The sequence below is a fragment of the Cimex lectularius genome, unplaced genomic scaffold (genome assembly GCF_000648675.2).
Source record: "Cimex lectularius strain Harlan isolate CLEC.00 unplaced genomic scaffold, Clec_2.1 scaffold147, whole genome shotgun sequence".
NCBI lineage: Eukaryota > Metazoa > Arthropoda > Insecta > Hemiptera > Cimicidae > Cimex > Cimex lectularius.
Window position 1 is genome coordinate 1,038,422 of NW_019392851.1, and position 72,089 is coordinate 1,110,510.

The 72,089-nt window shown below is 31.9% G+C and overlaps 1 protein-coding gene across 11 annotated transcripts; it reads left to right on the forward strand.

The window, feature by feature from the left end:
• The first annotated feature begins 3,972 nt into the window (after positions 1-3,972).
• LOC106667870 (serpin B4-like) lies at positions 3,973-37,665 on the forward strand. Of its 11 annotated transcripts, none has more exons than XM_014396152.2 (8): positions 3,973-4,080; positions 7,111-7,199; positions 7,279-7,458; positions 15,538-15,742; positions 15,856-16,070; positions 16,130-16,315; positions 16,604-16,739; positions 37,529-37,665. In XM_014396152.2, the coding sequence occupies exons 1-8, from the start codon at positions 4,071-4,073 to the stop codon at positions 37,648-37,650; spliced, it is 1,143 nt and encodes a 380-aa protein (XP_014251638.1). In that variant the 5' UTR covers positions 3,973-4,070; the 3' UTR covers positions 37,651-37,665. The 11 variants fall into 11 exon arrangements, with proteins under 11 accessions (XP_014251638.1, XP_024084466.1, XP_014251614.1 ...); XM_024228698.1 differs by lacking the exon at positions 37,529-37,665 and adding an exon at positions 36,696-36,846; XM_014396128.2 differs by lacking the exon at positions 37,529-37,665 and adding an exon at positions 33,490-33,708.
• Positions 37,666-72,089: the final 34,424 nt, after the last annotated feature.

Sequence of the window (72,089 nt, forward strand, 5' to 3'; positions counted from 1 at the left end):
ATATTGTGTAGATGTTTTTTTCAGATCCAGTGACCGGTTAGTAGTCCTACTACTCCTCTGAGTTTTGACCTCTCCAATTGCAGCTGTGATTTTGCCAATCTTGGTGTGCCTGGCATTACTAGAGTTTCTCCTTTTGTTTTGTTTGGATCTATTGTGCAATGGAGGATTCTATATTTGTTTTTGTTATCCCAAGTATAGGTACGGAGCCTATATATGGTCTTGCAGATCCTCCTCTGGCCAGTCTGTCTGCTTTTTCGTTACCCAAAGTTCCTCTGTGCCCTGGCATCCAAAATATCATCAGGTTGTTGTGTTTCCCCAGGTTTTGGATATTTTGGATGCATTCACTGTCTAATTTTGATGTGATTCTTTGATATGCTAATGCTTTAATGGCTGCTTGGCTATCAGATCTTATGAGGATTTTTTTTGCCAGTGTGCCTTTTAAGATTTTCCGGGGCACAAGCATTGATGGCATGTATTTTTACTTGAAAGACTGAAATGTACTTCCCTAATGAGTTTGATCGCCCATGTTTTGGGCTTGTACAGAAAACAACCCGTACCGGTTCCTTCGTTTGTTTTGGGGCCATCTGTATACCAATTCATTGTATCTGATTCTCTCCTGTGTTCTTCCTCTCCTTTATAGTCTGTTGAGACTTTATAGGATGTTGTAAAGAACCTTTTCGGGATCATATAGTCAGTCCCCATTTCTAAGAATGGGTGTCTGATTTTGGTAATTTTGGCGTATGCCCAAATTGTTTAGTTCCTATCCAATTTGATTTTTTCTGGAGCCTAAATGAGCTTTTACTAGCCTCTCCTTGTATAGATATTTCCAGTGGAGGCTTAGCAGAGTTTCTAATCATTTGTAGGGGTTGCTCTCATTGCCCCTGTGATACACGGCTAGTCTTTGAATGCTGCCTAATGTTTGGGTAGCTACTTTTTGTTGAGCATTGTTCCACCAGATTAATGATCCATAGTTTCTCTATCCAGCTAGTTTGCTATCTATTTCTCTCGGTAATTTACTTTTGAGAGAGTGAAATTATCATACATAAAGATATTTTTATAAAGTGTATTGCCTGCATCTCTCTCTCTCTCTCACTCTCTCTCTCTCTCTCTTTATTCATATCTCTCTCTCTCTCTCTCTCTTTATTTATCTCTCTCTCTCTCTCTCTCTCTTTATTTATCTATCTCCATTTATTTTTACAGAACATAAAAAGTGAATGAGTGAACAATTACATAAAAAACGGTGTAACAAACACTGAGAAACTCTATATAGTGAGCTGTATAATTCTACATGCATTTTGAATAGATAGCTTGTACAAAATTTTGATAGATTATGCCCTAAAAATGTCCAGCCTGAAACCAATACTACGTGATTTTCGAAAGGAAACTGTAAAATTCAGTCCATGTTTCATGATCCGATTTTTTCAGAAAATTGTATATTTTTACAACTCGGATTCTGACGAAATTGAAGTCATTTTTTTATGACGGCCACGGTTTGACAAAGTGCTGTTCTTAATTTATTTTGGCGCTACAAAAGTATAAATTCGAAAGATTAATCTTTTCTTGTCGAATTTTTGTTGCCTTCTTCTCAAATCAAAGACGATTTGAAACGGGCGTCAAAAGTCGAAGACTTTAGCTGTTAGATGAATATTGCATTTATTATAATTTATTGACTCATTGCATGATTATTACATAGCCGTCGAATTTTTATCTAAGACTTACTAAAATTAACGAAACAGAAAGAGTGTTCAAATTCGGCCATTGAGTCACAAAAGATAAATCTATATTTAAATTGTAATCTGCTGAATATGGATATATTTAAATTTAATATGTATAAATTGTAGTAAACTACTAGAATTATTATGTTACTAAATTGACGATTGATGATTCACACTCTGTTAATGACTGGTTGTTTTCTGATTTTTGTTTTTCATATTTGTGTGATATTACAAGTTGGGCAATTTTTTAAGAATTATTATTACGGTAAACTTAGTACTCCTTTCTTATTCTTGAATTACCCGATTTGACAGGGTTTGTGGAAATTTACACTGATAGACAAATTTAACGTACCATTCAATTTATTTAGTTTAAAATTAAATCCAATATCTTTCTACATTAGCGTCAGGTAATTAGATGCTATCGTATTAAAAATAAACAGTAAATAATGCGTTGTTCACTTTTGTACTGATTAATCAAATTTGCACAAAAATTAGGATTATGCCCTTCCATTCTGCTACGACTAAAGATCGTTTTCAGTTAATAGTAGTAAATTAATAGTTGATTTCATTCTTAATCCTTTTTCAATGGCTCCAGTCAGGCATTTGAGTGAGTATGAGAGTGTCAGGGTCATAACATTATTAGAGGAAGGATACACCACAGCGCGAAGTCGCCAGGAAACTGAATGTAAATCTACAATAGGAAGGGTTCTTCGGCGCTTCAGAAAAACAGGGCTTCACACTAAACACCCTAACCATCCCTAACCATCACTAAAGGCCAGGACAGGGTTGACAGGTGTACATACCATAGACATGATAAATTCATCCATCAGGCTCTACAAAACCGCGGCATTACGGGTAATGAAGAAATCTGCTAAGACAAGTCCAAATGTTTCAATTTCCAGGACTGTAAGAATAAGGCTGAATAAATAACCTCAGGGCCCGGCTCCCGGCTCGACCTCTTCTTGCCACACTTCAGAAAATGGCCAGGTTCCAATTCGCACGGGTTCATGTGAATTGGAAATTGGAAGATTGGAGAGAATTGGGTGAGAATTGGCCACAAATCTTCAGATGGGCGTCATTTCATATGGAGACGCTCAATGGAAAAGTACGCCCCATGCTGTGTGGTTTGCTTCAGGGGGTATTCCACGGTGGGTTATTGATGCTCTGCGGTGGCATTTGGACGCCCGCACCGATCATTTGTGCGAGGAAGATCTCTAACTTCACAGAGGACAAGACCTGATCGAAGACCATGTAGTGCCATTTGCCCCCACATCGGTGAGAGACCCTCCAAATGCAGGATAACGCCAGACCCCAAGGAGCACGTATTGTGATTTGTGGATGACTACCTGAATTAGGTTGGAATTGAGCTTGGTATGACCAGCTCGAAGTCCAGATTTGATCCCAATTGAACATATTTTTTATTGTATATCGAACATATTCGCCTAACAACAGCGAAACTCAGGTCCTAACACCCTAGAAGAGTTTGAAACCGCTGTTCTTGATGAATTCCTTATTATTTTCACCAAAAATACTCGGCATTTTTTTTCAAAGCCCATTTGTAAGTATGTCGGGTTCGAATGCAGGGCCGCTGGATTCGAACCCGGGACCTTCACCGTGATGTGCGCTGTGTCAACGCCTAAAATGTTGCGGCCACCGACGCCCCCTAATACTCGGTATTAAAGAGGACAATTTTTTTTTCGTTTTCATTTTTATTATTATTTTTTGTTCTTTACTCAATAATTGTTTTTTAGAATTAGGTAATAAAAGAATATTTTCTTTTTAAATGTTTTATTTTTACAAACAAACCTGTTTTTGGTATGCAAAAATGAATAAACCTAAATATATTAAAATTTAAGCCGGCTGACGGACTGTTGTCCATGCCGTAAAGTATTTTGTAACATATTTTGAGTTTGTTGTATTCCATGTAAATAAATACTATTATTCATTCATTCATATTAAAATTTAAGGGTGGTGAGTTAATTTTGTTTGTAATCAATGTATTTATTAAAAAAAAAAATCAATCAGAACATAACAATCAAGTTATGGTTATTAAATAAAGTGAAATACAAAAGCTAAGAAAAAATAAAACTCAAGTCAAAATTTTTGCAATCCTTCCAGAAAAAAACTTACATTTCTTTTCAGAAAGACGTAAACCCCCATAAATAATTATTTTTAGATACAATAAAATATTGGTGCGGATGCAAAATTGTACTCGTATCTTACGTGATAAACCAAATGTTTTGTTGGTACTAGTGTTTTACTGGGAAGCCTATCGTATAGTTCATCGGTATAAATATTAAGCGAGGGCTGGTTTATCAACATTAGTCTCGACCATTTGATCGACACACCACCATTATGATTAGACGTGAGTATTTTTTTTTTATAAGTTTAAATACATATTTTTTATTTTTAAAGTAGCTTGAAATTGCTTAAAAACTTCATAAAGACATTTGACAGAAAACTCGACTATGTGAAATTTAACACATGTTTTTTTTTTTCGGATGTGGACAAATATTTATATTTTTATGACGAAGATGGAAGTCTTGGCGAGATCGTAGAATAAACTTAAGTTTTAACTATGAATAATGAAAATATTTATACACCTTCTAAAAAACCAGTTTATTTATTTTTCAAAATATACATTATATATTTATTTTTGACAATGTCTTCTAGATTTTTTAAATTGATTATTTTTGTATGAATTTACGCAACTCTTAACTGTTCTAAGTTCATAAAGTTCTAAACTGATATGACGTTTAAATTAACTAATGCGTTAAAATTAGTTTTTATATAAATTTTTCGTTTATAAATATTTTTTCCCAAAAAATACGTGTGTCAGAATTTAATTGACTACATCAGAGATGATACATTGCCTATAATCCGAATTCATTTATGTTCACTTCTTAACTTATTTTTCTTCTTTTGTACAAATTCTTGTTATTAATTAAAGTTATATAAATCAATTAAATTTCGACCTGCTGACCTGGTCGCCTGTATTATCGCAAACCACGATTGAGCACCGGTTTTTCCGATGGGGTCACGAACACGATTAATTCTATATTGTGTTTTATCTCTGAATAATATTTTTCATTTTTCTTTGTTAATAAACAAAAATCCAAAAATTTTAAAACTGCCGTTTTTGCACTACTTCCAAAACACTGTTTTGCTTTACCAATTTCTCCTATGAAAAGGTTAAATGAATTCAGGACGTTCATTAAATATAAGGGCTTCAATAAAAGTTAAATTTATATTATTGTAAATATTAATATATAATGTGGGTTACGAATTATTACTTAATTACTGGCGTTTTTTTGAATTTCCATGAACACTGGCTACATAAACTAGGTAAAAATCAAACAGCGCGGGTTTGTGTGTGTGTGTGTGTGTGTGTGTGTGTGTGTGTGAGAGAGAGAGAGAGAGAGAGAGAGAGAGAGAGAGCGAGAGAGAGAGAGCGAGCGAGAGAGAGAGAGAGAAAGAGAGAGATATTTTACCAATTAAAAAGGTTAGTGTCTATTGATAGTATGATAAAAGTTACGAACGAGAAAGAGAGAGAGAGAGAGAGAGAGAGATTTTACCAATTAAAAAGGTTAGTGTCTATTGATAGTATGATAAAAGTTACGAACGAGAAAGAGAGAGAGAGAGAGAGAGAGAGAGAGAGAGAGAGAGAGAGAGAGANGGGAGAGAGAAAGAGAGAGATATTTAAATTACATCGATTTTTCAAATTACAAATACACTAATATCAAGAGATATTTACATTCAACTGTCATAGGATATTTACTATTTTAATCTCAAATCCCATCTGCTAAAATATGAATATATATAATATTCAAACACTTAAGGTTTAAAGCTGACATAAAACTAGACAAACCAAATTTTCTAAGCCCATCACATATTTAAATACGCTAAAAGGCTTAAATAAACCTAAATGCCAATTTAAATTTGTATTTTGAACGTTTTTTTGCACTTTGTGTAATTTGAAAAATAATTGAATATATTAATATATCTCTCTTTCTCGCTCTCTTTTATGTTGTCTCTTTTTCCCCCTATCTCTATCATGCACTCATGTAAACTTACGTGCTTTCTGTTTCTCTCTTTCTTTGTCTGGTCTTTCTCTCCCTCTTTTCCTCTCTTTCAACTCTTTTTTGCTGCTTCGCGCTAACTCTTTTTTCTATCTCTATCGTGTTCTCATGTATACTTACGTGTTTCTCTTTCTCTCTTATTGAGCCTCTGTATCTCTCTCTCTCGCACTCACAAACTCTCTATCGGTCGCTTCTGTTTTAATAACGGTTTAATATCAAGTTGCCTTTTAAGTAACAATCAGTACGCTCAATCGATTTTCTTTCCTAAAAATTAAGAAATTCTCATAAAAAGTATTGGTGTTCATAAAAAACTCCCCGAAGATCAGTATTGAGATTTCTTTATTTTTGCCTATGAATTTAGGCCTTCACACAGGGATCCTTTTCAGTTCTTGAATTAATAAATAAATGGCAAGGCTGATTTTTAGTGAGTGAATGTTTCAACACAACCGTGGTTATATACAAAGAGAAAAGAAAAATCAAAGGATAAGGGAGAAGAATTTATAATTCTCAAAAAATAAAATAAAAAATCCGGTCATATGCAGTTAAATTTGTTGGTATGAAATTTTAATAATTAAATATAATATTTATCGGAAATTGCACATAAGAAAATACCATTCTAATTTACATTTCCAGAAAACAATATTGCATTGTGCAGGGATTGCACATAATTAAAAAGTTATTTCTGGTTTTAATCACTGCAATTTATAGTATCAATTTTAAAAGATAAGGATACAGTTAGAAAAATAAAATCCTTTTCAAAAACAAATAATTTGTTTAAAAATATTGTTACGGGGTCAGCAGTTTTTGTAGTAGTGTTTTTGAAATATAACTCCTTATTTTCCTCCAGTAGAACTTGAAATCATGGAATTATTTTTAATCATAGTGCATTTACATTCCTACTTAAACGGATTTATTTAGGAAACAAAGTTAAAATTTTTTATGGTCAAATTTTTGATCGGAATAATTTAGGAAATTAGAATGGACAGCCAAGGTGGATAATTCGTAAATAGATTGCTGAATTATTAATCCCAGGGATGTTTCGAGGTATTTTTTCCGTTGTTCGAAGCAAAATTAATAGTTTGAAGTTTGCCGGATTTTCATGGACGAATGGAAGGGGCTTTTTGGTGGACAAATAGAAGAGCTTGACTCCCCGTGGCTGTGTAAGTCGTTAGAGTCGAGTTCGGACACGCAGTCATCACACAAAAATACCAGTCGAGGCAACGCCTTCACGCGAGGCGTACATAACTACTGATGACTAACTGCTTGACATTTCCCCGATAAAAAACTTGACTGAATCCATTGACACTTCGTTCCAGTTCTCGGTGTGGTATTACTCGCCGCTTTCGGTATGGCTGATAAAGCTCTTTACGAAGGGAGCAATAAGTTCGCCGTGGATTTCTACAAGGTATGTTACATTAATTTTATATCAATAGATTTTACAAATATATGTATAATATGTAATTTTATATATAATTTGTTTTCAGAGTGTAAAAGATGACAGTTCGAACTTGGTTTGTTCGCCGATCAGCTTGCAAATCGCTTTGGCCATGACCTACGCCGGTGCGGCCGGAAACACAGCCAAAGAGATGAAGGACGTGATGCACTTCCCAGACTCTCTGAAGACGACCCTCGAAGGTCACAAAGCCCTACTCGACTCGCTTCAGGTCAGCGTAAAGATATTTAAGATTTTTTGTGTGAAATATTGCAACATTTTCTTTTATCGTTGAGCGGGAAGCTGTATAAAGGGAAAATAATGAATGATAGGAAATTGTTGACAAAGAATTGTGCAATTAAGTCTCAAGGTATGAAGTTTTATTTGAGCTTAATTGAAGCTTTTAACATCTGCAGTTGAAAAACAACATACCGTTGTACTTTCAAACTGCTCTAACCAAACTATCAAACCGAAAGTTGTAAATAATAATAAAAAATCGTTCCTGTGAAATAATGCAAGAAAGTATAATGACTTTTCATTTCAGTATAAAAGAAGAAGTTTTTGTACTTTACTCTCCAGACTTGAGCCTGATTTTCAGCGGCTATGGCAAAAATGAAAAGTCGTCAGTTACTAATAATAAGAAAAATCAAGGACATGATTTATAATTTTTTAACATTCAGATTTGGTCCTGCAGCTTTTTTTCTAAAATAAAAGGTCGAAAGTTGCAAATAACGATAGATAAAAAGTTATCATATGATTGAGCAATAATGTCTTAAGATGACTTTTAATTTTTGAACATAATTAAGACATTTTTAATTTTTTATCATTCACACTTGGGCCTGCAGCTTTTCATAAAGTCGTTTTTTCAACATCTGTGCTGAAAATAAAAGCTCGAAAGCTGATAGATAAAAGTTATCATGTGATTGATTAATAATATCTTAAGATATGACTTTTAATTTTTGAACATATTTAAGACTTGTTTTTTATCATTCAGACTTGGACCTGCAGCTTTTCATACATTCATTTTTTCTACATCACTATCGAAATTAAAAGGTCGAAAGTTGTAGAAAATGATAGAAAAAAGTTATCATGAGATTGAGAAATAATGTCTCAAGATATGACTTCTAATTTTTTAACATATTTAAGACATTTTTAATTTTTTATCATTCAGACTGGCCTGCAGCTTTACATACAGTTGTTTTTTCTACATCTCTGTCGAAATTAAAAGGTCGAAAGTTGTAGAAAATGACAGAAAAAAGTTATCATGAGATTGAGTCCTGTCTTACTATATGTCTTTTAATTATAACATATTTAAAGACATTTATAATTTTTATCATTCAGACTTGGGCCTGCAGCTTATCATCATACAGTCGTTTTTCTACATCGGTGCCGAAAATAAAAGGTCGAAAGTTGTAGAAAATGACAGAAAAAAGTTATCATGAGATTGAGTCCTGTCTTACTATATGACTTTTAATTATAACATAATTAAAGACATTTATAATTTTTATCATCCAGACATGTTCATGGTCGTGTTTTCAGCGGCTGTACCGAAAGTGAAACGTCGGTTGTTGCAAATACTGATGAAAAATCAATGACATGAAATTATAATACACAACTATCGTTGACATGCAATGTATGTGATGATGTGACTCACCATTTCAGCTCTATAAAAAACATTTATAAATTTTCTCTTAATTCCGACTTGCATGTTCCAATTTTACTTTCAACTAATATATTTCTACTTTCAAACAACTGTACTCAAATTGAAAAGACGAACTTTTCAAATAGTGGTTCGAACATCGTTGACATGAAATCAACATAACAATGTTCTTGTTGTTAGTAGGACTTATAACTGCAGCATAATTTATAGAAGACATTTATAAATTTTCTTTTAACATGCAGGCTTTAGTCTGCCAATTTTCATATACATAGTCGTATTTTCTAATCTATGCGGAAAATGAAAAGTCGGCCGATAATTCAATAGTTATGAAAAATCAAGACAAAAAGTTGACATGGGATTGTTTAATAATATATTTAGATATGAATTTTAATTTCATTATAATTTGAGACATTTACAGTAGTTTACCATTGGCCAGCAGGTTGTAATAAAGTCATTGTTTTGGCTGCTATATTGAAAATACCAAGTAAAGAAAAAGTTAGTGCGGTTTTTCATTTGTTACTGTTTTAATACCTTTAATCAGAGTGTTATTTAATCAGAAGGATTAGGTTTATGTATCACGTATGACCAAGAGGATAATGCCTCAGTTCATAAAGAAAAAGTTTTGAACAGTTCACGGTAAATTATAACATATTTTCTTTTTCATAGCTTCAAAACCTATAATTGTGGGTGTTGATTGTATGAATTTCAGCTAGAATTTTAGTCAAACATGTCAGGAGCTCGCCGGGGTGCTCGATGTAAACGATGAACTATTCGCTCTAGCTTACATCAACCTGGGAAAACGTGGAAGCTAAGCAAAGACGTTTCTTATTAATTGACCGACGATAACGAGCTTTACCGTGTAAACATTTGCTTTTTATTGCTTTCATGCAGAAAGTTTAGATGCTTTTAGACCGGGTTGTCACATGGTAAAAATGGATCCTTTGCAGTAACACCAAGAGGTCGTACCATTGACTGTCACCAAATAACAGGTAACCGAGTATTCACCAACAAAAGATGCTTTGTGCTTGGCGAAGTCCATTTTTTTAACTTTTTGAATTTTAAGTTCAATTGTTGTTTTATCACTGAACACAGTCCAAATTTTAAGAGATGTCTCAGCCCCCCTAGCTTGATTTGTCTAGTACGATTTGTACTTTTTAACAATTGAAACTTCAATCTATCATTATTCGCGCATCAAACATCGTTGACATGGAGTAACATGATGATGTATCATCATGCGACTTTTCATTTTAGCTCAATTTAATATGTTTATAAATTTTTTTTATACATACAGACTTGGGTCTGCAGGTTTCATATACATAGTTGTTTTATTCAGCGGCTGCACCGAAAACAAAAAGTTGGCAGTTGTAAAAATCAAAGGAAAATCATGAAACTCTATTATTGATGATATGACTTTTTATTACAGACTGATAGAACGAATTTATTAGTTTGTTTAACCATTCAGACTTAATCAGCATGTACAGGTGAAAAGTCAAAACTCGCAAATTGTGATTGGAAAATCATTGGCATTGTATAAAAACAATTGTATAAAAATGTTTCATGATATGACTTCATTCATAGAAGATATTAATAATCGTTTTACCGTTCAAACTTAGGTCTGCAGGTTTTCAAAGGGCTTGGACGTACCTAGAAAGTTGAAAATTGCATATGATGATAGACAAAAATTGTGATGGAATTTTGTAATAATTTCTTAATACATGTCTTTAATTTCAGCATAATAGTAGAAATTTGCAAATAGTTTTTTACCGATCTGACTTGGGCCTACAGGGTTCTCTATTCCAGCAGTTTGATCCAAAATGAAAAATCGGAAGTTGCAACGAGAAAAAATGATAAAACTCTATTTCTCGTGATCTGACTTGTTCTTTTAATCTAATACAAGGATTTTTTTAACCATTTAGGGTTAATCTGCAGGTTTTCATGTCTAGGGTTAGTCTGTGCCGAAACTGAACAATCAAAATTTTTAAATTATGATTGAAAAATCATAAATAAGAAATTGTGTAATAATGTCTCATGATCTGATTTTTCATTTTAGCATAATAAAAAACATACGTTTTACCATTCTGCAGGAACTGCAGATTGTCATTTACTTTTTTTTCCAGCGGCTGTACCGAAACTGGAAAGTCAAAAGTAGCAACGACGAAAAATCATGAATGTCCCATGATGTGAATGTATCAGCATAATAGATGACGTTTTACATTTTCTTTTAACATTTAGACTTGGCCTGCAGGTTTTCATTCAATCGTTTTATCAGCGACTGCCGAAATTAAAATGTCGAAAGTTGAAAATAATAATAAAAAAAAAAAAACTTGACACGGGATTCTGTATTAATGCATTCAGATTCGACTTTAAACAATTTAAGACATTTATCATTGTTTTATCATATAGACTAATTCTGCAGGTTGAAAGTTGCAACGATGAAAGAAAAATCACGAAACTCTACGTCTCATTGTCTGACTTTTTATTTTACCTTAATAGAAGGAATGTATACGTTTCTTTAACCATCCAGACTTAATAATATGTACTTAATAATATAAGTACATGATATTTTCTGAGCCTGTACCGAAACTGAAACGTCGAAAGTCACAATGCCGAAAGAAAAATCATGACGTTTTATTAATATCTCATGATCTGATTTTTCATTGCAGCATGATGAAATTCGTTTGCCCTACAATCCATTTTTGGTGTGCATTATTAAAACAAAAACTTATTTGTTAAAATCGGAGTACGTCGACCTAACCCTCTGACCTCATTAACATTTACAACAATAATGAACGAACATGGTCCAAGAAACATCTACAATACCCTGGAGACGTATAATTATTGAATTTAACTCAAAAAATAGTTCAGGATAAAGTTAATAGGGCAATCATTGTGTTTGTCAAGGCTATTTAGCTCGGTCTTTAGTCTTATCGTCGACACACGTTATTGACGAACGGCACAACTGACCTAAATATTATTTATAATAAAAAATGTCATAAAATCACCTGCAACACCTTCGAAACCTATTATTTTTCGAATTCGACGTACTGGAAACAGTGGAATTGTCAGTATGATCATGTTGATTTTCATGGCTTCTTATCAGAGATTTTATATTGAATTTACTTTATTGAAGAACAATTACGAACACAAACAAAAATTTATATCACACATATAATACTTTCATTTAATGTAATTGAGATCTTCGTTTGTTCAAATTTCTTTGTGATAAAAATATAAAAGGAAATAAGGTGATTTCAGGATTTTTTTGAATCTATTAGTATGAATTTTGTTTCAAAGTCCATGCGATATTAATACTAACTCGAGTTTGGGTTTTCATACGCACTATAAATTCAACCTCTGCCCTTTCGCCAGGCAATTAATTCAATGATTTTTCCTTAATTAATTCATAATTAAAATACCTAGTTTTTAAAGTTTAAAACTAAAGCTTTTATAAATTCGTCCTTGCATTCAAATGAATCGGTATAAAAATTTTATTAAAGCGCGTTAGAACAAGCAGAACAGAAAGTAACTGTTGCGTGACAGCGATATTCTTCGATAACATTTGTGCTAGATTAAAATTTAAAAAAAAATCTATGAATAAAAATATTAAGGAATTTACGTAAGAAATTTACGTTTAAATTGTAAAGGGGGTAAATCATAGAAATTTAGACGTTTGTTTAGACGTACAGGAAACGTTGAACAAAAAAAATGTGTTTAACTAGATTGTATATTAATGCTGACTTACTTGAAACATTTATTATCCAAAAGGTCTTTGGCACTGTTTGGCTTAATGGTGTAGTCAGCAGGATGATAGAATATAGCTTTCCTCCCTACATAATAAAAATAGTCTATTCCTATCTCTTATCCAGACAATTCCGAGTTTTCTTTCGATCCTCCCTTTCCTAACCGTGAGACATTGTTGCTGTTGTTTCTCAAGGCTCTAACCTTGGTCCCATCCTGTTCCTTATATATTTCAACAAAATACCTCGCTCTAAGAACGTAAAAATGGTTCTTTACCCTGACGATATCGCTTTCTACTCTTGCTCTTGGAAAATAGATGCATTATCGACCTGGTTACACAACGGAATGCATAGAAAGCACCTCAAGCGTTGGAAAATTCAAATTAACCATAATACAACGGAGGTAATAGTTTTCAGCAAGCTTAGATCAAAATTGATGGTTAACTGTATCGAGGTGTGAAATGGTATTTTTGGGTGATGTTGGACAGTAAACTCAATTTTACTTCACATGTTAACGATAATGTGAACATGGCCAAAACATCTATTCGCATACTTTTCCCTCTGCTCTGTCGAGCCTCTAGCCTGTGGTCTGCTAATAAACTTCTCCTGTATAAGACAAAAAGTGGCGGCCAAGCCTTGCCTCATGGAATCTAACATGCAGATCGCCCCAAATATGTTGGTGCTGGAATATATCGGAGATGTAGCCATTATTTTTTTTTTAAGCAATGCGAAGCTAGTACCAGTACAGTCTGTTACCAAATTGGTAATTAGTTTGGGCGACAGGTCATTTCAACAAAATACCTCGCCCTAAGAGAGTAAAAAATGGCTCGTTACGCTGACGGCCACAGGTCACGAAGAAACACGAAAAAAACATTTTCAACCAGATAGCAAATAGGAGATTAGAACGACAATTAACATATTCTTAAAGATAATATACAATTTGGAGAAACAGGGGCAACCCAGATAGACCCGATTATTCGTTGGCTGTTGACCTCATGATCGATTGTCGTGCCTGGAAAATGGGGCTTTTTCTAGACGAAATCAATAGGCAGCATAAAAGACCGGAAGTATGTCATGTTGACGACTTAAAGACAATCGACACGCCCAAGTTTTCGTTTTTATTAATTGCAAAACTTATTTGATCTAAGGCCTTCGTTTGTAACTGGTCTTTCGGAAAAATTACAAAAGAAAAAAGTAACAGCATTTACGGTAGATTTTTGCCCGTTTGAAAAGGAAATATTTTAATTTAAGAATGTATTCAATTCTGGAAATTTTTTTTTGAACGTGTGCTCATTGAATGAACTCTGGATTGAATATTTTTGTATTTTGATTAAATATTAACAAAAAAATTCCGGAATTAAAATGTTACAACATGGTAGATAAATATTTATATTTTTACGAAGTCTTTTTCCCCTAAAACCGACATTCTATGGTCATTTTAACTTAAGGATGACAGTTTTGTTTATGAAATTATTCAGTTTGAGGAAAGAGAATAAAAAAGCCTCAATCTTGTTAGTACTAGTATGTATAAATTTTGTATATCATCAAATATCTATATTATCAAATTTCTATCATCACATGTATAGTTTGCAATAAATGCTTTTCTATTTTTATAAAGGTTCATAAACACTGGGTTATTATCTGCCAAACAGAAAATTTAATTGAGAATACCTCATAACTTCAGGAATAAGGTTTCAGTTCCCACCTTTCCTATTTCATTTTATATTCTGTATATAAATTTTGTAGCTCTCAGAAAATTCAACAGCATATCTACCTTCATAGAGACACCCAGACTATTTTTACTCTTGTCAGAGATGTCACAGCAATTTTTCATATTGTTTGCGATTTGTAAATAAATGTTTTACACTCAATTCTTTTCCACGTGTGCCAGAAAAACTCATATTATCTGACAATGTTACATGTAAACTCACCATGTATACTGTAAAAGGATCATCGATACATAAAAATGAAAAATGATGACGAATGAGTGGGTGAGCCTACAACACTAAGCCTTGCAGTGATAACTTCATCATCTTTGGATCCCCTGATGGATGAGATCAAGAGTTCACGCTATCTTTAATTCCTCTAAGTTTGACATTTGAGATCATTCGTTGTTTAACAAATGCTAGGATTTTTGTTTGAAAGAAGCTATCACATCTGAATTTGTCGTTTTTACTACTTTTTCCATCTGAAATTGCCAGCTGTGCTAGAATATCTGCCCTTTCATTTCCTGATATCTCACATTGTCCAGGAACCCACACAAAAAAGAACTTTAAGTCCACAATTTTTAAGCATTCAATACCAAGTAGAATTTCCTGCAATAGAGAAATGTTTAAATACTTATAAAAATGTATCATGACTGGTTTTAACATGTATGTTCAAAAAGTCCTAAAAGTACTTCTGATTCTGGCATTCAAAGCTTGGCATTGCATTTGATGTGTCATCTTGCGTGCAATTTGACCTCCCAATATGGAAGCCTCTTATGTTTTCCTCATTTGGGGGCATTTTATTTTTTATATCTATTATTATTTGCAAGAGTTGGGTCGTTTCCATTCATTTTGTTGGTGGTCTATGAGGCTGTCATGTCCATCTACCGCAGTCCACATTGGCTCATTAAAACTATTTAGTGGGAAAAAAATTTAAATAGAAAAATTTAAATGTTTAAGTACATGCCAAGGGAGTTTGTTTATGTTCTTTTTATACTGTCTTCATAATTTGTATGTACAATAAAATAGTTAAGCACACCTTACATAAACTATTGTTGGGAAATGTATGAAATTGTCTGTTAAATCTAACAGATCTCATTATTAAAATTGAGTTTTGCTTTTAACTAAAAAATTAGTTTTCAATTCATTTTTTTTCTAATTTTACTGAAAATATTCTTAAATGATAATATTATTTGTAATCCTTGCAGGATCCAGTTTTGAAAGTTGCATCAAAACTTTATTTGGACGATAAATTTCAAGTAAAACAAGCGTATCAAGACAATGTTGTTAAATATTTCAATTCAGAAGTCGAAAATGTACCATTTGGAACTGATTCAACTAAGAGTGCTGCCACAATTAACCAATGGGTCGAGGAGAAAACGAACAAAAAAATAACCAACTTAATTACTCCAGGTGAACAATTAAAATATTTTCCAACATATTTAAATATGTAATAAATAAACAATCTCATGTATATTGTTTATTAAATATTTATTTGGTGTTCAAATAATTTTTTGTTTTTATAGACAGCATATCTCCATTGACTAAATTGGTTCTTGTGAATGCCGTTCACTTCAAAGCCAAATGGAAAGATGCATTTAGCGAGAAATTCACAAAAGATGCTGACTTTTATGTAACCAAAGAAAAAAAGGTTACCGTTAAAATGATGTATCAATCCGGGCATTTCAACTATGCTAATATTGAAGAGTTGAAGGCGTCTGTAGTCGAATTGCCTTATGAAGTAAGTTTATTTTATTACTTTAACTTGAGTCAAATTTAATTTAATTGTAATTATTTCAGGGCGATAAATTCCGCATGATGATAATCCTTCCCAATGAGATTGACGGTCTGAAAGATGTCGAAGAAAGACTTAAAGCGACCACACTTACAGACATATTTTCAAAACTATCAAATATCAAACTTGACCTCCATCTTCCAAGGTTCAAAATAGAGAAGACCTTGGAACTAACAAAAACTCTGGAAGAGGTAATGAAAACTTTTTTATTTAAGTCTATTAACAATTTAAATATTTAAACAAATAACTTTTTTTTGTTATTTTAAAAAGGTTTTGCAAAAATAATCAGTATATAATAATAAACACAGCCATGCCAAATATAAAGCTTAATATAACTTAACGTACGTTATATAATACAAATAAATAAATAACTTTAGGTAAATCATAAAACAAAAAATTAACCCTACTCAATACTTTAAGCATACAAAATTTTATGTGCATTACATTTATTATAAATAATTGTTGAATGTAATTTCTAGATGGGGATGAAAGATTTGTTTTCAACCAAAGCAAACTTAACAAATATGTCCGATGAAGACTTGCGTGTTTCAAAGGTTATTCAAAAAGCCTTTATTGATGTCAATGAAGAAGGTACAGAAGCAGCTGCTGCGACTGGTGAGTACAAGGCCTGCTTACTAATTAGTTATCACAAAATTAATTTTAATGCCTTGTATTAAATTATGAATGCCATTGTTTGCATGCTTGCTTTTTTACATAACAAAAGGGATTTTGCTATCGAAAAAAAAAAAGTTATCAGAGATTTTCTAGTCATGGGTTGTTCATTGAGCCATAACGTTTTTGTTAGATAGTTTTTTGTTATTGTAAAATTATTTACATATTTATTTGAATATTTTGTAAAGAAAACAAATTTCTTAACCCAGAACAATAATTTTTTAAATAGCTTTCTTAACTAATTTGGAACTAAATTAGACAATATATTATACTTAAAAAAAGGTATATATATATTTTAAGTTGAAGTTTTGTTTTTCTTTAAAGAAAGGTTTAATTTTTATGTTTTGAAAGATATGGAGTGAATTTAAGTGAATAGATTTCTTTCTTCTTAAGTGTTCAATGAATAAGAAAGTACAGATGAGAGGTAAAACAAAAAATATTTAATTTTGAAAAACTGCAATATTTTCTATGTGCAATAACAGATTTGTTGGAAATTGTTATCTATTAAGTTCTTCGAGTGCGATTAAAACAATAAAAGTTTATGATGCTCACTACAATAAAAAAAAGTGTGAAAGCAATGAAAACATTACAGAGAAATTCAAAATCCATCATCTTCACTACAGAAACTATTATTTTATGAATAATGTATAATTCTTTTAAATTCACCTATTCAAAAAAGTAATTTTTGATATAAATCTGGAATAAATGATTAAAATTGAATTTTAAATTATTATAATTATATAACTGTCATTAAATGATAACAATTATTACCGCATTATCATAATATTTTTGGTATAGGTAATGCAAGCATTTAGAAATTTTAGGTTTATCCTCTTCTTGTGTGACAGTACAATTATTGAACTCACTGCTTTAGTTGAGCCTATCACTTCTCGCAGTCCACTGGCAATACCTACTTTTATAATTGACAATTAGTTACCAGCAGGCCCTGAGGCCCATCCCATGTGTTGGCAGTCCGGGGTCAGACCTCATCTGTCCGGCCACTGAGGTTGGGCTGTCGATAACCTGGAGCAATTAGGGTGGTGGAGTACTTAATATTCCTTCACACACTAGTGGACACATAAAACTACATATATCAGTACTATGTACAATAAAATAACCCTGTTTCCTCCAAAAATTTGAACAGGGGACCCAAAACACAATTCTCAAATTGGGTGACATTCCTACTATATAGATCCAAGGAGCCTTCAAACAGCCTTTCTCTACATGTTGGAGACAAAAGCAGGGTTTGGCCCATAAGCAAGTGTCTGTGTGTTAACCTTGTATGGCCTATCCTTAATCAGGTGTGGGTGACCCCTCTTCTGTGAGTCAGGTCCTCTGAGGGCCACCTATCAACAGTGCTCTTTGTACATGTGAGCTTCTCTGCCCATCCGGCCCTGCCACTTTCTTTTAATCAGGTTTTTAAATGCATTTTTAACATTAGAGGACCGGGTCGCGGTGGTTAAATCTGGAGGTTGGGATGTCTCGACCTTACCGCCTCGTCTGCCTTTCCTACTGCTTTAGTGTATTTCATTTTATAGTTGGTGTTGGTTTGCAAGTTGGTTCAACATATTGTATTTCACTAATTGTATGTTTTAATTAAATTAATTATTCACCCTTGGTTATGGAATAGAAGTTTAGTTACCCATTCTTAAAATTAAAAAAAAAAGGCTTAAATCTTAAATATATGTTCATTAATCTGTCAAAAACTACTGTAATATTATTCAAGATGTTTTATTAAACTGAACATTCTATAATTGATTAGTTTGGCTGGAAACTGGATCTCTAGAGCGAGCCTTATATTTAACTATTAAAACCACTCTAGCACATTATTTTAATTTTCTATCTTTTACATCACAAATCTTCTTTTGGACAGAAATTTTCTCTTTGATTTCATATCTTTTGAAATGACTCAGTTTGTAACTGCACAGTATTTTCCAATTGCCCACGTGGCTTTTATCCGATGTTCTACAACTGTTCCAGCTGTGACAAGGGTGAAACGATCTATGGAGATCTGTTTAGAATTTAACGTCTGTCATCCCTTCGGGCTGATCCTCTGCCATTCTGCAGGCTGGACAGTGTTTGCTGCAACGCTTCATTTTTGCAGTAAAGACAGTAGTGATGAGGAGACATAGTAGAACATTGTGATGATATAATTTTTTTTAAACAGTTGATAATACTGATTGATGTTTTAATATTGATATCACTTGTCTTTTTTGTATTATCTCAAATACTTTATAAATTGGGAAAATTCGTCTAGAATTCTAATAGATGAAGGTTATTAAGTTGTCCTTAAACAATATTCTGTAATAGACACTCATCTTTCTGCCAGGTCAAAAATTCAAATTTCAAAAATTCGTTGTTAAAGCAAAAGTCATTATGTTCCAGTATAAAAAGGTGACTGACATGTATTCTATAGAATTTGTTGTACTATTATTAAGGCTGATTTTTACACTTTAGTACAGTTGGGCCATTTATTCATCATCATTCATATTCATTATTAAAAAATGTCACATTTCATTGAGATAAAGTGACAGTTTGTATTCTAAAGCATTTATTTTATTGTTATTTAGACCGGAAATACATTTTAGCAGTTGATTCAGTAAGTAACAGTTACTGTTTAAATTAATTGTCTTACAGAATTTCTTTCTCAACATTCATAGTATCAGTATTATTTTTAAAAGAAACATGAATTACTTTAAAGAAGTATTATTAGAAATTTTTTTAACATAATCAATAATTTTTTTAGTTATTAATTTGTTTGATAATTAAACATCAAATTAGCATAGTTCTAAAAAAATTATAACTTCTAGCTTTAACGTAACCATTTTATGACTTTTAGTTTGAAATGTTATACAATTTGTCTCAAAAGTTTTTCCTGGTATTGTGATCTGACGATATTTAAGCCAGTCAATTCATTAATTAATGACTACAAAGTTGAATTAATGATAATTGACCTAGATAACGTCAAGAACGTTGTGCCTTAACTGAGTCTTGTCTTCTAGTATAGAAAAAATCCTACTGGAATATTTGAAATTCTCTGGATAAAAAATATGTTAAATTATTTTAACCTTAGATGGTATAGGTTTAAGTTTAAAGCTTGCGCTTAATAATTTTTAAAAAAGTAATTCTAACAGGAGGAATTCCTGAAATTTTATTTGAAAACTAATTAATGTTTCACAATCACAATTTTATTTATAATTTTGACGTTTTGTAAAATTTATTCCAATTCCGAGTGCACAAAATTTCAACAAGAGAATTACTATGTTTATTTAAGCTTATAAATTAAGAAAAAAAGAAATATATAAAGGGAAGAATGAATTATAAATTAAATTAGGTAACCATTTAACAAAACATAAGCTTATTTATAACCAAGGATAGTTTATAGATTAAAACCTTAAAGATTGTTGTGATATAATTAATATATTTATCAAAACATTTATTGACCTATTAACAATTTTAGCTCATACTCATTTTTTTATTGATAAGATAACACATAACACGATTAGGTTAATTTAATTACAATTTTTCAAATTTCTTAACCTCATTTTATTCTATTGATGTTTGAATTATAGTATTAAACCCTTTCCAGTATAACAATTATGGTCCTGATTATAAAGTATTATTTTACCAGTATCAATTATTATTTATTCGTGCTCCTTTAAACATTGAACTGCATATATATTATAATATTTTATTGTTGTTTTAGTTTATACTAGAGGTATTATTTTAATGTTGCAGTATACAATTTATATTTTATTGTTGACAAACATATAAGTTTTTTTTAAAAGTTTTAACGATGACTTTTGAACAGTACCATGATTCCTTGTCAGATTTGAACTCTGAATCTTGAACTGTTTAATTTTATTTAAGATTATTTATGCAATGTTTGGTCACTATTTTTATAAGTATTTATTTTTGTTATAACTTTTATATATGTTCAATTTGCCTTTGTGTACATAAGTAGCTTTGATTATACGACATCCAATGTTACTTATGATGTTTTTACTTTGTTCATACGATTTCCTAGCGAGGTTTGGTTTGTAATAGTAATAGTAAATTAATACACAGAATGATATAAAGAAAAAAATTAAAAAATTCCTCTACAAAATGATATTTATATTAATTACTTGTAGTGTGAATATTTTAATAAAAAATAGTCATGTGACTTTCCCTGCAGGAATTTCTTTATGGTTTTCTGACAAACATCACCAGATAATTAAACATGAATTCTTTTAGCACTAACTCTATTTTTTAGCTGATTTTATATTGTTAGCCAACAATATAAAGTCAGCATTATTTCTTTTAGTCATCATTATTTATTTTATCTTTATACTAATGCTATGGTAACTTAAATTTGTCAAAGGTTGCTAATTCAAATGATTATGGAATAATATGTTTGAAATCTTGAGTTTGTGATGTGCAAACCAATTATTTTGCTTGGTATTAACTTTTTTTTTATTAATATCAATATTTCGAAACATATAATAGCTTTTTTTGTTGTTTTTTAAAGAAATATTTATATATTTATCTATGTGTGTTGCCTATTAAATTGTGTCCTTAATACAATACCGTCAAATTGAACCATTATTATTAAACATTCTATCTCAACCTTCTATCTCAACAAATTTTGTTTGTTTCTTATAGGAATTTGGATTGTGCCAGTTTCTTATGAATTTCCGACAAGATTTAATATAGACCACCCTTTTATTATGGTATTGTGTTCTCTGCAAGGAAACACACCTGTGATTTACTTTCTATCAAAAATTATAATGTTTTAGAAATAAATTTCCAACAAATATAATTTCTTTGCATAATTAGCCTTTTAATTTATTTTTCATGTAATTCTTGTATCAGTCTTGAATGAATGTTATACTGATTACTGATTTATATAAGCTCAACTCTGTACCAAGCGTACAAATGTACGTGTGTACCTAGTTGAGTCTATTATTTCTCGCATGCAAGGAATCACCCAGCATTCCAAGGGTCAGACCTTGGTCTTATCTGTCAGGCCACTGAGGTTGGGCTCCAGGGGCTATCAACAGTTAGGACATTTTAGCCCCCAATGCAATCTCCAGATTCAAACCCATTCACACTCTTAAAACATGCATTTTTATGTACATACCATTCACTCAGTAAGAGTGGTGGAGTATTCGATATTCCTCCATCATCCTTTTCACCTATTGTATAAATAATATAACTGAGGCTCGCTCGATGTGTACTCAATATTTCGCCTCTCACACTCATAAATACATTCACTCTCTACACTCACTAGGGGACTCAAAACATTAAGTGTACAATAAAACAACCCTGTTTCCTCCAATAATCAGAACAGGGGATCGAAACACTCGTACCTGTGCTCAAGCACAATTCTCATATCGAGTGGGAATCACTGAGCAACCTTTCCCATGCCAGGCGCAGAACAAATGCTACAAATATTCAGGAAAAAGTGTTCATTGTGTGAATGAGTTTCTTGAATATTTATCTTTCTTAAATGTTTATCTATTTGTTTCGTTCCTCTAAATCTTCATTTGTAAATGGAATTCATAATAATTCAAATGATTATTGCAGTTTTTTTAAATTTTTAATGGAAGATAAAACTAGGCTTATGGACCAGGATAAAATTTTTTAAGTTTGAATCATTTTTTATTTTCAACCTAATTAAACACTGCTTTATTCAACTTCATTATTTCCCAATGCGAACTTGATTTCCTTCATGTCATTTTTTTTTTTTTTTAAAGGAAAGTTTATTATTTTATGACATGCATGATTTGTTGTGTTGTTAATTTGGGTATAAATTTTGAGTAAGAAGGGGCCTGAATCAGTATTCAACTATTTATTTATTTTTATTTTTTTAAATAAGAATTATACAGTTTGGATCACATCCCGGGCTGTACATATTTCCCAAAATATTTAATATAGACCATCCATTTACTATGGTACTCTGTTTTCTAGAGGAAAACACACCACTAGTTTATTTTCTATAAAAAAATGATGTTTAAGTCGTAATAGTAGTCAAATATACTATCTTTAAAACCCTGGATTTTTAATGTTTTCTATGAAACTTCAATATTTCCCAACGCAAACTTGATTTCCTTCTTATTGCTGATTTTTAAGAAATATTTTTTATTCTACTCCCATGCATGATTTTTTTGTGTTGTTAAAATCTTGTTTTTTAATTTGGGTATAAATTATCAGTATGAAGGAGCTTGAATCAATGTTCAATTAATTTTTTTTAGCAATTATACTTCCACCATCAGCTCCTGGATTGTATACTTTTTCAAAACCGTTTAATGTAGACCATCCTTTTATTATGATACTCTGTTCACTAGAAGAAAACACACACGTGGTTTATTTTTTATCAAAAATTGTGATGTTTTAGTGATAACTTTCTGACAAATATAAGTTCTTTGCATAACTGACTTTTCAATTTATTTTTTATGTAATTGAACAACTTGTGGTTTAGCATAATTGTAATGGAAAATATAAGTTAAAATAATGCTTGAGATCAGGATAAAAATTTAAATGTTTGAACTACTTTTTTTTATGTTGGGCTGGTTAACTGCTACTTTCATTACCTTTAATATTTCCCAATGCAAACATGATTTCCTTCTTATTGTTGATTTTTAAGAAATGTTTATTATTCTTCTCCCATGCATGATTTTTTGTTTTGTTTTTTAATTTGGATATAAATTATGAATGTTAAGGAGCTTGAATCAATGTTCACTTAATTTTTTAGCATTCTTACTTCCATCAGCACTTCCTGGATTGTATACTTTTCCAAAACTATTTAAAGTAGACCATCCATCTATTATGGTACTCTGTTCGCTAGAAGAAAACACACCTGTGGTTTATTTTTTGTCAAAAATTAGGATGTTTTAGAGATAAATTTCAGTCAAATATAATTTCTTTGCATAACTGGCTTTTCAGTTTATTTTTTATGTAATTGAACAACATATGATTTAACATAATTGTAATGGAAAATAAGTTACAATAATGCTTAAGATCAGGATAACAATTTTGATGTTTATGTTGCACTGGAAAATTAGAATTATTGTTTTTCATAGTGTTTCTTTATAATTATGCATTCGATTAAATGTTAATTTGTTTAGATTCTCTGTATGCTAATTTGTAAAGGGATAATTATTTAAGAGATCGTTTATTTTTTTATTGATTAAAAATTCTTGAGATAAAAATTTTTATGTTTGAACCAACTGTTACGTTCAGCCCAATTAATGCTATTTTATTCAACTGAAATATTTCCTAATGTAAGCATTACTTCCTTTTTTAGTTGTTGGTCTTTAGGAAATGTTTATTTCCATGCATGATTTGTTGCATTGTTAAAATTAAGTGCATACTTTAAATTGTATACAAATTATTTTGTAAATAATGAAAATTGCAATTGAACCAAGATTGTTAAGCGATCTGAATCAATTATGATTAATTTAAAAAAACAATCATATTTATGCTAGCTTCTTATGAATTTCCAAAAATATTTTAAGTAGTCCATCCATTTATTACGGCACTCTGTTCACTACAAGACAACGCACTATTGTTCATTTTTTATCAAAAATGTTGAGGTTTAAGTGATAATTAAAAAATATATCTATTTTTTCTTTGCATATCTGGCTTTTCAATTTCTTTCCAGATTTATTTTCATGTAAATAGCGCTTATATTTAAAGGGGTTTATAAAATATTTTGCCTTTTTAGGACTTTTTGTGTTTCACCGACTCGCTTTATTTTTACGAACAGTGTTAAAAGTTAACCATCCGTTTATTATGTTGCTCTGTACAAGACAGGAAAAACAGCCTGGGGTTGTTTTTCTACTAAAAATTAACCAGCCATATTAAGAAAGACCTTTGGAAGATTTTTTTTCTCAGCAATTGCTGATGTTTGTAATGGACAATTTATGCTCTTTTCTGGATAAGCGAATTGTACAGAAAATGTTTAACTGACAATTTTGTGACAAATAAATTTTCTCTGCATTCTGCTGTTTAATCAATTGTAAAGTAAGATAATTAAATCCTGTTATATAGGTATGTTTAATTTATAATAATCCACTGTATGTTGTGGATGACGGGTCAGATTTACAATATTTTTCCAATAATTTCCAAGTAAAATTCTAAGGGCCATTGCTGGGATTCGAACCAAGAACCATTAGTGCGGTTAATAAGAGTTCCATAAATTAACTGTTACACATATTCAACTATTTAATTTTTTTTTTTTTTTTTTTTTTTTTTTTAAATTGGCCTTATATAAGATCTTGCATATTAGCCATGGTACGAATTTTTGTGTGTTCAAATTGGGGGTTATCGGGAAAAAAGGGCCAGAGGCGACGGTGGGAATCGAACCCACGACCGCGGCGTGATAGTCTCTCATGCTAACCACTCGGCTACCGCGGTCCCCCGAACTAGTTAATTTGAAATACTAGCTGATTGATCAAGATTTAATTTTTAAGTTTAACTGTTTTCTAATTGTTTGATTAATTTTATTCTTCATTCAAGTTATTTCACAAATACTATCAGTGGTTTTTTGTTTATAGGTATTGCTGTTGAACTTTTTATTTATCAATTGCCAACAACATTTAAAGTTGACCATCCGTTCATTACGGTGCTCTGTTCACAAAGGGATAACTCTCCAGTGGTTCTTTTTCTGTCAAAAGTTGTGATGTTTTATGCTGATGTTGTTTGAAATATATCTTCTTTACTGACTATTATATTTATTTTTAGTTGTATGTATTTCAAATATGATTAAAAAAAAATTAAATTTTTTAAATTAAATTAAAAAAAAAAACCAACTATTTATGCCATTTCTAGGTAAGCTGTAGAATTTATTTTTCTTATAAATTGTCAATAGGTTAATAATTTTTCTGATTTGTTTTTAATTAAAAGCAGAGCAAATGATTGAGCTAGTAGTACTCATTTTTTTTCTCTTTTACGTTAGATTTTACATAACTTAAACAATGTTAGACAATAAATTTTATGGTTTATTATCTTTTTTATATATCTAGATTTCAATGTGTTATCTATAATAATTGTTATAATGTAATTATTATTAGATTTCATTTTTATGATGCTATACAAATATAATCAAAAAACAATGCATATTTATTTATACGACTTTTCCGTGTAATTAGTTAATGTGAAAGAAAATTTGCTGCACAGATTCACTTATACTTTCATTGACTTCAAGATTTCTCAAAGTCTTACTTTGCTGTAATTTTCATTTGAAGTTTTCAATGAGCTTAATCGTCACCGTATGTGATCTTTATGAACATTACACTGGCGGCTGTCATTTACTAATAGTAAAAGATTATTGCTTGAGATCTGGATAAAAATATTTAAATCAATTTTCATGTTGCAACATATTAACAGATGCTTTCAATAGCTTATTGAGGAATAATGTTTATTATTCTTTGCCCATGAATGACTTTTTCTTTTTTCTTTTTATTTTAGTTAAAATGTTGTACATAAAATTGTGTTTAATTCATATTAACATTATTTAATACCATCCATTTATTATAATACTCTGTTCGTTACAAGAAAACACCTGTGGCTTATTTTCTATCAAAAATTATGATGTTTAACTGATTCTTTTTTTTTTTTGCTTCAAATATGTATTCTTTGCTTATACGGGTTTTCAATTTATTTTATACTAACTAGTGTCAGTATAATCAATGATGTCAAAGATTATTTTTATTAGGAATGATGGGTTTCACTTAGTTGCTTTTTATTAAGAACTTTAACAAACGTAATATATTTGTTTTGATGCTTTGTACAAAACAAGGACGCCAGATCAATGGTTATTATTATTATTATTTTTTTGGCATATAGATGTAATAAGGGAATTGCTGCCTAATCTATGCCATTTTTTTATGCAAACACATATAAGTCGATACTGTCACTTTATGTTTTTATAGGAGGTATTGGTCACGCATTTGGTTATGTTTTCTCAGTGGAATTTATTGCTGACCATCCGTTTATTGTGACGCTTTGTTCACAGCAGGGATTTACTCCAGTGGTTCTTTTCCTATCAAAAATTGTAATCTTTTAAATTATAACATTATTACAAATATATTTTTCATTACATTTCTGACTTCGTTCAATTCATTTTCAAATAGTTATTTACACAATTACCAATAGTCACTTGTTTAATGTTTAATCGGTTAGGTTGTATTTTTTTATGTTGAAGATGTGATATCCTGGGCAATTATTTAAAAAGAAACATAGGTTGGTATATAAAATATAGAGATCTTTAAAAAAATCCTCTTTTATTAATTGTTAGTTTTTAATAGAAAATCATTTTGTTATATAGAACTGATCTGATCTAATTGAGGGTCGATGAGGTACTCAATATTCCACTATTAGACCTCTCACACTACACATTCACATTAATAAATACATTCACTCCCAACACACACTAGTGGGCACAAAACAGTACATGTATCAGTACTATGTACAATAAAATAATCCTGTTTCCTCTAAAAATCAAATTTAATCTAAAATTTGGAATTTAAGGCTTTTATGTTTGTTTTGAAATCTTTTTAAGAAGCTATTCGAACAACTTTTATTTAGTGCCACAACTGTTGTATCATTAGTGCAATCTGCAGTTTTTTTTCTCACCGGCAATCAGATATTGTCATAGCCAGCGCTACTCTGCATTTTTCCTTTCTGTTTTTTTTCTTACTTCTTGGGATACATAACATGTAGCTTTTTCCTTGTAAATCAATATTACAACAACACACACATACAGGAAGAAAGGAAACTATTCTATACCTAACCTAACTAGTTTGAAAGTTCTGCCGTACTACATATTCCACCACAGACCCGTCCATCCACCCTTTACCCCTCATGCAAATAAATAAATTTTTACAGATAGAGCCTTTCATTCTGGTACTGCTTTGTTTTCCTTTCGTCTTAGTTTTTAAAATAATGATAATGGTTTAATTAATATTTTCATTAATGCTCTGTATAAATAAAAATATCAGTTAATATTTAATGATAAAAACATAGTAACAGCATATTGCTATTAATAATTAAACAAGATTTCTTTTTGCTCTAATGTTACTTCTTTGGTTTTATTTTGATACCAAATTGAAGTGCTAAGTCATACTATATTTTATTTTTATCATAATGCTGTAAAATTTTGATGTACATATAAATAAATTATTTTCCTTGTAGTTACAAAATTAACTGCTGCTTGCATTAATTTCAATATTTCACAAGCATAACTTTTAGCTGTTGTTTTAAGAAATGAAAATAGTTCTATGCCAACGCATGATTTGCTGTTCATTAAATCATGGATGATAATTAACATGACAATTTCTTAAATAGTAGTCATCTCATGCAAGTGGACCATTATTATTAATCAACAATTAATGTTTTTTGTTTTTAGGAGTTTTATTGGTTTTCCCAGTTTCCTTGATTATTGATCTAAAGAAAATAATATTTAATGTAAACCATCCATTTATTATGGTACTCTATTCACTTCAAGAAAACACACCAGTGGTTCATACTCTATCAAAAATTATGATGTTTGAGTAATAATTTTCTGTCAAATATAATCTCTTTTTATGCATGACTTTTTAATTTATTTTCATTTAACTCTATTATCCATCTTCAATAGTTGTTATAAAATATTAAAGTAACATAAATAAAAGTAAGAAAGTACGAAGTAAAGGAATCTTTCTTGCAATTTCATTGAACAAATACTATCAATGATTTTTGTTTTGTTTTTAATAGGAATTGAAGTTGAACTTTGCATGCTTGAATTTGTACGTGAATTTAACATCAACCACCCATTTATAACGGTGGTCTATTCACAACAGGAAAATTCTACAGCAGTTATTTTTCTATCAAAATGTGTCGTTTTAAATGAAAATTTTGTCTCACACGTATTTTCTTTTCACAACTAGCTTTTAGATTTGTTTTTATATTTCAAATAGTAAATTAAAAAAATACTAGGTGAACAATTTTTCAATATTAATAACTGGTAAATCTATGCATATTCTATTAAAAATGTCAGTCAAACAAAATTGATCAGGGTGTTTCAGTGAACGGTGTAAAACTTAAGAAGCTGTAACGAAAGGTTCTCCTTCCCATTAACTTTATTGTAATTTTATTTCATTTTTCTATTGAATTATTCTGTTCATAGTACTGATTTAGGTTTTAGCTTTAACGATGATGGAATTGTTTTATTGTTGTTTTTTGCTGCACACATGTAAAAATAATTAATCAAATTTAAATTTTAAAATCATCCAGTTAGAATTTTTTTAAAATTTGTAAATGTAGTTATAGTTAACCTTAATTATGGCACACAGTAAAAATTGTGCTGTTTTCAAGTTAATTTTATTTCAATATATTTTCATTACAATTCTGGTTTTTTAATTTATTTCCAGAGTTTTATATTTATTAATTATTAATTAATTAATTGTAAGTTAATATATTAAGCTGTTCAACATTGACATATTATAACAAATTGTTCAGTTTGATGGTTTAAATTTAGTTGATATTTATTAGCTAAGTATTGGGCCTAAATGACAAAAGGTAATTTCTTTAAATTGAAAACGTCTACAGTTTGGTTGGCTGTGTGCAGACTGTCCAATATTGACCAATTTCTCAGTGTATTTGCAGTCATTAGTCAACTTTTGCCCAGTGTTTTACACATTGCCACCGAAATCTATTATTATTGATTCAAACAGGTTTAATTTATCATATCGATCACTGATTGATTAGTCGACAAGTAACAATAAATAGTCTGCTGGTAGTTGGCCGACTTTTCAGTTTGAAAGGAATCAGCCAGCATATCAAACTGGTTGATTGGGCAACTGAATAGAATCGCTTGAGTGAGAGCACTGACAAGACTTATTGTGAATAAGCTAAGTTGAATAAGCAACCAACTAAACGTTTGGCAGTTTAAAATTCTGTAGAGTATGGTGAGTTTAATTGACTGGAATAAATCTTCTAGGGCTAGAAAACAGGATAAAAATATAGTTAATTTATTTTCACCATATGGCTTAAGGCGGCCTAAGGATAATATCAAAATTTTAAGCTCCAACAAAATTCTTTAAAAACTCTTTAACCTTATAAAGTTTTCATTTCCTTTGATTTTAAAATAAGATTTTATGTGAAAACCAAAATTCTGGCTACTTTGTTTATAATTTTGCAAGTACAAAAACAGCTCATGGTTAAACCTAGATTAGGTATTAATTCACTACTTTCGTGGTCCGCTTGACCAATTAATACATGACAATTAATTAAGGTTTTTAGTTGAGATGAAAAAAAGTTAATGGCACGAGCGGGATTGGAACCCACGATCTTCGGCTAGATACGCCGCTGCTCTACCACTTGAGCTATCGTGACCTCGATCCACTCGAACATCAACTTCCTATCTCAACCCCACGTATCTAGCCGAAGATTGTGGGTTCCAATCCCACTCGTGCCATTAACTTTTTTTCATCTCAACTAAAAATCTAGATTAGGTAGATTTGGTTGAACTTTCTGTTTAGTGAAAACAAATATAAATAAATTATAGGCAATTGGAATATTAATTTACACAAATTACAGGAAGAATAATTATTTTCTAAATAGTTTAGTCGATACAATAAAAGTTTTAGATGGAATTTGCCACTAAACAAGATTACATGAAAGGAATGAATATATGAACACTACAGAACAAGCTTGGTTTATTGTTTGAATTTGGAGTTCACGTTACATTTATTCCATAAATAAAATTCAATTTTTGTCCAATTGAATCATCATTGCATCTATGTGTGTGATAATTCCTCTGTCTATATTCATTTTTTTTCTGTCAATTTTGATAATTACCTTTGCAATAAGACAGCTCAAATTAAATTGTTAGTTTTCTTCAAGGGTTTGCATGGTGATGAACTTTTGGTTGGTTGTTTACAATCATTTTGGTGGTCTGCCTATCCTCGCTGTTTTTGAAAAGCTGAAACACCAAAATGATCCAAAATTCTCTAATTAAGTCACTAAAACTGGTGTGTTAAGTTTTATTTTTTTCGTCAATTTTAGGCTTTCAATAGTACAGAGTCTTGTTCGGTTTAATTAACGAATCAATTATCAATAATAATATATATACTTAAGATAATTAGCTAATAAAAGGATAATCATGCTCATGGGTATTTCATCTGCCTGTTGTAAACTGTTTGCATGCATACAGTGGGTAGACTGCAATGGTACAGCATCCAATTTAAAAAATGGTTATGTTGTTTGGATGAATTTTTAACATAGTTTAATGATAGTTTTTAAAATGTTAAATCACCAAGTGGATTTTTTTTTCGTCCGATAATATGTACTAAAATGAGGCTTTCAAGTTTGCGAATTGTTCGTCATATTTTTTCTTTTATCTCAAGTTTAATTATTTACAAACATATTTATTTATTATAATATACAGTTCAAAATGGTATAGGCAACTATTGTAAAAGTTACCACTAGGCCCTACTTCAAATAAAATTAAATAACACACAACTTTTTGTTAACATACAAATTTTTCCAATTTTTTTAAACAATAAAATTTTAACTGTAAATTTTTTCAACAATATTTTGATATACCTCAGCTGTGAATAATCAAATAATACATTAGTTCAAATCTCGGCCAGATGGAAAATCTGTGTCCTCAACTACGCTCATTACAAATATTTCAGTTTTTTAATCTTGAAACAGACATGTGCAAATGAAAATGGTCTTGATAATCATTCAATTCATTGCTATTTGAAGATGTCATAAAAAATAGATAAGTTGCATAATATGGTTAGAGGATATAGTTAATGACAAATTTCAAGACCTGCTTAAAGAGTGATTAATTGTGTAAACAATTGTTTAAAATAAATATGATATTAAAGGGGATGAATTACTCAACTAAATTCCAAGCTGAGTCCATAAATCCAACTGTGTGCACAGCAGTTGATAAAGGAAAAAATGAAAAATGCACGGATTTACATACTTTTAGACAGTCAGCCAGCTATAAATGCACCAAATGTGTGTGATTTAGCTTCAAATTTGTCTGGAAGTGCCTAAATTGTCTCTGGCCCTAGGAGAACACAGCAAGGTTACCGTAAGCTGGGTTCTGTGACGAAAATGATGAATGGATTGGCATCACATCTACGCACACGGGAGAATGTGCTAGAAATAGAGTTGGAAAAATGGCTTGAGAAAGAAAAACTTGAGTACTGGGCGAAAGCACCAGCTATAACAAACTAAGAGATTAAAAAATCTCTCAAAAAAGGAAGGCAAAAGAACTTTTCTCTCTCAGCAAGAGAGATTTTATGAAAATTATAGATCTCTAATATTACTACCTTCTTCACTATCATATAAAGAAAATGGGAAAAGCAGAGAAAGAAACATGCCGACCTGTCAAGAGAAACCAGAAACATTGATACATATCCTTTCTGAATATGAGGCACTAGCGGTACAGCCTCTTCACATAATTGGATCAATAGTATTTAACTATAAGATTCTTTTATTTATTGATCAGGTAAAAGTTCTTGAATGAGTTATTTTCCAAGTGTAAAAAACTGAAGAAGTTTCCTATGCTATTTTGAGCTCCATCTTTAACTATTTACATTATATTTTGTCTTGTTTTTTGTGTGTTAAGAAAATAAGGATTGTTTATAAACAAATTGAAAATTATTTTGAACCTTTTATTTTGGCAGAGTTTATGCTCCTTACTAGATCCTTCGACTTTGGAATAAGACTTGTCATGAACCATCCATTTTTTTTCACTATACGCCATACACAATCGGGACTAGACATTTTTACAGGAAGATTTAAAAAAAGGAAGCCAAAAGTGTGTAGGACGAGGTGTCAATTGCGAAGACAAAATTTACATTCTTAGCCAACATTTTTGTTAACGTTTAGATTGTTAAGAAATTTTTATTCAGGTAGGGAAAAAAAATCAATAGGATTGTTGTGATTGGAGGTCCGAAGTCGTCGAATGTAATGTACAATATGCTGCAAGTGCCTTTAATCAGTTCTCTAGGAATATAAATGACGATACTTTGTAGAAATCATGTTCATGTGATTACCAATTTAATTAAAAAAAAAAAAAAATGTGTTCAAGCTTTTTAAGATTTGTAAGTTCTACTAAACAAAAGTGTACAATATATTATATGTTTAAATTTTAATATTTTGGAAAACTGTAAGTAATATTGTTTTTTGTTTACTTATAAACTATTTTTTGTTACAACTTGCTGATCTGATTTCACATTCCATAATTATTGTATTAAATATTATGATTAATTGAAACACCAAGAAAAATATATATTTAGTTCAGTGTTTCTTTTTTTTTGCTCACCGCTCACTACATTTGTGCATGTTAAAAACAAAAAAATAAATTTTATTTCATGAGAACATAATCTTCTAGCCTTGTGGAAATAACTTTTTTTTAATGTTATGAAATTCTGGGAAATTATATTCTTAAGTTTGAAAGTTTTTTTTTTTAGATTGGAATTATTATTGTAGATAAACTCTAGATAAACTAGTATTTCTCCAAATTTAAGTTTAAACACCTTTTGTATTTGTTCAGTGGGAAATTTTTATTATTCTTCCATTGCATGATTTGTTGTGATTTTATGAATTGAATTATGAAACAATGGGGAAGTGCAACTTGCATTACTAATAGGCATAATTTGGAACTTTAAGCTGAATATTATCTATGATTTCTTTTTTTTTCTAGGTATAATAATGGTGGGATTTTCTTATCAAGAAGCGCTTCTTTTAAAAATAAATCATCCGTTTCTTGCGGTGCTCTGTAAAACAGTGGAAAACATGCACAACGTTTTATTTATGTCAAAAGTTGTGTCACTTAAATGATCACTTCTATTCCTGTATATATTCTGTGAATTTTTTTCATTCATTTTTTCTGAACCTCTTTCATTAACATTAAAGACACAAATATCATAGTTTAATATTTCTCCTGCAATTTTAAATAAATGAAAACTTTGTGTGTTTATAAAAATAAATTGGACACATTCAGGATGTATACTGTTAAAATTTAATGTAATTGTTAATTTTTTACCACTATTACATTTTTGGTTTGAAATTAAAAATACTCATTCAACTATACATGGAAATAATCTTTCCTATCCTGTTATATTCTTTAAATTATGGTTTTTAAAAATAAGACAAAACAAAAACGGGGAAGTACATTTTATTAATTCATGTTAATTATCGACATTTTTTATGTTGATACATAAAACAGGTTATTACAAAACAGGTTTTATGTTCCTGATTAACAATTAGAAATTTTTATTATTTTTTGTAGTTTTATTAAACGAATATTGTGCATGATTTCTTTTCTTTCTCCTAATTTCTTATTATTTTCCATTTGTATTTAGTGTTAACATCTATCAATAACTATCTGTATTAAACTTTTCATTTTTGTTTGACATAAAATGTGAAAATTCATGGAGGTTTGTTAACTTTGGAGGTGAGGTTTCTTTTTTTTTGAAGTTATCTAATCGATTAACTTTTTTTAAAGTATTCAAATCTCTGTAAAAAAATATCAATTTGAGTTAGGATGTTTGCTAATATCTTAACTTCATACACCTATGCAATGAAAATTTAACATTTAACACACGTTTCCTTGCATTAGTTGAACTAAGTAAAGAAAAAAATTCTTTTTTTCTTCGCCTGCATTAAATCTAAAACTTGGTAATTTTCCAATTATTTTGAAAGAATCTAACAAAAGTATTTTACAAGACTGTTTCATTTTACAATCAACACTCCTGTGCCTTACAACAGATTAGAAATTCACACACGAAACATAATAGCAGTGAGTTTCTGTAGAAAAATGGAATTTTGGTACAAATTGCTCACTCTCCCTGATGATATTTTGCAGACTCTAACTGAATTATTGGATTTCAAATCTTTGCCTTTTAACTGGGTCTAAAATATTTAGGAATATCATGCAAAGATCATCAGGCACGACATACCATCCTTTTGTTGTTTAATATATACAATAAAAAGGGGACGTTTGAGAATTTTGAAAAGCCTTTCTTTAGATATTGAAAAAGTTTTAAATTCCACCTTCAGGCCCATATATTGAAAGATTTGTCAATTTGGTCAGAAATTGGAAAGGTTGGACAGGGGCAAACCCCCCGCAATTTTTGTAAATAAATTCAAGTGTACATTTAAAATCAATGAGTAATACACTTTCTGGTCAAATGCCAAGACTGCAACACTTGGTCATTTCCTCTTTGAATGTAAACCTCATGAAAGGGGATTAAATTAGATCAGAGTAGGAGTCAACTTCTTTACGACCTGCGCATCGTGACTAGCATTGGTTATTGTGAATCTCCATTGCAATCTAGTCCTCCTCATTAAGCTTAAGGCTTTTTTACCAGATCCCAAAGCTTTTTCAAGGACTCCTGTGTGTATCCTTCAGGCCCTGGCTTTTTCTCTCCTAGCATAAGGAATCTCAGCCTACATAGCCCTTTGCACCAGCAGAGGGCATGTCCTGCTGTCTCTTCTTCTTCCCGGCAATATAAGCAGGTTTGTTTCTGCTTCTCTGAGTCTATATACCTCTAGAGTGTCCAGTTAGCAGTCGAACTATTATTCTAGTTGTAAAACGTCCTTGGCTTAGCAGATCTACTATTAATTTCTGCAATGGTCCTTTGATGAAGTTTTTCACGCGCTGCCTGAGCTACATTCCCAGTGAATGGATGACTTATTTTTAAACCATTATCTGAATTCCATGACATGGGAAGAGAAGCTTTTGTTTTAAAATATAAATTTACAATATAAATATGTATTAGATATACGATTACAGGGCAAGGTGATACAAAATTTGCAAAAATTGATGCATAGAATTTGTTAGTCTTAAAATTTTGAATGATATACTGTTTACAAAAACAACTAATTATTATGCATCATTAATAGTAATTATTAATTACTGTAATCACCAAATAATGAAATAATTAAAAACAACTAATTATTATGCATCTAATAGTAATTAATAATTACTGCAATCACCAAATAATGAAATAATTAAAAATTATAATTCTATTAATTATTAAAAATTCTCTATTATTAATATTCTAGAAAAAGGTATGTTGGTGTGAAAAACATTTAGTGCAAATAGGCAATCAGGTCCATATGGAAATTAAAAAAAAAACCCTAAAAACATTCCAAATAAAAAATTTAATAAATACAATTGAAATTAAAATTAAAAATTAAATGCTATCTAGAACCAGGCCAAGCAAATTCCACACGCTATATAAGAAATTGGAATCAGACTAGGGGAAAAATAATTTACAATAGTTCACTTAGCACATATCTTTAATACTTAGAGTGAGAGGGGAACTGCTTGAATTTAATTACCAAAAATGGGGTAGGGTATTTACTTGTTGATTCTTGTGCAACTTGAATGCGCCTCAGAGGATACCTGCCACTTTTTTTGAGTATGCCCTGTTCTGTGGGAGTTCAGAGAATAGTGTTTGATAAAGGAATCTAAATCTGCAGGAAGTGGTACATAATGGACCTAATTGGGTAATGCTCGTCATATATTTTATAATGGGACTCAAGACTTATGGGAGTTAAAAGAGAATTTCAAGTAACTTGTACTAAAAATGTCCCAAGGTGAATGAAGTGGCTCTTGCTTCGAACCAGGAATTTTTTGTTTTTGAAAATCATAAAATACGATTGCGGGAGACATTGTCTTTGAAAAAAGCCCATTTGTAAGTATATCAGGTTCGAATGCAGGGCTGCTGGATTTGAATCCAGGACCTTTACCTTGCAGTGATAAGCGCCGCATCAACACCTTTACCATTGTGGCCCCTAACATATTGTTGTATAGGATTTTGAATGTAATATTCTATTTATTTGTATTTTCCATTTGTCCTTCTTATTAGAGGACAATAAATAATATTTTTCTTATTTCAGCAATCATGGTGACCTATTGTTCTATGTCAATCATAAAGAATGTTGTGTTTAATGTAAACCACCCTTTTATTGGAATAATCTACTTGGAAACTGGAAGTTCAAAAACTAGTGTTTTTTTGTCTGCCGTAACTTCTGATTTCAAATATTAAATGTGAGTAATTGATTAAATACAATGGAAAAATAAACCTTGCTCAAAGGGGGACTATTATTGTTAAAATGTAGAAGAGCAGTGTAATATATGTGGAAAAAACAAACAAACTGAGAATTGGAATTGAGAATGGATCATCCCAGTCTGCATATTGTGTTTTGGCACTTGCCTTCTTCACTGGATGGTCTATGGGTTATTTGGTCAATCGTGTCCTTTTAAAGTTAGCCAAATGTGACCTAGATTTATTACAAAATAAATCAAGGACGCTGAAAGAGCAAAGTCATTGCTGACACCAGCTCTTTCACCCCTAGACAATTTGCATTGAACAAGATGATTGAGGATGATCAAGCTACAGGTTCATCATCTCTCAAAACAAATATTCACCATTTGAATTTAGATTGGTATAATTTCTAAAAATGGAATTACATATGTTCACCATACACTTACAAAACACCGAAAAAACAATTTATTATTATTTTTCTAAATTTATTTCAGATAACATTTTTTAATACACTATCAAAATTCTATCTTGATATTTTATTTTTATTATTTTTTTAACCGTTTTATTAATGGTACTGTAGTTCTTTAAATAAAAACAAAAAACATTGCAATATTCTGTTTGCTATAATAATGCTTCTGTTTTTTGTATGTGATAAAAAAAGATTTGTAATCAATTTTTTTATAGGTGTCATCATATGCTGCCGTATGCTTCAAATTAACCTGGAGTTTATATGTAATCATCCATTCATCTATGCGATCTTTGCGAACTCGAGCTTAATGTTCACTGGAAAGGTATTTGCTTTCTGAATGGCCCACATCTCTACTAGGTAGTTGAACATAGCTGTTTAAATTGTGTTTTGTTTAATGTTTGTTACTATAAATTTGTTAAATCGAAACACCTTAACATTAACAAAATTTCCAATGGCATTATGGATGAATTCAAAATATTGTTTTTCAACAATTTACCTGTCATGTATTTAAAATAAGTATTAATTTTCTCACATGGTATTATCAGAAGTATTATAAGTTAACGCTTTAATTTAATGACAACAGTATTAATTTTCAAATGTTGTAAATAAGCAAAAATAATAAATTTTATTGTTATTTATTACATGAAATAAATGCAACTATAACTTATAATGTATTAAGTGCACTATAACCATATTTTTGCCAACTTAATATTCCTTGTTTTATGATGCACCTATGCAATCTTAATTTTACATAAATTATAATTTAATTTTCTATTTTTGCTTATTTAAAATGGAAAGAACAAATCCAATTTGCCCTTGATGAATTCTGGCATTCAATAATCTGGGATGTTTGCAACTGTGTATCCTAGTATTTCAGTATAATTTAAATGTATCAAAATAATTCAACAGGTAAAAAATTCACTGGTGCTGTAGTATGTTTATTAATAAAAATTGGTGAAAGAGAATAATTTATATTTTAGCAGTATTTTTATATTTCCTTTTGCGTAGAAATGGAGTAGAATTATTTTATGAATTCATTTATGTTTTAATATTCATTTAAAGGACCAACCAATGTAATTATTGGTTTTTAATTATTGATGAAAATTATAGTCATGATAAAAGTGAGTTGTTACAACTGGATAACACTGTTGTAAAGTTCAGAAATTTCGACTTGAAAATGTTACTAACAAAATTAATTAAATTAAACAAATAATTTAACAAAACATTGGGACCTTGATTGATGAAGTTTGATACTTAAAAACAAGAGTTTTACCATCTTTATTAAATTAAGCTTAAGATTAAGAATTCACAGTAGTATTTTTCATCTTTAATATATTCCAAGATTTTAATACACTTTTTACTTTAACTAGCTTTATTATATTTTTATTTTTATGCTGAAAAAGTTTTTTTCTTATACACTGTAAAATAAATTGCAAGGCGAAACATCTATTTTTTGATGTCTTAAAAGAGTCAAAATCACTTATATTTTATTTAAAAAAAAATTTTACTTTATACTGGTTAACATTTCAGGGTTTCAAATAATTAAAAATTGTCATAATTTTTATTACTGCAAGTACCTTTAAAAACAGTTAAAAAAAAGCTAAATATGGAAGGTGATGTGATATGTATGTTACTACCCACAGAATTGTCTTAGAAACGAAAAAAGTACAATGTTTTCAAATTGAATTGTAGTCAAATGTAAATTGATTCTTTTACAGTTTTAATTGAATATTTATTTAAAAAAATATTATGATGTTTGAAGCTAAACATAAAACAGAATAATAACACTATTAATTTTTTTTTACTGAATATTCATTGTTTTGTCGAAATTTTAGATTCATTATAAATTTTTGATATTGATAATATTGTTGTTCTTCATATTACATTAAGTAATTAATTTAGCAATTAACTAATTGTTCTGAGGTAACTGCTGTGATGATCAATGTCATTCTTTGAATAGATAAATGAACTATGTTATATAGAATAAAAAGTGTATTTTTAACAATTGAATACGTTTATTTATGTTGTCTTTGTCATGCTAATTTAAATAGTTAATGTAAAAATGAAATATAAAACAATGAATGCTACTGTTTTCCAGACGTATATGCAATACCTGAAGCTGTAATATAAATGGTCTTGCTTATATTAGTCTTACCTTTGTTTTGTGTACACCACCATTGCATTGTTTTGACATTCCCCTTGTAGAGGTTGTAAGGATAAAATAACGATCAAGCACAATTAATATTGTAAAGGCTTGACGTTATAGTTTTAATTCACTACTTTCGTGGTCCGCTTGACCAATTAATACATGACAATTAATTAAGGTTTTTAGTTGAGATGAAAAAAAGTTAATGGCACGAGAGGGATTCGAACCCACGACCTTCGGCTAGATATGCCGCACGATAGAAGGTCGTGGGTTCGAATCCCTCTCGTGCCATTAACTTTTTTTCATCTCAACTAAAAACCTTAATTAATTGTCAGTTATAGTTTTAGTTTATGTGCGTAGTCTTGGAGCACGGCGGCGGGCACAGATCGGGGATTTTTAAATGTATTTGTGTTTATGTTGTGGCTGGATTTATGTTAATTTATTGAAATTTATTAGCGTGAAAGGAAGGGGGTTGTCTAACTCGGCCCCGACGAATATCGATTACTCTGGCGGAGCGAATGTGACCAGACATCTGTTTGTGGTGATGTATATACACATATGTATTGTATATTTTGTTTCTATTCTGCATTTGACAACCTGGTACAAACAAGAGACTAGCATTCTAGGATATCAACGTAGTATATATTTTTCAATCAATTAATATTTATGAAAGGTATTGGTCGAGATAAAAAAGTCAGTGTCACGAGCGGGATTCGAACCCACGACCTTCGGCTAGATATGCCGCACGATAGAAGGTCGTGGGTTCGAATCCCTCTCGTGCCATTAACTTTTTTTCATCTCAACTAAAAACCTTAATTAATTGTCAGTTATAGTTTTAGTTTATGTGCGTAGTCTTGGAGCACGGCGGCGGGCACAGATCGGGGATTTTTAAATGTATTTGTGTTTATGTTGTGGCTGGATTTATGTTAATTTATTGAAATTTATTAGCGTGAAAGGAAGGGGGTTGTCTAACTCGGCCCCGACGAATATCGATTACTCTGGCGGAGCGAATGTGACCAGACATCTGTTTGTGGTGATGTATATACACATATGTATTGTATATTTTGTTTCTATTCTGCATTTGACAACCTGGTACAAACAAGAGACTAGCATTCTAGGATATCAACGTAGTATATATTTTTCAATCAATTAATATTTATGAAAGGTATTGGTCGAGATAANCTCAATAAAGATCGAAACGTTGGCACGATAAAGAAAATGTTTTTCTGAAACCTACATCACACCAGACCGCATCTCACGATTTCTGAATAGTTATGTACTATTAAATTCACTAGTTTCGTGGTCCGCTTGACCAATTAATATCTTACAATTAATTAAGGTTTTCAGTTGAGATAAAAAAGTTAATGGCACGAGAGGGATTCGAACCCACGACCTTCGGCTAGATACGCTGCTGCTCTACCACTTGAACTATCGTGACTCTGACTTCGATCCACTCGGGCACCAACCTCCCGTCTCAACCTCACCTCTCGAATTTTCCCTCCTTTTTGCCATTTTTCAAATGCCGTGTAATCTATTTGATTCTGGGCTTCAAATGAAATGGTCACGGAGTGCTTTCGTATCCCGCTCGAGACTTTTTTTTATCTCGACCAATACCTTTCATAAATATTAATTAATTGAAAAATGTTAATTTGTCAATCGGACCACGAACTGAAATGGATGGGTGTAGTATATATTTGAAATCAGAGAGTCAGTAACCAGATCGAGACGCTCAAATAGCTGCAGTTTAAAACAAAATATGCGCGAAAGAAAAGAACGGAGTGTGTCCAGTGTCGTCTGGAGAGTGGAGAGTAAAAGTAAATTATTAGCGAGAATGGAGTGGATTCGACCACGCCCCGTGGAATATCGAGTACTCTGGGGGAGTGAATGTGACCAAACTTCTATGTTTAAATCGGGTAGTGATGTTTTTATATATGTATTGTATGTTTTGTGTTTATTCTATAGTTGACATCGTGAGGCACAAACGAGAGGAATTTAGGATATATAAAAGCAGAGAGTCAATAAAGAGATGGAGACGCTCAAATGGCTGCAATTAAAAACAAAATAAGCGTGAAAACCAGAAAATGATGGAAAACAGCAAAGGGCTGGTGATGACCTCAGCTGTTTATTTAATTTTTGTATTACCAAAGCTCACTCCATCTGTATTGTATATATTTCCTAGGTTCTATAAATAAAAAAAAAGATTTGTCATCAATTTAATAAAGCCAAACGTTTAATTTTTCAACAGGGAAAAGTAGTATCAGTTTTTTAAATTATTATTATTTTTTTTCACTCACTGCTAAAAGACTAATAACCTTTCAGTTCTATATTATCATCTGGACGAGACCACCTTACTTCCGGCTTAATTTCCTTTTGGCCAAGTTTAGTTTTTGACTAAGCATTAAACACAGCCAACAAATTGTTCCAGAAGTGGAAAAACTGATTTCGGTAATGGTATTTTACAAGGGGCTAAAGACAGCTCGCCGGCAGTGTCTAGTTAGACCCCCATCGCCGGGGCATTCTAACATTTAACTTTGTTTCCAGTTGAGTCGACAGTTCGCTGATTAACTTAGGGCTCCGGAATTGTTGTACAATATTATAGGGACTCTTTTCGAACAGGCATTAACTATTGTTAAAGCCTGAGCTGCATTATGGTACGCGCCGTCTGCGTTTTATGCATTTTGACTAATTTTACATGGTGTCACTTAACGTCACATTGCTTTAAACTTAACTTTTTGACATTTAATAACAGATGAATATAACATTATTTATTAAATATACCATCTACAACTTCAAGGATGCAAATTAAAATAAGCTTTGATTTTTTTAAAACGCAAGAATGAAAGTGATAATTGCAAAAATTGTTTCTTGAAACAAAAATTGTTGGTATGCAAGACGATGAACACATGTTTAACGAGACTTGACCACCTTAGAAATTTTCTTCCTCCTGAAGATGGCTTAAGGCCAAAAACCGCTTGAATGAAACGAAAACCAGCGTAAGCAGAGGAATCCAGTAATCATGTTCGATGTGTAGAGGAAAAGAGGAAGCAGGCATCTTTTAGTGCAAGAATTCGTTTCTAGGAGGAAATAATTTAAATTAAAAAAAAATTTATATAGACTCGACTCTGCTTACATATGTGTGTACATATGTGGAAAGAGCCAAGCCTATGACTTTGCAAGCCGCTAGAATCACCTACTTCGGTGTTCTGTACTCCGGAGTCATTCCTTGGTCTTATCCGTACCACCGCCGAATTTAGGCACAAGGTGTTATCGACAACATGGACATTTAAGCCTCCAACGCGTGCATGTCCTAAACACACCCACTCTCTCGCCCATTCTTAAATACATTCTTTATCATTTACATACCTTTCACTCAAGTAGGGTGATGGAGTACTAGATATTCCTCTATCAACCTTTGCGCCTATAAACAACTATACATACCTAGTCTAATTGAGGGTCGATGGGTTGTTTGATATTCCCCCATCGACGCTCTTGTAGTACACACACATTCACGCATATAATACCATCTTACGAAACAGTTAAATCATCTACCACCAAACTTTAAATAAAAAATCTATATCTCAGAAATACCCCCAGCTTCCTCCAGAAATCGAAATAGCTCGAGCACAGTTATATATCGGACGGCATTCCTACTCGCTCCCTGTATGCAGCTAAGGAATGACATCCTTCAATTATGTCGGACACATTGTGCAACCTTTCTCTGCATGCCAAAGATACGCGAGCTAAGGCTCAAAAGTAAGTGTTCGTGTGCCAACAGCGTATGGCCAATTCGGAGTCGGGTTAGGGTGATCTTTCTTCTTCGGTTTAGATTCTCTGTGGGCCACCTACCAACCGTGCTCTTGACGTGCCATAGCTTCTCGGTCGACCCAGTTCTCTGACAATGTCACTTTTCCATCAGTATATTTTTTTATTGTTCGTTTAACGTCAGCGGGTAAGATCGCGACAGTGAGGACTGGAATATGTGCCGTCCCTGTTTGCTGCATCGTCTGCACGTTCGTTACTTTTCAGCCAGGCGTGTCCAGGTACTCAGACAAACATTACCGTTTTTCCGACGCTCTAACGCATCGTATCTTTTCGTTTTTTGAACAAACGCTCGACGAGAGGATTCACCGAAAATCTGCCCTTAAGGCCCACGACGTGCTCAGTGACTCAGTGCACATATACAAACACAAAATGTATTGTACAACAGGACCATCACATTTCAGTTTATACAGGTTTATACACTACAGGCAAAAGTTCCACTTGACTGATTTTTAATTCATTTTCTCGATAAAAGAAAATTCTGCCCTTAATATGTCTCATTAGACGTAAACATACTTACTCCTTAATCCAAAACGATAAAGGATTTTCCAATGTTTAATTTTTACGAAATTTAAAATGTTTATTTAGTTTCATTTAAATTTTGAAACAATAAGATGTTTACTTTTCATCTTTGTTTTTTAATTTCAATTTTCAAACTTAAAAATGTCACTTAGTGCTGAGGATGTTGCGCGTGGTGTGGCACTTATTGATGATGGACTTTCCATCCGGTTTTCGGATATTGCCATCTGAGTTCCCTACGAAACAGTGCGAGCGCCGTCAGACGTTTTCGAGAAACTGGGTCCTACCATAGAAGGCCCGGTTCTGGACGCCCTAGGGTAACAGAACCACAGGATTACCGTTTTTTGACTTTGAGAATTTTGCTAAACCGGTACCTTACTGTTGTTCAAGCGATTCATCAGCTGCAGGAAGTTCGAGGTGTCCAAATTTCTGAACGCACTGTTCGAGAAAGATTAAATCAGTATGGACTGATGGCTTTTCTCCTCGTAAGAGGACCAGAATACACAAAATTAACGGCTCGCATTTGCTCGAGAACTATTGGTCTTTGGACGATTGGACTGCTGTACCTTTTACAGATGAGTAGATTTGCTATTGGATTGGATGGACGTGAAATAGTGTAGAGAAGGCGAAATGAAAGGTACTAAGCCTGTAATTTTTCCCAGAGCGAACCTTTCATACGTAGCTTAGTGATGGTGTGAGCAGGAATTTCTATGTAGAGACGCACAGAGTTGGTTGTTATTCGTGGAGGGTCTTTGACGGCCACTCGCTATGTGAATGAAATTTTGGAACATCGTGCGTTGCCTATCCTCGATTAAATCAGCGACAATCCTATTCTAATGCACGATAATGTGGCTCGCATAGTACAAACATACTTCATTCATACATACTTCAACAGCATAACATCAGGGTCTTAACCTTGCCAGCCCGTTCTTCAGACTTGAACCCCATCAAAAATTTATAGGATAATCTCAAAAAACGAATAACAGCACGTCCATCACTTCCTGATACACTCCACGATCTTGTAAAGTATCTTCGTGAAGAATGGGCTAACCTCCAGCAAAGAGACATTTCCATACTAGTAGAAAGTATGCCGAGGCGTCTTTGAGATGTAATTAGGGCAAAAGAAGGAAATACGCGATAATAAAATGTTAATTAAAAATCTAAAAGAAAATTAAAACAAATTTTATCCGTCCGTCTTTTCTTAAATTTAACTTTTTTAAATTTTTCGTTTTCCTTAGCAATTTACATTTTTTTGTTACTTTTTAGACAAAGACTCAATTATTAAACGTTAAAAAAACGTGAAACTTTGATTAATACATAGAAATATATAAATCAAGTTATATTGGAATTTTTTTCCTGTTAGTATATTTAGAAAGTTAGGCTAAACCCGCATGACTTGTCGGTCTTGCTGAACTGTATCGACAAAAGGTTCTTATTGACGTCCTATTTCACCTTAGTTCATTAAAAAAAATTATTGTTAAACTTTATATTTGTTATAACTTAACATTTTTTTATAATGTTATTGAATAAAAGGTTGAGTATGGGAAATCTTAACATTATCTTAAAATATAATAAAATAAAATCTTAATAGAAATTATGCAGAAGCGTCTTCGAGATGTAATTAGAGCAAGAGGAGAAATACGCGATATTGAAATGTTTTAAATAAAAATCTAAAACAGAATTAAAACAAATTTTATTTGTCCGCCTTTTTTTAAATTGTTTTATTTTTATTTTTCATTTTCCTTAGCGAGTTACATTTTTTAAAAAGTTTTTAGACTCAATTATTAAACGTTAAAAAACGTGAAACTTTGATTAATATATAAAAATATATACAAATCAAGTTATATTACAAGAGAGCGGATTTTTTTTTTCCTGTCAATGTAAATTAATTGTATATCTTTTAATCAATTTCAACTGGAAAAATAGTGTAGTCCATTGACCAATAGTTCATCACCTTATGTTTAATGGACGATGTTGAAGAGAAGGCAACGGTTGTACGGCAATCCGAGCACTGTTGCAATTGAGAAATCTTCACAATTTCTTAATAAAATTTGCAAATAATGGCTCATATCTCGATGTAAAGTTTTAAGCATGGACTCTGTCTTATCTGCATCTTGACTAGACTTGTGTGCAGTTTCCAGAGGGTTTGGAGCGGTACGTACGCTTACTTCCAGTACAGGAAAACTTCAAGCAGGTAACATTAACTATGAAACTTTTCCTATTTTCTCTTTTTATTTTCCTATACTGTAAACAATCATTCGTTGAAAGATGAAGTGAAAAAAATGCATACTGTACTTGGAATAAACTTTACTTACGAACGTTAAGCAATAATTTTTGAATTCGTCTAAAAATAATCTTCTGAGGGCTGTTACTCGTTTAGGCAGATATTTCAACACTGCCCATGTGATCACGTGCTTTATAATTGTTTTGTCCAGCGTCAAAATAACTCGGAGATGACAACAAGAGGCAATTTTCTCATATCCTCTGGGGTATGGGGGAAAAAACAAGCTAATTAAGTTATTCAAAACTTAGCCTGATTAATTGTCCTTTTCCCTTGTGAATAAGGAATTACTCGGCCCGCCCCTTAATCACATCAGGACCAGGGAATAATACGTTTAATTTATGCAAACTTCATAATATCTAATTATAATGTAATGAATTTTATTAAATCGGAAAGGCGAGAGGCGGGAGGGTCCGGGGAAACAGCTTTGATCGACAGCTTCTTGCCACGAAATAAATCATTATAATGAGTTTTTTGTTTATCAAGGGAAATATAAAAAAAATCAAGAGAATGTAATAAGGGAGCATGGTCATTAATCAAAATGCGGTTTGTACAAGTCACCAACGTTCCGAAAAATTACATATAAAACAAACATAATAAACTAATGATAAATATGCTGTGCAAGCGAGTGAAATATAATAAAATGAAATATTAAAACTATAATTGTCAAATATTTATTGAAACTTTTATGAAATTAAACTTGTTGAACTAGTTTTGGGCTGTAGTCGGTCGTTTCCGATCATTTTGGTCTGTCAGAGGCGATTCGCCTTCTAGCCGTCTTCAGTGGTGGATCAGACTCAAAACACCGAGGATTGGCAAGATGAAATGATTGGAAATGAACAAAATACAAGTTCATCACGCTGCAGACCAAAGAGTAAATCCCACAATCCATCAACATGATAAAAAATGTAATTAATATACACAAAATCGTTTAATATGTTAAATCAGAATGATAACATGTGTATATTTTACTGACCATTGTACCGCCTTAGGATCAGCAATATAAAGTGCGGTTTTTATTGGGTTGTCCGGAAAATAATGCAGGATTTTGGTATTAAACAAAAAAAAAGAAACTAGTTACTTTAAAGCAATGTTCTTTAATCAAAATAATTTCCCANGTAATCCTGTAAACGTAAACAGAATATTTTATATAGATTTTTTTTAATGAAAACTTAAAATCCTGCATTATTTTCCGGACAACCCAATATTTAAACACGTTTTTCTATTGTTGGCAGTTTTATAAAATTGATCTTTTTCGTTATTTATTTCAAAATTCCTCTAATAATATCTCTATGTGATACTAGGTTTTAAAAATAAATTTAATTACTCTGTACTTAACAGTTTAAACAAGTGTAACGTAACAGTTTTAAACCGAATTATGAAATTTTAGAAACATTATCTACTTCGTTTCAAAGTGGCCTCTTTTTTTCTTTTTCTTCTTCATTTTTTTTTCACTAAATAGCCGAGTGGCGGTTTGATTAAATTAAAGCTCCACAAAAGTAATCGTTTTCTTTTCAGGAAGCGAAGAAAATGTGGAGAAGGGGATAAGAAAATGGTGAAAACCCGCTGTTAATAAAATTCTATACAGATACGCCTTCTGTCAACTTGAGACATACCTGAGGCGATTCTGGAGATTTTTTAATAAAAAATGCTTCCAACTTTTACTTAAAGGTTTTAGAAAATAAAGGAGGAAAGTTTTTCCGGAATTAAACTTTACCAGAATTTCTTCTTTTACAAATAATCGAATGATTTTTTTTTGCTTTTAAATTTACTATTTTACACTTTGAAAATGTGCAGTTTGATTGTTTCATAAAATTTTGATCTGTCTATCTTCGGTCTGACCGTCTACTGAAGAAGGCGAGAAGACGAGACATGAATGATATACTAAAACAGCTTTAAAACTGCTAGTCCAAAAATTATCACGTTCCCTCGATGAATTCACAATTAAAAAAATATTTCGTCTAATAAAAGAGATGGGAGGTAAGGATAATATCAAATCTGGAAAAGGTATTTAAAAAAATAAAATAACATAAAAATAAATGTATAAAAAATACAATTTCATAAAAAAGCAATAACAGAAGTCCTGCAGCAAGACTACTTAAATATTTCAAAACATATTGTTAGGTACTGATTACAAAAATAAAAGTTTTGACAGCATTTTTGGACGGAGTTGATTCTTTGACAAGGATGCTGAAGGTCCAGTCTTTAAAAAAGTTTTTCCCTTGGAAACGAAGTTGACGGAATTATTGTAAGTCTTTCTGAAAGTTTGTACAGATTTGGGTATAAACGTTTCATCCCTTGCTACATCATGAGGGGGATCTTGACTGAGCTAGCTCTTTGAAAAATCCTTTTTTTAAAGCACGACCAATGGATTTTCGGTGGGATCATATATCCAAAAGATTCCCTGGGATCTGACTGAAAACTTGAACTGGGTTTCTCCATCATTCATTCAACTGTTTTAAGAGATTGCGAACATATTTGTGTGTTGTTGCAATGGGAGTAAGATTAGAAAAATGAATTGTGTGTGAAGTTAAAAAAATATATATTGAATGATATATGAAAAGAATCTACGGATATATATCCCGATGTATCGTTGTTCTCCATGTATAGAGATAGATAGATCAATGTATATATAGAGCGATATACATTGAACAAAATATGTATAAAATTGATAGGCCGATATACATATGTCGCCATCCCTAATCAGACTCGTTTCCATATTTCGTCATCTTCAGTGTTAAGTCTGTGTGATTTGTGTGAAGTCAAATCCATTTTATAAGCTCGTGAGGGGAGGGTTCGTGTTTTTTCGATTGTTCCGGTCTGTTTTTGTGATCGTCGTACCTCTTTCTTTTTAATTTTTATAGAGGAATGGTAGAAATTATGTATTTGAACTGTTGTTTGTTGTAGAACTGTCGTTACTTTGTGTTTTCATGAGTTTTTTGAGTGCTAAATGTTTTATGCTTGTATATTTCCAAGTTTTCAAGCATGTAAACTTTTCTTTTTATACGTCACATAGTAGTTCCATGCTTGTCTGGAAAAGTAAAGTGATTCTTGTCATACAATGATCAATCATCATGATGAATGTCACGATGAAACATCGGCGCATAAGAGTTCAAAAAAAAATTAACTGGTTGACTTTGGTAGGACATAAACTTAAAGTAATAGCTTACTTCTGAAAAAGGTCCTTACTTTGTTCTGATGCCCACGGCCTACCATAAAACACTTTAAAACATAGATTATCATATCAGCTTGGAAATGACAAAAATTAAAAAATCTAATATAAAAAAAATAAAAATAAAACGTATAATTTTATAAGTTTATAATTCTTAGTCCAATTCTTAACTCCTTTGTTTTTAGCTTTATACAAAAAGTACATAAGAAGTATCTAGTTTATCTCATAGTAAAGGTCATTACTTCAAATAATAATTTAAAAAATTTATGGTTTTATAAGAAATTTTCATCAAAAGCTGTTTGTGAAATTATAAAACTTATGACCTGGCAAAGTACTTAGTTTTGCACTGAAAAATTTGATAGTAATTACACATCCTCATAAAGAACGAGAGGTTCATGGCGATTCAATGGATACTGATGAGGTTCAATTAAAAGCTGAATAAAATGTAGCCTCGAGTGCTTGTCAAGTGTTTAAATTAATTCCTGTTTCACGGGAGGGCTTATCATCCAAATACCCGTTGGGTGTTGCGGACGAGGGGCCAAATCACTTTACAATACTTTTTCATTCTATGACCAATTAAAAACCCTTGGGCTTTGCCGGGTTTCGAACCCAGAACCGCTAGCGTGGCAGATAGAAGTCAGATGTCTGAATTGTGGAAGGTTTTCTGTGAGATGATTTAGTTTGATTTTCCGTCATTGTCTCTAAACGATTTTTTTCGTCCCGTATAACCGATATATTTTTTGATTTCGCATTCGTTTTTATTCTGTTTGAATCTTTTTTTAAAATGAAATATCTAAAGGATTTTTTAAAATAATGATTTTTCTCTAGGGTAAGAAAGTAAAAATGTGCTTTACTTTTTTGCTTCAAACAATGAACTAATTCTTCTCGACATCTTAAAGATTTTTAGGTTCGAGGGTTCAAAGGTTTTCAGCCATTATTTGAATTAAGAAAGGGAAAAATTTCGTTAAAACGTGAATGAAAAGACTCAATTACAAGAAGAAATTGAAGGGGAAAAAGGCTTTGATCGGCGTCGTCTGGCATAACCAAATCTCAATAATAGGCTTTATTGTTTATAAAAGACCGAGAATACATTAAAAGGAAGCAACATGATTAATAAAAATGTGAATTTATAAAAGTGTTTGATTCCGGGTTGTTTGAAATGCACTTTTAATTTGAACACAGACACACACACACACGAGGAAGAAAGGAAGAAACATTCGAGCGGATAATGACGAATATCTAGGAAATCGGATTGAGCTAACGCCTGGATGAATGCTCCTTTATGACGTCCGGTTTTTATTCAGAAAGCGTACATTATAACAAACAGACAAGGCTAACAAGGAGTTCGGTTCCCTCGTGTCTCTTAAATCTCGTTATAAAGCAAGAAAACCCAGAGTAAAATCTATTCTTGTGAGTGAAAGTACTTCCCCTGCCACCTCTTTGAATTAGAATACGGTTCGACTCTCCTTTTACGTCTATTTTTATTATTTATTTCTGCGTTTATTTTTGATGTTTAGAAATCAAGACGGAAAATTGTTAGCATGCCAACAGGGGAGACGGAGAAATTAAACATAAAACCACCTTTGAATCGCACAAGGAATAAGAAATCATTGTTGAGGTGGAAAAAATATTTTGTAAAAATAAAAATTGAATAAAAAAGAAAAAGCTAGTGTTACGAGCGGGATTCGAACCCACGACCTTCGGCTAAATACGCCGCTGCTCTACCACTTGAGCTATAGTGGCTTCTATCCACTCGTGACACTCGCTTTTTCATTTCAACCAATACCTTATATCATTAATTGAGAGAAGTTATTTGGTCAATCGGGCCACGAAATATAGTTGATTTAATAAGTAAAACGAAGTATATCTTTACTAAAGCTCTCCGTGGCCATTTCATTTGTCGCCGAGAGTCGAATAGATTTTAAAAATGGCAAAAAGGAGGGAAAATTCACAAGGTGGGGTTGAGATGGGAAGTTGGTGTCCGAGTGGTTCGATGTCACGATAGCTCAAGTGGTAGAGCAGCGGCGTATTTAGCCGAAGGTCGTGGGTTCGAATCCCGCTCGTGACGCTAGCTTTTTTATTTCAATCAATACTTTACATAAAGACCACATAATGACCTTTCCTTCTTTTAACAATAAAAGGTTTCTATGATCATTCAATTTTTTCGACGGTAACGGTTATAGGAAAAATGGTTTTTCCATTAACAATATTTATAGAAATTTTGGAATTTTGTTTTAAGAGGTGTGAAAAAAAGAGCTGAAAAGCCATAATTATGATTCAAATTGGAGTAATTACTGACTCTTTGTGGATCTTTTTTTAATTAATATGGCTAATATGGCATACATGAAATACTTTTAAACCGTATTTAGCCGAAGGTCGTGAGTTCGAATCCCGCTCATGACACTAGCTTTTTCATTTCAACCAATACCATACATCAAGATTAATTAATTGAAAGAAGTTATTTGGTCAATTGGACCACGAAATATAATGGATTTAATAAATATTGAATTGAATCAACCCCAGAATAGTAGACGTTTCGTAAACTTAAATCTGGTGTAAACACCCAGTTTGATGATGAAATACAAAATCATTATTGGAAGGAAAGTTTAAAGCTGCGTAAGCCAAGGGTTTAGCCCGTGAATTCGAAGAGAAAGATAGCCTCGACGAGCAGACTGTATCCTTGCCTGATAACTTTGAAAGTTGTCAGCAGTTTGTCCATTACCGATTATCTCTCGTCATCCTACTCTTGTGCCATGTATAGATAAGCGACGTGACCTTTATAATTGAATTGGATGTTAATTAATTAGTAATGTAACATAGGCCTATTTAATAATTGAGTGTTTTTAACAATAGGGTTATTGTTTCTCATTGTTTTCTCACGTTCACCATGTCTTTTTTTTGTAAAATGCTCGGCGTAAAAATGGATCCGTTACTTCGACATCCATTTCGTTTCCCTTTACTCCTGCATGTCGTGAAAGTGGAGAGTGTCTTGCGCGCCTAAGTTAATAAGTTTAATGCTCTGGGCATGGTTATGTATTAATTTTTATACCCTTTGTTTAAATTAAATCGAGTTCATCTCTGGATTGGCTTGAAAGACACTATGACTCCGAATAAACAGTTTTTAGGGCAAATATTCTGTGGTGACTGGTGTACCTTCTTGCGTCCTGGATCGATCAGTAAACCAGAGGATCGTATGTTTCTGGCGTGAAGGTTTTCCCTTTTACTACTTCATCTCACCCAAGGCAGGATCGTGGACAGCATAGGACGAGAATTCAGGGCCAAATAATCTTTTGTCTTGGTTCCAGAGCTCATAGGACAGAATCGTAATACTCGAATCATTCTGTCAACTCTCATCCAGTACAGAAACCAAAAAATTTCATGTTGATTTTTTAAAAAATTTTTGGCTCTGGAGTCAAAGTTACTTAATATAGACAAATAAACTTATTTGTTGTTAAATTTATATTATGAAAAATCTTGAATTATTAATGTCGTTTATATTAGTTAGAGTGATGCGAGTGCAAATGAACATTTGGTACCTCGTCATGTTTTGTAAAATAAGTTTTACACTTGTTTTCTTTTTGTAATATTCTCTTTATGGGAAAATTGTCCGCTTGTTTGTGTTATTAATTGCACTGTTTAAAATTCTTTCTCCTGTAACAAATAAAAAAAACCTGTTCAAAACCATTTCAGTTTGGATAGTCATTTGTATTTTTTTCATTTGCTGTACAATTTTGAAAGTTTTTCGTTTTGTAGGTCTTTATCACTGTATTTGTTGAAGTGATAAATAAAAATGAAATAAGAAAATACATTTTTAAAGGAGCTGATGTTAGCTACCTTTGAGATTTTAATTAATAAATAAGTAAATTTGATTTGAAGTGCGAGCATTAATTGAAGAGTGAAACGGGGCTGTTATCGTTTTCCCTTGAATAAACAATTCTTTGTTTATTTTCAATGGTGGAACAGTTTCAGGCCGAAATTGACCACGGATCCGAGCCGCGTTTTCCAAGTAAGCAATCTCCTCCCAGACAACACGGGCGTAATCTCGTTTCAAATTCAATCAAAGCGACGTCTCTCACCCTGTTGTTATATTAAGCGGAAATATCAGATGCTCTGAGAGTACAGTACAGATCAAGGTAAAAGTCGATGTGGATTCATTGATGCGGAAAATAACTGTCCCGTTTTCAAAATCCATTTTATTCTCGAATCGTTCAGTTAAGTGGGACGACGTCTTTACGATGTATGTATTGTAAAATTTGCTTTTAGACTAGCATCATATACAATGCTCATAAATTTTGAGGTGAGTTCCAGAGATTATTATTTTTCATATGTAAATATTTCTCAAGTGGTACCAAAGGATGGCTTTCCTGATTATCTCGGGGATGTGCCTAAATCACCACTTCTAAATATCTTCATCCAAGCAGCATCAGTCGCACGTAGGCTCATGCAAGGTGTGTCTTCATTGCTACCGCCATGACGCCACTAACTAAAACGAGATGAACCTCGGAAAGATGGGAATGTGGACATAGCTATAGCACGTAATATAAATTGTACATTGAAAATTGGCAAAGATGGCTGTTTGAACTTTTTAGACCTAAAACTGTCCATAATAAACTACCTAATAGAAATAGACGTATATAGAAAACCCACAACTACAGACACCATGATACCAGCGGATTCTTCCCACCCATGGTCCCAAAAGGCTGCTGGTTTCATTTGGCTCATAGACCGGATGTTAAAACTTCCGCTAACACCTGATAACTATAAAAAAGAATTAAAAACTATTAAAACCTTAGCAAAAAACAACGGGTATCAAGAAATATTTATTGATAGGTTGCTAGTTAAAAGAATAAAAAAATTAACTTTAAACGAATCAACAATAGGACTCAGTCACCCCACCACAAATGAATCAGTAGGTTTCCGTTGTTTGCCATACATTGGTGAATTATCGCAAAAAGTTAGTAAAATTTTTAAACAAGAAGGTTTTAGAATAGCTTTTAGAAGTACGGGTTCACTTAAAAACATCCTCTCAAAACCTAAAGACAAAGTAGACAACTTGGCAAAAAGTGGGGTTTACCAACTCAATTGTAATGATTGTGATATTAAATATATAGGACAAAGCGGTAGAGAAATAAAAACAAGAGTAAAAGAACACTTGCCTAAATCGAGCAAATTTTCGGAATTTAAGGACCATCTAAAAGAAACAAAACATAATTTCAATTCAAATTTAAATACAAGAGTGTTACATAGTTTCAACAAAGGGAAAGAACTAGATTGGTTTGAGAAATTTGAAATTAAAAAATGTAAAATTGAACATGGTGATAAATGCATTAATAATATAACAGATTTTGATCTACCTCCCATTTTAAATATGTACATAAATAATATCAAACATCCAAATAATTAATCTAATTATTTTAATTGTTATTATTTTTATAGTAATTTATAGTAATATTAAGTATTTATTATTCTAATATTTATTTGTGTTATAATTTCCGCGTTTCGCACGTTCAAATTGAGCGTCATTAAAAAAATCAGCTGATAATTGGAACGTCGCGTTGGCGGGTTCACTTTTGCAATTCATCTCGAGAGACGTGGTTGTAGAACTCCTTCAACCTGATGATGAGCTAAAAGCTCGAAATCCGGATCGTTGCAAAACAACTTACTGTGAGTAGGAATTTTTTAAAAAAAGGATTGAACACCGCACTCACTCCACCATTCATCATTTCTGTAAAATATTGATGTTTTATTTTCACATACGTTGAATTTTGAAGGGGACGGAAGTCGGGACAGAAAGACATTTTTATATGAGGAGTCGGCTTGATTGATGCTGTGTTTATCCCTGTCAATTACAGAACAGACACATGTAAACTCAGTCGCAGCTACGCTAATATCATTAATCAAATTCAATATCCATAACATACATATATCATTATCACATCACACAAAACATATAATACAACATATAAAACAATCATCACATTCCATACATCAAACATTTTTTATAGTCTAATTCTTCAACAATTTGGCTTTCTTTTCCCTAATTAAAAAAATAAAATCCCCCCCCCCCATTCTATCCCGACTTTCTTTCCCATACCTTCAAAATTCAACGTATATAAACATAAAGCATTAATATCTCACTGGCACTCTCAACACGATACACAGGCATTACACATCTGCACTGAAAACAAACACTTTGAGGAGTACAAATACTTTGATTGAATCTAAAATTTCTAACCTTGTATAAAGTCAGTTTTTCCCACATCCTACATGTATTTGTAAAATTTAAACAATGTTTATAAATCCCAAGCCCTGAAGAAGAAGATCGAAACGTTGGCACGATAAAGAAAATGCTTTTCTAAAAACCTACGTCACTCCAGACGACATCTCACGATCTCCAAATAATCATTGGCTAACGGTCATTAAACACCACACATTGTTTAGAGTTTTTAAGCTGAAAGCTTTTTATCAGATTCCATCGCTTTTTTAAGGTCTTCCGTGTCATCCTTCAAGTCTTGGCTTTTCCTCTCTTAGGAGTAGGAATCTCTTTCTGCATAAGCCTTCGCATCTAAACAGGACTTTTCTGTCTATTTACTTCTTCTTCCTGGCATTATTTGCACAGGTTTGTTTCTGCTGCTTTGAATCTATACCTATGTCTCTGGATTCTACAGTGTCCAGTCAGCAGTCCTAGTAATATTATAGTTCGGAGTAGGCTTGATATTTGTGCCATTAATCTATGCTAATCCTTTAATGACCTTTTCCCATATACTGGAATTTCCCTTAAAAAAATCACTCAGTTTAAAATGTAATTCATCGATTATCATTCATAAATTTGGTTATAACCATGAAACTTCTTTTACAGGCGAAAGAAAATTAAGAAATAAAAAAAGCAAATGAGAGAAAAATTTCACCGACTAGATTTGAAAGGGCATTTTGCAACGAAAAGAAGTTTTTGAGTCATCAAGAAGTTGTGCAATCAAAACTCGAATAAAAACAAAACCAGTTCAGGATGGGAAATAAAAAGAGAAACATTCGGCGATGAATGTTCAATCCAGAGCTTTACTATGACTTATAAAAAGGTCAAAGAGTGCATTTGGAAATTCATGACCTTCGGTGGTAACAGTTGTATAAATGAATGCGTTTAAATCCCGACTCCTATGATAGGCTCTAGGCCGTAAAAATGCATTACTGCCACTTCAAGTATCGCTTTTCATTTGAAGAGGGCATCTTGACTGTTCCACTCAACTCGACGTCCTTTTTCTGCGTTATGGATCCGCCTTTTCTCGCTCCGTCGCACAGTGGTTAAGAGGCGGCCAAAAAACCTCTTTTTAGAAAGATTTTCTTTTTCAAAAATATTGTTTAATCCTTCAATTAAAATGCTTTATTTATCCTCAGTTTATGTTTTCTACTTCTTTAATTGTTTCGAATAATTTAATCATGTATTTGGGTGAAACGCATATAGGGCGTTGTTTATTTCATGAATTCCAAAAAGGCAACAATGCAACTGTTGCGACTGAAAATTTGTGTGCCGTGTTCGGTATTAATGCTTTTAATTCGTTCAAAAAGTCCAACGATGGCTTGTTCGATTTAGTGAAGGAAATTTGTTCTTGAAGGTGATGAGCGCAGAGGATCAAGGAATTTGTTTAGTAGGCTAGGTTTCAGTGGTTGAATTTTTTCCATGCTGACATTGTACCTCTCAAAGCACTTCCTCCGGCGGGCAAGTGTAGCACCACAGTTTGGTAACAGGTGAGTTGGTGTCTGCGCTGCAGGATCTCCACGTGCCGTCTTGGGTTAAGCCAGTTTCCTTTAAACGTCCGTTTAGTTTGCAGTGTCCATTAAATTATCGTGGGGCGTAGGCCTCACTGGGAAACACTGATATAGTTCTATATTATATAGCTATATTATAAACATTATACTTTTTAATGACTTGATTTGAAGGCAAGATTGGCTTTTGTGCACTTTAGGACCACTGTGCCGTAGATCTAGGTTCAGTTCCGAAAATAGACGAAATAAAGATTATAAACGACCTGGAATTATTGTGTAATATTTCGTAAATAAAAAGTACTGGATATCAAAGGTCCGTTAAATTTACCACCATTGATTTCCACCTGTGGCAAAAACCAACCCGAGTGATTTGATTTTGCGAAGTGTCAATTACACTAAATGGTATAAAAAATCAAAATTCAACTTTGAGCAAGCTGAAACGGACTGGCAGGATTTTATCGTTTGATATTTGATAATTTTGCGCTTTACGGTTCGTTTAAGTAAAACAAATCCAACATGTGCGAAATACAAGGGGTAAGAGCATTTAACGTTGGCGTTTTCTAGTGAACTCCAATTCCCCTATTTCCCTGATTGATGATGGGGTTCTCAGGTTTACTGCAGGACGCTCGGTGGATGATATCCTCCGGGAAACAGTAGGGGGGAACCTCGACGTCCCCGTTCGGAGGGAGCAAGCTCTCTACCCTAATACTTATTCTGACCCGGCCTATCCTAACCTAACTCAACCCTAACCTAACCCTAACCTTAACTTTAACCCTAACTCAACTTTAACCCTATCAAACCCTACCACCCTTACCTATGTTAACTCATGATCACTCCTCGATCGATGACAAGAAAATGGTCACGCAAAAAAATGTGTATCCATCACGAAAATATGTTAAAAATTAACATCAAACGTTACGTAATTTAACTTACATTCAATTTTAAAAATAATTAGATTGGTCATATTCGATCTAGTGCTGATAATCTAAAATTTTATTTTTTCGTATTTCAAAGTATAGGTGAATTGAATGAATTAAAATTGTGAATACACGTTCATGTATTACCCAGATTTGTAAATTGTTTAAATTATAAATTCAAGTCCTGACGAAGACGATTTATTCCTCGAATGCTCAACGAAGAAACTGTGTTTTCTTTCTGATCGGCCTTATCCCTGATCGTTTTTTAATATGAAATTACTTTCCCACGCGATCAGATTTGGTTTATAAATTTTCTAAGTTTTATTGAAATTGGTGTTGAAACCAGAAATAATTTTTATTAATTAACTAGTTAAACAGGCAGATTTATTAACCAAATTTATACCAAATTAAACCATTATCGCTAGTAAGAAAATTAAGACAACTATTCAAATGTTTTGGTTCAACTTCAAGGAAAAATATTGCGAAACTGAATTTGTGGCGTCGTTGTGAAGGCTTTAGTACATCAAGTCACCCTTTTTGAGGCATGAACTCATCAAACCCTCTCTCGTCGCAAGATACTAAAGTTTATTAGGGGCATTCAATAGCTGAAAGGATCCAGCAGTAAGTAGATAGCTGAATCGAGAATAATAGGGCCTCCGGCTTAAGTGTTAAGAAGCGATCTATAGACTGAAAGATACAAATAATGGGTTGGCATAACAATAAGGCTTTTGTGGTAAAGAAATTGTGCAAATAATAAAACCAAGGGAAATTTCTTTTATAGCATTTTACAAATTAAATTATTTTTAGTATTTTTCGTATTATGGAGATTCTTTAAAAACAAAACTACTAATTTTGGTTTAATTCCACTATATACATAATGTGATTATAAATCTTTCTCCAAATTTGTCCTTACTGACTTAGTAAGTTATCGATGGTGAGAACAAGTAATAAAAAATTTGAAAAAATTGTGTTTGATGACATGACATTATGTCAAAGTTGTTTAGCAATGAGCGTTTAGTAGTCAAAAATGGGAGAAAAATTATCTCTAGATGAAAATGGTGTTTGAAAACTGATTTGCCAAGTTTAGAAAGAGGAAATTTTTCTCTAGAGGACAAAAAGATAATCTACAGTAATCACCAATTGAAAGATAGCGGACATTCCCACCTTATCACAGACTGGGTTTGTGACTTACCTGCTTTCTAAAAACAAAACGAACAACATAGAAACAATTGCAGGTTGACCGCTTGTTGACAGAAAATGACGAATGAAAATTAACCTAACTAAAAGCGCAGATAAATTTTATTTTGCTTAATAGTATCTGTCGACCAGTGAGTATTAATAGAACCCCATTGCCTACCATCGATCTTGTACTTTATCTCGCACTTTTCATACATAATCGACTGTCTTGGAATTTCCGCACAAGACGGTTGCAGGTTCTTGCAACTAGGACAGGAAAAACCGCAAACAAGATGCTACACCAAGGAGCCGCTGGCAGAGCTATTGAGCCTGACTAACAACCTGAAGCTGGCCAGTGAGTTATAAAAAACAGAAGAGCACAATAGATTTATTCAGGTTGAGGTGCAGAAGGCCTTGTGTCCGCCTCTTTTATCCGTATCCCCCTATTATATTATTTTGTGTTAACTTTTTTTTAAATTTACAAAAATACAAAACGAACTCAGACAGACGCCCTATGCATTGCTTTACGTTGTAATTTTTGTATCTATTTTGTTTGGTGTTTTTAGTTAAAATAAACTATTATTATAATTACACTATACACTGGGATCAAATCTAGGCCCTTGACATTTTCTTTGATAGTAATTTGGAAAAAATTTTTGTTAAGTGGTTCTGACCCCTTGCGAGAATCAGCAAACGTTAAATCCCTCTGTATAACAGCAATTACTTTACTGTTACTTTTTATACATGAATTTTTTTTATTATTGTGAAATAAAAGCTGCAGATAGATAAGCATGGTAAATCAGGTTACAAGTTACACCACCAAAGTAAGTTAAAATGTTTCTTAATTATAATAATTTTTCTAAACGGCTCAAACGGCAAAAATTAAATAAGTTTTTTTCAGATTTAGACTAACCATATTTATATCAAATTTGATGTATTGTAGAGCAGAATCCGTTTTAATAAGTAAGCTAAGAAAGTTTAAATATTAAATCGTTTTTCTAAAGCACCCTCATAACAAAATGAATATACAAAATTCTAAAAACTTGTGAATCCTAGCAAAATTAAAATATCATATGAATGGTTTATAGTATTTGCTTAATAAAACATAAAGAAAAACCACGTCAGCTTTAACTTCGTTGAAAGTTTGGAAGGGCGGGCAGGACTGGTTTAGCATAACCATATTTACGTTACAATGTCAGACATCAGTGTGATTTCTCGTAGAACGCCGCTCTTACAATCTACATATAATCTTTGTGAGTCTGATTTTATTGATGAAAAATCGAACCTACTGAAAAACTCGAAAAGCCAGCTTGTAACTTTGTTCAGCGTGCTACAGTTCGGCAGAGGTGCCAGTATAGCTTATCTATTTTCTAGAGCCGATTACCACCGACCTCCGTTTGTACTGGAAATTACCTTTTAATCACATCAGATTAAAGTTAAATTGTAGTACGATACGTTGTACAGAACAAAGATAATCACGGTTGGAAAATAATAGTATCAAGCCTTCAACATACAACGCTTCCTTTTTCAAAAAACTAAATACAAATTCTATAATCATTTTATTTTTTTGGTAAAACAATGTTGGTTTAGTTTACAACCTCGATTCAATATCAACTCTATCGACAACGCACATTGCTGATATTATTGACAATAATAACACTGATTAATGGATATCTGATGTGAAAAACTTTCTATAAAATTGGAAATAAAAGCATGTAAGTCAAATTGAGTATATTTTTAATATCGATTTTAAAATGAAAAATATAGTTAGAATTTATCTTCTTTTTACGTCATTAAAACGATATAAAATCATTATTCATTGATTTTTCAAAATGTCATAACGTGTATACTTTATATTTTCTTTATTATTTGTAGTGCTACAGCAATTCGGTCCAGTCGTATTGAACAATCTTTTAATATATTTTTTCTATATTTCAAAGACTTGTTGGATCGAATTCTTCTTTACAAACATACTCTGTTAAATATTGTATATTAGGTATATAAAATCTACCGAAATTAAGGAACATGTACTTGGTACTTAAGAACGAAAAGACTAACAAAGAGAGTTAAAAAACACCTACGAGTGATTACCCATTTTAACTTTTTAAAAAACATTTAGGTGATACTAGATCAAAAAATATTGGAAGGTTCTTGCCAATGGGCCTTAGAAGCTGCGAAAAAATTAATTATTTTTATTTAAATGAGGTTTTCTCTCTTTGTAATGCATACACTCTGAGATTATTATATAAATCAGATGGTTCGTTTTTGAACGTAGGATAAGAAAAAATAGCAGGACTGTATTAAATGAAATTTAGATATATAAGCAACAAATCGTAAAATAAAGCAGGCCCAAGAAATCGTTTTCAAAAAATAATTTAGATTTGTTTTAAGTCTTTAATATCTTCAACAAGGGGTTTTTATAGCAAATAGACATTTTTAGGCTAGATTAGCTGGGCTATTTTTTTATCCAATATCCGAAATGACTCCTCTGTATTTTGTCCAGCTATGTATAATAACCTTAGTATTCTATCTCACCACGGACTCAACTATAAATATTATTTAATGTTTTCAGTATTAGAAATATCGACCATTTTTCACTCATGATCAAATCTTAAAAAGAAAGCAAATTCAGTTCTTACTGCCACGCTTTCGACTATTTTATCAGCATCAGGACACAGTACTCTTAAATATGTCGACAGATTGACATATTTAAGTTTTTACCGCCGATCTCAAATTTCCTTGAAAACTTATTTCGTCCCAACATTACCAAGAACTGTAAAAAGTATAGGCGACAGCGAACAATACTGTCACAGTCCTTGGCAACGTTGGGACTGAGTCGGTCTTCAAGGATATTTCAAATCGGCTTTTTTTTTTCTTAGAATTTCGCATATGGTTTTGTCAATATGTTCAATATCTTGAAAAAAATTGTAATAATTTATTGTATGTTTTATAGTAACGTATAAAACTGGGAAGAAAGGTGGTACTCTCCGTGATTATATCAGAACTTTACTAATTATAATTAACACAATTAATTTACTTAAGTGACAAGATATTGATTTTTCTGGCACTAGCCTTCGTTTTGGAGATAATCAAAAACTTTCAGATGTATTTGCGATTAGAAGAATGAATACATACCTGTTATTAAAAACCTCAATTCAATTGGCGGTCCCAGAAAGTTCTCAACCTCAATAAGTATGTATAGTAAAAGAAAGGAAATCTACATCAAATTTAAAATGCGCAGATAAACCAAAAATAATAGAAGAAAATGTAAAAAATGAGCATACTTACTTACGAAAAGGACAATTTTCAAATTCTACAAGTTTAAAATTCAATCTGTATTAAAGTTTTAATTATTAATAGTTAAAAGCAAGATGAAAGGGTAGTCTAACTAGCAAATCGCTTTACCGAGGAGCCTTAAGTGATTATATCACCATCATCGGGACTTTACAAACTTTAATTAATAAGTATTTATCATTTCGTACTAATCGCAAATACATCTGAAAGTTTTTGATTATCTCCAAAACGAAGGCTAGTGCCAGAAAAATCAATATCTTGTCACTTAAGTAAATTAATTGTGTTAATTATAATTAGTAAAGTTCTGATATAATCACGGAGAGTACCACCTTTCTTCCCAGTTTTATACGTTACTATAAAACATACAATAAATTATTACAATTTTTTTCAAGATATTGAACATATTGACAAAACCATATGCGAAATTCTAAGAAAAAAAAAAGCCGATTTGAAATATCCTTGAAGACCGACTCAGTCCCAACGTTGCCAAGGACTGTGACAGTATTGTTCGCTGTCGCCTATACTTTTTACAGTTCTTGGTAATGTTGGGACGAAATAAGTTTTCAAGGAAATTTGAGATCGGCGGTAAAAACTTAAATATGTCAATCTGTCGACATATTTAAGAGTACTGTGTCCTGATGCTGATAAAATAGTCGAAAGCGTGGCAGTAAGAACTGAATTTGCTTTCTTTTTAAGATTTGATCATGAGTGAAAAATGGTCGATATTTCTAATACTGAAAACATTAAATAATATTTATAGTTGAGTCCGTGGTGAGATAGAATACTAAGGTTATTATACATAGCTGGACAAAATACAGAGGAGTCATTTCGGATATTGGATAAAAAAATAGCCCAGCTAATCTAGCCTAAAAATGTCTATTTGCTATAAAAACCCCTTGTTGAAGATATTAAAGACTTAAAACAAATCTAAATTATTTTTTGAAAACGATTTCTTGGGCCTGCTTTATTTTACGATTTGTTGCTTATATATCTAAATTTCATTTAATACAGTCCTGCTATTTTTTCTTATCCTACGTTCAAAAACGAACCATCTGATTTATATAATAATCTCAGAGTGTATGCATTACAAAGAGAGAAAACCTCATTTAAATAAAAATAATTAATTTTTTCGCAGCTTCTAAGGCCCATTGGCAAGAACCTTCCAATATTTTTTGATCTAGTATCACCTAAATGTTTTTTAAAAAGTTAAAATGGGTAATCACTCGTAGGTGTTTTTTAACTCTCTTTGTTAGTCTTTTCGTTCTTAAGTACCAAGTACATGTTCCTTAATTTCGGTAGATTTTATATACCTAATATACAATATTTAACAGAGTATGTTTGTAAAGAAGAATTCGATCCAACAAGTCTTTGAAATATAGAAAAAATATATTAAAAGATTGTTCAATACGACTGGACCGAATTGCTGTAGCACTACAAATAATAAAGAAAATATAAAGTATACACGTTATGACATTTTGAAAAATCAATGAATAATGATTTTATATCGTTTTAATGACGTAAAAAGAAGATAAATTCTAACTATATTTTTCATTTTAAAATCGATATTAAAAATATACTCAATTTGACTTACATGCTTTTATTTCCAATTTTATAGAAAGTTTTTCACATCAGATATCCATTAATCAGTGTTATTATTGTCAATAATATCAGCAATGTGCGTTGTCGATAGAGTTGATATTGAATCGAGGTTGTAAACTAAACCAACATTGTTTTACCAAAAAAATAAAATGATTATAGAATTTGTATTTAGTTTTTTGAAAAAGGAAGCGTTGTATGTTGAAGGCTTGATACTATTATTTTCCAACCGTGATTATCTTTGTTCTGTACAACGTATCGTACTACAATTTAACTTTAATCTGATGTGATTAAAAGGTAATTTCCAGTACAAACGGAGGTCGGTGGTAATCGGCTCTAGAAAATAGATAAGCTATACTGGCACCTCTGCCGAACTGTAGCACGCTGAACAAAGTTACAAGCTGGCTTTTCGAGTTTTTCAGTAGGTTCGATTTTTCATCAATAAAATCAGACTCACAAAGATTATATGTAGATTGTAAGAGCGGCGTTCTACGAGAAATCACACTGATGTCTGACATTGTAACGTAAATATGGTTATGCTAAACCAGTCCTGCCCGCCCTTCCAAACTTTCAACGAAGTTAAAGCTGACGTGGTTTTTCTTTATGTTTTATTAAGCAAATACTATAAACCATTCATATGATATTTTAATTTTGCTAGGATTCACAAGTTTTTAGAATTTTGTATATTCATTTTGTTATGAGGGTGCTTTAGAAAAACGATTTAATATTTAAACTTTCTTAGCTTACTTATTAAAACGGATTCTGCTCTACAATACATCAAATTTGATATAAATATGGTTAGTCTAAATCTGAAAAAAACTTATTTAATTTTTGCCGTTTGAGCCGTTTAGAAAAATTATTATAATTAAGAAACATTTTAACTTACTTTGGTGGTGTAACTTGTAACCTGATTTACCATGCTTATCTATCTGCAGCTTTTATTTCACAATAATAAAAAAAATTCATGTATAAAAAGTAACAGTAAAGTAATTGCTGTTATACAGAGGGATTTAACGTTTGCTGATTCTCGCAAGGGGTCAGAACCACTTAACAAAAATTTTTTCCAAATTACTATCAAAGAAAATGTCAAGGGCCTAGATTTGATCCCAGTGTATAGTGTAATTATAATAATAGTTTATTTTAACTAAAAACACCAAACAAAATAGATACAAAAATTACAACGTAAAGCAATGCATAGGGCGTCTGTCTGAGTTCGTTTTGTATTTTTGTAAATTTAAAAAAAAGTTAACACAAAATAATATAATAGGGGGATACGGATAAAAGAGGCGGACACAAGGCCTTCTGCACCTCAACCTGAATAAATCTATTGTGCTCTTCTGTTTTTTATAACTCACTGGCCAGCTTCAGGTTGTTAGTCAGGCTCAATAGCTCTGCCAGCGGCTCCTTGGTGTAGCATCTTGTTTGCGGTTTTTCCTGTCCTAGTTGCAAGAACCTGCACCTACATACGACCTTCACAGAAACATAAAATGTGTTCTTGAGTCTCCTCCTCTTCCTGGCAGTATCAGTAAATAATACAATGCACAGAAGAAATAAAAAAGGAAAAATTTACATACACACCGACTGGCAAAAAATTCCACCCAACTGATTTTTTTCCATTTTCTCGGTAACAGAAAATTCTGCTCTTAATTTGTCTCATCGTTTTTATCAATAAATATATGATTATGCTATGTTTTAAATTGGGAATATCAATTAGACATAAATACACTTAATACTTAATCCAAAGCAAGGATAAAGGTCTCATTTGAGTTCGAGGTGTCCAAATTTCTAAACACACGCTTTCGTAAGAGGACCAGAATTGACCAGAAGACACAGAGGTCACGCCTCGCATTTGCTCGAGAACACCGGCATTGGTCTTTGGACGATTGGTCTATTGAACTTTTTATGCATGAGTTTAGTTTTGCTTCTGGATTGAATGGGCCTGAAAGAATGTGGAGTAGGTGAAATGAAAGGTACTAAGCCTGTAATTTTTCCCAGAGCCAACCTTTTCAACATAGCTCAGTGATGGTGTGGGCGGGAATTTCAATGGAAAGTCGCACAGAGTTGGTTGTTATTCGTGGAGGGTCTTTGACCCCCACTCGCTATGTGGATGAAATTTTGGAACATCATGCGTTGCCTATCCTCGATTAAATCAGCGACAATCCTATTCTAATGTACGATAATGTCGCTCGCATAGTACAAACATACCTTCAACAGCATAACATCAGGGTCTTAGCCTTGCCAGCCCGTTCTTCAGACTTGAACCCCATCGAAAAACGAATAACAGCACGTCCATCACTTCCTGATACACTCCACGATTGTGTAAGGTATCTTCGTGAAGAATGGGCTAACCTCCAGCAAAGAGACATTTCCAGGCTAGTAGAAAGTATGCCGAGGCGATGCGGAAATACGCGATATTAAAATGTTAATTAAAAATCTAAAAGAAAATTAAAACAAATTTTATTCAGCCGTCTTTTCTTAAATTTAATTTTTAAATTTTTTTGTTTTCCTTAGAAATTTACGTTTTAGACAAAGACTCAATTATTAAACGTTAAAAAAAAGTGAAACTTTGATTAATATATAAAAATATATATAAATTAAGTTATATTACAAGTGGGCGGAATTTTTTTCCTGTCAGTATATTTATATAGTTAGGCTAAACCCGCATGACTTGTCGGTCTTGCTGAACTGTATCGACAAAAGGTTCCTATTGACGTCCTCCTTCCTTAAGCTTCATTGTTTATTAAAAAAATAAAACCTTATTGTTAAACTTTATATTTGTTCCTGGGATCAAAAAAAGTACAAAAAATTAATTAATTTTCAGTTTAGCTCTAGAATATTTATTCAAGTTTAAAGGCCATTGTTACTTATAGTTATAATGAGTAAGTTATAACAACATTTTTTTATAATGTTATTAAATAAAAGGTTGAGTACGGGAAATCTTAACTGATACTGTGGTATATATTACGGGGAAAAACCATTTCGCATACAATGGAACATACAGGGTTGATCAATTAGTGGAAAAGGCTGGCTTTTATATATATGAAAGATAATACCCGACAGAGGGCTCTTTCACATACGGCAAGGGAGAAATTATAGGGTGGTTGTCGACACGAAGGGGTTTTATTAATTCTAGAGGGTAGTCAAGGTCAGTTACTCTGTCGTATATCACTCTGGCCAGATATTGGCATTCCTTTAATATCTCCCGACACCCTCTTGGTGTAAGTGTCCTATTAAATATGCAAGGCTGCCTTCCACGTAAACCCACTCCTTTTATTAACGTTGCTATTCGTTTTGCCGCCCATTCCTTCCCCTTGAGACATTTTTACAGTTAATCGAGGGAAAAAGTTGTAAAATTAATCTTCTCGAACTCATATGAAAAAACTTGCATTTGTATAAAGGAGACCACTAAACTAATGAACTTGTTCGAAAAATGAATTAATGAATCAACGATAAAAGAAATACTGTGCATTATACTTTTTTTAACTTGAAAATAAGTAAATGTTCACACGTTCCTTTTAAAATAAACAAAGGTATTTTATGATCATGATTATTTATTAAAGATTTTGAACAAAAATATGATATTTATTTGAGTTACAATAAATTTTCACTTGGCAAATCAAGCAACTCAGCCACATATACGTTTTGTTTGTAAGAAGAATAATTCGTTTCTAGCCATATCTGATGATTGCGAAAGGCCATCTTGCTGAAGGGACATTCGTGCACCCTTCGTTTTTATAGGGATGGTCGGGCGGCTGTGATTCCTTAATAGGGCGTGCCCCATGTGATCCTGAGTGTCCTCTAATAGCATTCACAACGGCCTTTTATATCAGTCGGTCACGAAATTTAACCCCGACACGTTTTCTTATAAACAATAAGAAAGAAAGAAAGTAGAAAGTGTCTAGAAGGAGAAACATTTTAGTCTCGGTGGGAAATCATATCCTGGTTTGCTTTTTACTGGAGGGGTTAAAAAAGATCCAGAGAAAAAGAAAAATAACACCCAGCATTGTTTGTTCGAGGAAAAACACACTCTCGGTGCATTTGCCAACACATGATAGAATTTTACTTTAGGACTGATTGTTCAAGTTCTACAGGAATATCAAATTACAAAATGGCCGTTTGTTCTTGTTTATCTATCCAAATAATTCATAATTATTGAAGTGTTTTTCAGTTTTTCAGCCTAATGGTCGGCTAATAGAAAATTTCATTTTATCTGCATTAGCAGCTTTCTTTGATACTGCTGTTAATATTTGCAGGCGTGGAGGATTCTCTTCTCATCAGAAATTACCTCTGAAATATATACCTTCTGTTTTCTCACTTGCAGTTATAAATTTAGCTTTTAGGCTCGCATTTAGTCCGGAGATAGAAGGGCTTAATTTAAGCCCTTAGTACGCTCCAAAGCATAAAAGGGTTGGATGAAGGCTTAAATTAATTTATAGTTAAATAATTTATAATTTACCAATCGTTTTATTAATGCCCTCTTTTCGGTTTAACTAGTGTGATGTTGGTCTTTGGTGATTTAAATATTTTTAACGTATACAATTTAGAGAGAGTGGAGAGAGAGGGAAGGGAATAAAGAATAAGAGAGAGAAAGGGAATAAAGAATAAAAAACAAAACATTCTTGTTGAAAAGAGAAACATAGCATAAGATAACAGGTCGGCTAGGATAAATAATAAAAGAAAAAAAGGTTAGGTGGCGTCGGTGTCCGCAATAGTTTAAGCGTAAGCGGCGCTCATCATTGTAAGGTAAAGGTCCCGGGTTCGAATCCAGCGGCCCTTCATTCCAACCCGACATACTTACAAATGGGCATTTTTTCAAAAATACCGGCACCCTGAAGGTTCATATGACCTCTGCTGTTGTGAACCCTCGATAAAAGCAAGGTTGATAGGCGCATAGTTAGTTACATAGAGTGAGAGAAGAAAAAGATAAGTATATAGAAATTTACATACTACAATACTACCAAACTGCTGATCACCCAGAAAACCCAAAGAGGAAATCAAACTGCGTTTAATTAATGAATATATGTCAAAGTAACGTATAAAATTATTATTAATTAAATTAATATTATATTAATTAATTTAAATTATTTTACTTATTTTAATATAATTACCTTTTTATTTTATGAGTAATATCAAGACAGTTTACCGATTTTACCAATTAAAAAGGTTAGTGTCTNAGAGAGAGAGAGAGAGAGAGAGAGAGAGAGAGAGAGAGAGAGAGAGAGAGAGAGAGAGAGACAGAAAGCGAGAAAGTCTAAATTTTTCTACTTTTAGCTTGTCATTGATAGTAATATTCATTTCTACTATTTGATTCGCTTCTGAAAACATATACCTAGTTTACTGCTATGCAATGGTATTTCTTGCCTCTTATCTATTCATGAGTTTTTTGAAAAGTTAATAGGAGATTTAAAAGGAAAGAAGCTGAACTAATTCAGCTCATTCTGGAGAAAAAAGATAAGCGTTTAATCATAAAGCAGGTCATATTTGTGCTGAGAGATAGTCATAAGAAAATAGTACTAGGAAAAGAGAGAGGAAGAGAGAGAGAATGAGGAGATGGGGGAAAGGTTGACAGAATATAGTACACAATCTTGACTTTAAAAAATAAAATTGAATTTTAAAAAAATTAGTCCTTTTTACTTCAGGAGACAGTTCTCCCACATAGAGTCGAACCGTATAAATAAATAATTTAACTCGCTTAATTTACAAAACGCCTCCTTCCATAAACATAATCCACACGGTAGGACATGTTTGCTTCTTTGTTGGATGGAAAGGATGATAAACAATCTATCAATATTCTAATAGCATCCTCAATCAACTCGCTCAATACTCTGATGACGTGAGCACCGTTTGAAATTCAAACAAGTCCGAGTTAATCAAACATCAGCCCTTGCATTGGTATAGCGGTTTATTAATGTTTCTAAGAACAACCCGATTTGAATTCATTCCTTGCTTGTTGTCAGTTATTTTAAATTAATCTAGTAAGCTTGTGTTTATACGTTCATGTTACTTTGGGGCCGTAAAAGGCAATACGAATTTTAATAAATCACCAGTGTTTGATTGCGTTTTAGATACTAAAGAATGTGTTTCGCTGCAGTAAAGGTACAAATTTAAGACATTTTACTTAAATGGTTTATTTTATTATGATTTTGTATGTAAAATAATGCGTTTATTTTTGATCTAAAGTTCTTCTCGAAGAATATTCAATGTATATTTAATTTACTATATTAAAACATGTATAGTTGATTCAGGCTGTAGGTCTGTAGGTGACCCAAGGGGTAAGTTATATTGTTCTGCTTATTATAGAATGATATATTGCCAGTGCCTGTCTCCGAAGGGCAACCTTTTAGCCTGGTGATATATCGCCCGGAGAAAAGAAATTGAATAATTAAGAAACAAGAAATTGTTCAAAGCTCGATAAAAATTGAAAAGTAGGGACAACGAGTGGTACTCGTACCGATTTTGGTGTTTCTTTTTGTGTGTGGTGGGTCAAAGACGCTCAAGGGTCGATGGGATCCACCGGGGAAAAATGTGTATAAAATATACGCTGGGGATAAAGTAAAGTCGTAAAGAACAGTTTAAGATCCAAAGGTTGGCCCAATATCCATGTTGATATCTAATCTCGGGCCGGGCTCAACCCCTACGGCCCACTTCTATTTATCTCCAGTGGCTCGAAAACGATTTTCGGCAAACGCCTCAGTGTAATGTAGACTTATGGAATATTTTATTTAGAAACACGATGCAACACGGGCTAAGCTTTTTTATACATATAATCTCTGCTAAATCCTTTATAGGGATAGATATTATTGAATTCCATATACTTATGGAATTCAATAATATTGTTAGTATATATAATTATATATATAATAAGTATTGTTAAGTCGTATAATTAGATAACTTTTATTCTATGAAATTTTCTAGTTTAATTGTAGAAAGCATAGATAAGCGTTTGACCTTTGGAAACAATGAATATTTGAATATAATTAAAACTTCGTCTCTGTTCGCCGGAAAATTTTGTGATGGCCTACACACCATAAAACCATCTTTTCAAAAATCGTAATAAAAGGGCCTTGAACAATTATGCAAGCTGTTCAGTTTTAACCGATATGGGGCTTTCTGCAGCCGCACCTTCCGCCAACGTGTTGAGGCATTATGTCCAGGTGTGCCACCTGATAAATACAACCACATCACGATACACACTTACATCTTCGTTCTCTAATTCACATCCGTTGGAATTCCAAAGCGTTCTCACTGTACAAATCTCAAAGGGAATATACATTGAAGAATATATATGTATTTACTGTGTTACATTGGTTGGAAATTAATAATAAATAATAATTTTAAATCATTCAATATCTTTTGATTTGTTCCTTTCATATTTAAAATGTCTCAATTCTTTTTACGTTCTAAGATGAATTTACTTTTTTTTAATACTAAATCAATAGAAACTTCCCGATATCATTTTCGTTCAAATAAAACAGCTTTATCAAAATTCTAAAAAAAATTCTGTTTTTTCAATTCTTTAAATGGTATAAACACCTTTGATATATGCACTATCTAACTTTAGTAATATTTTTGTACAAATCAATGTAATTATTTTAACTTTTGTACTGTTTTTAATAAATTATGAAATTGGATAAACGAAATTTATTTAAATACTATCAAACTGCCAGTTCACCCCCGAAAACCCAAAGAGGAAATCTCAAAATGAGTAAAATATCTAAATAATTTTATATATTTTAATGAAAAGTGTAAAATTAATATTAAGTAAATTAATATTGTATTAATAAAGTTTAATTATATTTTTTCGGAGATCGTGAGATGCGGCCTGGTGTGACGTAGGTTTTCGAAAAACATTTTCTTTATCGTGCCAACTTTTCGATCTTTATTGAGATCATCTTCAGGGCCTGGGATTTATATTTATATTTTACTATATTTATATTTATAAACAATTTTACAAATACATGTAGGATGTGAAAAAAATGAATTTATACTATGCTAGAAAATTTTAGATAAAAAAATGAATTTATACAATGCTAGAAAATTTTAGATAAAAAAATGAATTTATACAATGCTAGAAAATTTTAGATAAAAAAATGAA

Bases quoted from the DNA above. Each gene is read 5' to 3' on its own strand.
- LOC106667870 (XM_014396105.2), top strand. The intron at 16,071-16,129 runs GTAAGTTTATTT...TAATTATTTCAG, and splicing joins TAGTCGAATTGCCTTATGAA to GGCGATAAATTCCGCATGAT. The intron at 16,316-16,603 runs GTAATGAAAACT...TGTAATTTCTAG, and splicing joins TAACAAAAACTCTGGAAGAG to ATGGGGATGAAAGATTTGTT.